This window comes from Syngnathus scovelli, chromosome 9 (assembly GCF_024217435.2).
Source record: "Syngnathus scovelli strain Florida chromosome 9, RoL_Ssco_1.2, whole genome shotgun sequence".
Taxonomy (NCBI): domain Eukaryota; kingdom Metazoa; phylum Chordata; class Actinopteri; order Syngnathiformes; family Syngnathidae; genus Syngnathus; species Syngnathus scovelli.
Genome location: NC_090855.1, coordinates 12813795 through 12882771, shown reverse-complemented (window position 1 = coordinate 12882771; position 68977 = coordinate 12813795). Strand labels below are relative to the sequence as shown.

Sequence of the window (68977 nt, the reverse complement as noted above, 5' to 3'; positions counted from 1 at the left end):
AAGCCTCCCTGGGTGCTGGCCTGAAGGACAAACCATGGGTCATGCTGGGCATCAGGACTGCACCAAAATAAGACCTCCAGGCCTCCTCCGTGGAGCTGGTCTATGGTCAGCCACTACGGGTGCTTGGGGAGTTCATCCCCAGCACCACGACCCCGTGGTCCGCCGCACTCCAAAGCTCCAGCATGTTGGACAATGCCAGGCTGTTTGCTCCGCTTCCTACCTCCTGCCATGGTTTGCCAAACTCTCACGTCCCCAGTAGCCTTCGGTCTGTTGGGTATGTCTTTATTCGAGTTGACGGCCACAGCGGACCTCTCCGTCCGCCTTAAGAAGGCCCTTTCCGTGTCGTGGAAACGGGGGACAAGCACTTTGTGGTAGACATTGGGGGAAAGCCGGAGTGTGTGTCTGTGGACCGCCTTAAACCAGCTCACCTAGATCTACCCAGGCCTGTTGAGTTGGTGCATCCCCTGAAACGGGGTTGGCCTCCGACTCGGCCCCCTCTTCCCGTTCCTCCTGCCCCTCGACCATGCCCCAGGGGAGCCCTACAGACAGGCACGGTGGGGGTGGGGGGCGGTTCCGCCTTCTCTCGTTCAGCGGAGCCACACTGGACATTTGATTCGCCCCCCACGCCGTTGATCATCGATTTTTTTCTTTTGTCAGGTTTTTCTTTTAAAGTGAATTCGGAGGGGGGGGGGGGTCATCTGTAGTACTTTCTCCAAGTACGACATAATTCACTTTATCATGTGTGTTCTGTTATATGTTATGACCTTCTGATTAAATTTTGAGTTGCGGTCCCATTAATAATTACAGTGACGTTTGTAAGGGAACGGACAGTACAGCCAAGTGCGTAGCGACGGGCTTTATTGGAGAAGGGGATGATGGGAACAGCTGGCGCTGGAGCGGCGATCGGGCTGGAGAGGACAAACGATTCTGCGGGGGTTCCAAATAGTCAAGCGAGTCCGTATCTTCAGGACTGATGAGCAAAGCAGCATCAAGGGACAGACTGACACTCAGGTCTGCGCTGGCGGCGCTGATATAGCGCTGTCCATGAGCCCGTGGCAGGTGACGGCGATTCCCTTGACAGGGGGGCGTGGTCCTGTCGCCGGTGGCACCAGCACGTGACAGAACCCCCCCCCACAAGGGACGGCTCCCGACGTCCCCAGGAACCAAAAACAAAAAAAAAAACAAAAAAAGAAAGGCAATTCCCCGGGCGACCAGGTGGGGGGGTCAGCACACCGCCGAAATGTCCGACACCTCGCCTGACGCAGGATCGACGGACGCGGGAGCAGAAGACCCCGGCACCGGCGGGCAAGACCTCCCCTCGTCCCTCCTCGGGCGCCCGCGCCGAGGACCCGGTTGGTCCGGATGGCAGCGATGGAACTCCGTGATGAGCGAACGGTCGAGTATCCAGCGGCTCGGAACCCAGGAGCGGTGCGCGTCGTCATAACCCTCCCAATCCACGAGGTATTGGAGGCCACGCCCGCGCCGCCGCGATCGGAGCAGGGAGCGGACAGCGTAAGCCGGGCCCCCATCAACGAGCTGGGGCGGCGGCGGCGGAACGGGCGCCGGCGCCAACGCGCTCTCATGGATGGGCCGCACACGGGACACGTGGAACGTGGGGTGAACCTTCATGGACTCTGGAAGGAGAAGACGGACTGCGGCCGGGCCAATCACCTTCTGAATAGGGAACGGTCCAACAAAGCGGGGCGCCAGTTTGCGGGATCCTGCTCGCAGCGGCAAATCCCGCGTCGAGAGCCACACACGCTGCCCCACTCTGTACTCCGGAGCCGGTGTCCGGTGCTTGTTCGCCTGGCGGGCGTAGCCTGAAACAGAGCAGAGAAGAGTGACCCGGCCCCTCGCCCAGGCGCGATGACAACGGCGGACACAAGCCTGGGCCGACGGGCACGCCGCACCACGCTCCTGGTGGGCGAACAAGGGTGGCCGGTACCCGAAGACGCAGTGGAAAGGCGAAAGTCCAGTAGCCGAGCTGGGGAGGGAATTGTGAGCGTACTCTACCCAGGGAAGCTGTTGGACCCACCCGCGCTGGTCCCCGGCGGCCATGCATCGGAGAGACCTGCCCAGTTCCTGGTTCAGGCGCTCCGCTTGACCGTTGGACTGAGGGTGAAACCCCGAGGAGAGGCTGGCCGTGGCGCCGAGGAGTCGGCAGAACTCCGTCCAGAAGGTGGAAGCGAATTGAGGTCCTCGGTCTGACACGATGTCTTGTGGGAGACCGTGGTGGCGAAACACCTCCCGCACCATGATGGACGCCGTCTGCTTCGCAGATGGGAGCTTAGGCAGAGGGATGAAATGCGTCATCTTGCTAAAACGGTCCACCACCGTGAGGACCACCGTGTTTCCCTCAGAGGGGGGGAGGCCCGTGACAAAGTCGATCGACAGGTGAGACCAGGGACGCTGGGGGACCGGCAAGGGTTGAAGCAGCCCGGCCGGAGGACGAGTAGACGTCTTGTAGCGGTTACAAATTGAGCAGGCTCTGACGTAATCGCTGGTGTCCACTTGCCAGGTGGGCCACCAGAAACGCTGTGCCACCACGTACCTCGTGCGTGCCGCGCCGGGATGACAGGCCAGGCGTGAGTCGTGCGCCCATTGCAGCACGGACGACCGCAGACCTTCAGGGACGAACAGGCGACCCTCCGGGCAGTTGCTGGGGCCGGGTTGATCGCGTGATGCGGCTTCCACTTGGCGTTCGATCACCCATGTAAGAGCCGCCACCCGAACTGAGCTCGGGAGGATAGTGGGAGGCGGACCCTGTCCCTCCTCCCCCCCAGGAAACAAACGCGACAGGGCGTCCGCCTTCGCGTTACGGGAACCCGGTCTATAGGAAAGAGAGAACTCAAACCGGTCAAAGAACAGAGCCCACCGTGCTTGTCTTGCGTTCAGCCTCTTGGCCGATCGTAGACACTCCAAGTTGCGGTGGTCGGTCCAGACGATGAACGGAGTGGTGGCGCCCTCCAGCCAATGCCGCCACTCCTCCAAGGCCAACTTGACGGCGAGGAGCTCCCGATTCCCGATGTCATAGTTTCGTTCCGAGGCCGACAGACGGCGAGAAAAGAAGGCGCACGGGTGGAGGCGATCGTCTTGGCGGCTACGTTGAGACAACACCGCCCCGACACCCACGTTCGAGGCGTCCACCTCGACCACGAACTGTCTGTCGGGATCGGGAACCCTGAGGATGGGAGCGGATGTGAACCTCCTCTTAAGCTCCTGAAATGCCCGTTCTGCCCGTTCCGTCCATTTGTACGGGGAGGCGGGGCTGGTAAGGGAGGTGAGGGGCGCGGCCACCGTGCTGTATCCACGGATAAAACGGCGATAAAAGTTCGCGAACCCTAAGAACTGTTGCAGTCGCTTGCGTGTTTCGGGAACAGGCCATGACGTGACCGCTTGCACCTTCCCAGGGTCCATCTCGATGGATCCCTCACGCACCACATAGCCGAGGAATTTGACAGAGGAGGCGTGGAACTCGCACTTCTCCGCGTTCACGTAGAGCGAATTCTCAAGGAGACGGCGCAGCACCGCCCGTACATGCTTGATGTGCTCAGGGAGCGAGCGGGAGAAAATGAGGATGTCGTCTAAATAAACGAACACGAATTTGTCCAGCATGTCTCGTAGCACGTCGTTAATCAGTGACTGGAAAACCGCTGGGGCGTTGGTGAGCCCAAACGGAACCACCAAGTACTCGTAGTGTCCGCTCGGGGTGTTGAAAGCCGTCTTCCACTCGTCTCCCTCCCGGATGCGGATCAGGTGGTAGGCGTTGCGAAGATCCAGCTTGGTGAAAATGGTGGCTCCCTGAAGGCTCTCGAAGGCGGAAGACAGAAGAGGCAGAGGGTATCGGTTCTTCACAGTGATCTCGTTTATTCCCCGGTAGTCGATACACGGGCGTAGCGTGCCCTCCCTCTTCTTCACGAAGAAAAACCCCGCTCCTGCAGGTGAAGAGGACGGTCGTATGATACCGGCTGCCAGGGACTCCCGGATGTATTCCTCCATAGCCCGGCGCTCAGGAGCGGACAGGGAGTAGACGCGTCCTTTGGGAGGGAAGGTGCCGGGTAACAGCTCGATAGCGCAGTCGTAGGACCGGTGTGGAGGAAGAGAAGTGGCCCTGGCTTTACTAAAAACCTCCTTGAGTTCGTGATAAAACGCTGGGACATTGGGGATGTCGGGACTGTACCTCGGCGGGGCTCTGCTGAGTGGGCTGGTGGCCGCCTTCAGGCACACCTGATGGCAGCGTTCGCTCCACTGCCGAACAACCCCCACCTCCCAGTCCAGCACCGGGTTGTGCTGCCGCAACCAAGGGTGCCCCAGTATGAGCTGCTGTCCTGGGAGGGAAAGAAGAAAAAACTGGATGGTCTCGTGGTGATTGCCCGAGAGCAGTAACTTAATTGGTTCCGTCACGAAAGCCACCTCGCCGATCAGACGGCCATCAATGGCACGTGCGGGAATAGACGGGCTCAGAGGGAGGAAGCCGACACCCCACTTGCGTGCCAGGCTAATGTCCATGATGTTCCCCTCCGCGCCGGAATCCACCAAGGCCGCCACGTTCTGGTCGCCCGCCGCGAGCTGGACGCGTGCCTGTAGCGTGAGCGTGCTGGGGCTGGGAGAGCCGGTGCTGGTCGAGCTCACGCGGCTCCCCCGACGCCGCGTGAGCTCCGGCCTCTTTAACGGGCACCCCGCTACCCGATGGCCCCCCTCCCCACAGTAAAAACACAAGCCCAGTGAGGGGCGTCGACGGTGCTCCTCCGAGGGAACCCGAGCCCCTCCCAGATCCATGGGCTCGGCGGGTGGTGTGGTTGGCGGGTCCCCAGCAGACGGAGGAATGTGACCACACGGGTTTTGCGGGGACCTCCTCTCCCGATCGCGCCGCCGCATCTGGATCCGCCGGTCTACTCGGGCCGCCAAGTCCATCGCGCCCTTCAGGGTTCGCGGGCGATCGTACGCAACCAGTCCCTCCTTCATGTACTCAGCGAGTCCGTTTAGGAAGGTGCTAACGAGCGCCGGCGTGTTCCATCCGCTGCTGCCGGCCAACGTCTGGAACTTAAGGGCGTACTCTGCGACCGATCGGCTACCTTGACGCAGCGTCACCAGTTCCTCGGCGGCGTCCTCGGCGGCGGATCCCAGGTCGAACAGGCGGAGCAATTCCTCCGCGAAGGCGTCGAAGGAATCGCAAGCCGGGGCCATCCTTTCATATTCGGCCAGGCCCCACAGCCGCGCCTCGCCCGTGAGGTGGGTTAGGACGAACCCGACCTTGGCTGATTCCGACGAAAACGTGATTGGCTGGAGGCTGAACATTATGCGGCAGTTCGTCACGAATGCCCTCACGTGCTTGGGATCGCCGTTAAACTTCTCGATGTTGCCAAGGCGGGGCTCCGGGACGTCCATGAGCGTCCTGGCCTCGGCAGACGAGCGGTGCGGGGGTACCGTGACAGCCGGGGACGCAGCCACCGACAGTCTCTGGAGGGCTTGGGCCATCTCCTGCTGCTGTAGCTGTTGCTGCTGACCAACCTTGATCAGGTGCCGGATGTCGGCAGACAGGCTGCTGACGGCGGTCTCGGCTCGCTCCAGTCGACTCAATGCCGTCTCGTCGTTCGCTGGCTGCATAGCATTGGTCAGTCTGTACTGTAAGGGAACGGACAGTACAGCCAAGTGCGTAGCGACGGGCTTTATTGGAGAAGGGGATGATGGGAACAGCTGGCGCTGGAGCGGCGATCGGGCTGGAGAGGACAAACGATTCTGCGGGGGTTCCAAATAGTCAAGCGAGTCCGTATCTTCGGGACTGATGAGCAAAGCAGCATCAAGGGACAGACTGACACTCAGGTCTGCGCTGGCGGCGCTGATATAGCGCTGTCCATGAGCCCGTGGCAGGTGACGGCGATTCCCTTGACAGGGGGGCGTGGTCCTGTCGCCGGTGGCACCAGCACGTGACACGTTTACCGTTGCCGGCTTTTTCTGTCATGCCCACGGGATGTAGTTTGGTCAGTTAATAATCACGGCTCACAGAGTCTGAATGTTCTAATTTTCAGCTTGTTTTCTACGCCTTTAAAGCAACTTCCACAATGTCTTTATTTTTATCCCCAAATTTTTCACAAGCTCAATAACATGGGAAAAAGCTGAAATAAAGGAACAAAACTGTCGTGAAATCTTGTCAGTAATAATAACTTGTGACATTCTAAAGGCATCAAAAACAGACAAAAAGGCTGAGAAATTTTCCATTGTTAGAATGGAATGGCCTGTGACTGAGTTGCTTATGTGAAGCCGTGTGCATCTGTTTACGGATGAGCACAAAGAGAAGCATTTTGATTCGAGATGAGCATAGGGAACGATTATCTGCCATAAAAGCAATCCCTCCAGTACGGCTGTTGACAGCCCATTCTCATTTTGGCTATCAAAGATTTTCAAACAATTTCTGGAAATTTGTATCCCTAACGAGCACACAGCGTCTCAAGAAAGGACTCACCACTTTTTGACAAATTTTTCTGAAATGTTTCATGTCTTAAGCTTCATTTTGCCATCATTAGGCTCAAATGCTTTATTGTGTTAAGAACGTTTTCTCACCATAACAAGGTGAATGTATACTGACAAAAAGTACTACCGTATTTGCCGGTGTATTGGTCGACCTTTTTCGATCCAAAATCGACCGAAAAAAATCCACCTCGACTTATACACCGAGTCATAAAATTTAACTTCGTATTCATCGCTTCAAATGTGATGGTAACCAAGGCCGTTTCTCATGCATCTCATTGTGCGTTGCACTTAGAAAATTTGAACCGGGCGGCGTGCGCGAGTGCGCGGCCCGCTGGAAGTCGAATGAGGCTCAGCGATCTCCTCCGCGGTGCTTATAAACAGCCGATCCGCTCGGCGGGGGCTATTTTCGGCCACTTGGCGCGTGCGCACGGCCTCCCGGATGTGCCGGGCGGGTGCGCGAGCTCGCCGGCCGCTGGAAGTCGAATGAGGCTCCGCGATCTCCTCCGCGGTGCTTATAAACAGCCGATCCGCTCGGCGGGAGCTATTTCCGGCCACTTGGCGCGTGCGCACGGCCTCCCGGATGTGCTGGGCGGGTGCGCGAGCTCGCCGGCCGCTGGAAGTCGAATGAGGCTCCGCGATCTCCTCCGCGGTGCTTATAAAGTGCCGATCCGCTCGGCTTGGAGCTATTTCCGGCCTCCCGTTGGTGCCGGGCGGCGTGCACGAGCTCGCCAGCCGCTGGAAGTCGAATGAGGCTCCGCGATCTCCTCCGCGGTGCTTATAAACATCCGCATGCGCACGGCCTCCCGGAATTTGAACACATTTCGTCAATAAATTTCGCATATTGAATTTTGAAGTTTAATATAATGCAACAATTGAGCTCGACTTATACAAAGGATATATCATAAAATCGTAAATTTCCGTCGAATTTTAGGGGGTCGACTTATACACCGAGTCGACCTGTACACCGGCAAATACGGTATATAGAAACAAACACACCTAAGCAATTATGGAGACAAATTGACTACCCACACAACTCACGCAACAAACAGCAAGCCTGAACGCACAGAGTCCTTTTTAAATAGCAGGTTCAATCAGTGCACCTGGCGGCACATATGAAACCAATCACTGACTCCGTCGAGTGCATCTCGGCTCGAGTCTGAGGTCACTTTGGCCAATTTGGAGCTCGGAAACGGCCTGGCCGAGCTAAAATGACTAACGTAGCGTGGTTATCAGACACTCTTTGGCATAACATGGAGTTAAAATGCTAACCTAACATAACTACACTATGATGTTTACCATGTCGCGCCAGGTGATGTAAATAAAATTAAGTCAAACGTAGTGAGGTAAAATGAAGCCAAGAATGCTGACGTGATAGCCGCACTACATTGTTTTTAGTAGGACTCAAGACGAGCATTTGTCGGGTGGTTGCGTGTTCCAGGATGTCACACGCAAACGTTACACACATAGAGGGGGAAACAACAACATGGTGGGCGACACTTACTGAGCGACAATGGCAGACAAAATGATAGTGGGCAACGCGATAATGGGTAACGCGGTGGAACAGAGAGTTGGCCACAGCAGATAAGACATGGGCAATAAAAACAAATCAGATGTTTATCATAAATGCAACAATAATTCTAGCAACATTCCATATCGACAAATACAAAGTTAGTACCTCAAAATTTCATAAGATTTATTTTATTATTTTTCAGCCCAAAACAAAACATTACAGAGTACGCCACGTATACATTTTAGATTCCAGAAAGATTAATTAAAAAATAAATGAGATAAATGGCTGACAGTTGATGACATAAGCCACTGTAATCATAGCCATATCAGGACATGAAAATATTTGATTAATCTACATAAAATATCATCATAAAATAAGAGCACAAAAAAATAATTACAAATGTGCACTTAAGTACCAGCAGCTTTAAAAAAAACTAAAATGTGTTTCCAACAAGCGATTGCAGAACAAACTTGAAATACGGGTTAGGGTTAAATGTGGTGAGCTAGTTTGTGGTGTGCAAATCCAACGAAACGTGATCAACAGGTAGATGCAATAGTGACTGATACTGCGCTTTTGAGTCTAGAGCCTTCTAAAATACTTTAGTGAACATATTTAAATCATCGAAATTTGGACATTTGTGTATTGATTCAAAGATGTTCTTCTGTATCGTGGAGCTAAAATGCTAACCTTCAAGTTTCTGTCTCTGACAGAGAAGCCAATGAGTCGGACGGAGACTTCAACCTCTCCAACGTTTGGGACACTTTGAGTTGAGTGCTCAAGTGGAAGTTGCATGCTCAACAATACCAGTTCAATGCCAATGAAACTCTCCTGCGCCAATGCAACTGCTAACCTCTGTGTTGCAGACCAGGCGGCAAAAGCGGTATCTCAGGAAGCCCCCAAACTCTGCCTGGCCTTCTCCAAGCCTCCCCTGCCGTCACAGCAAGTTAGTCAGTGAGACATTTTGCAAAGATGATTAACCCGCCAACATATACGTATATAAAATTATCTTGTGTTTCTGTGCCACAGGATGTAGGGCAGCTGGCCGACTCTGTCCTCAAGAGTGTCCTCAGCCTCTCCACTGTTTATTACTGGCTTCCCAATAGCAGAGGTAAGACGTGCTAACTGGCGCCATCTCCTGCTTTCAGGTGGCAGGGGTGGTCAGAGGAACAGGCCGGACTTGACCTCCAGCATTGTGTGTGTCGGCGATGCTCCTCCAGAAGAGTTGTAACGTGCCAGGAAATGTTGCGCTCTTTATTTCTTCACCTTGTTTGCTTGACTCACCGCCTCTGTGTCAGGCGTCACTCTACGACAGCAAGTCCGAGACGCCGTCGTGCAGGCCCTGGAGGGCCTGACGCAGCTTCTGGAGGTCATACTGACTTCACCGCTACAGAGGTACGCACATTGAACAACAAAGGAGGCAGGCTCCGGCTTGGGGAAGGTGAACAACTGACTTGTCTCCTTCTAGTCTGACTCAGGAGCAGTTGACGTCTACAGGGGTGTGTGGTCAGCATGTGACCGCTTCACCTGCATACCACATGGTGAGTTAGCGTGCAACTACCAGCTAACCTCTGTAACTTAGCTACCTGCCTCTCGATTGCCCTGCCAATATATACACAACGTAGTCTACCTCCCTTTCCACCCACCTCTCTACAAACAAACAAATACCAACCTTATTTCAAGCTATTGGGTCCTCATGAACTTTGCATATACAAAAAGAGTCAATCTGACCTCAGAGTCATCCTAGCCAGTGGTTGGCGCTACACTGCGTGAATTTCAGACATCAGCGAATAATCTGATGAATCATCACATGTATCGAAAGGTTTGTTGAGATAAGTAAAATGCCGAAAAGTACTGGTTGTATTGGTACTTGGTGCTACTCGCTGAGGACTCAAGAAGGACTACTTGGCCTGACGTCAGTCTGAGCAAAAAGCACCATTGCATGTGTCTACCCAACTTTTTACCGTTTGTCTGTTGCAATTTAGCTGCTGGCCCATCTCTTGTTCTACATTCCTTTCAAGCAAAGTAAGCACACCTTCCTACCCTGTGCCAAATTTGTACTGACTTTTCAGCCTTGTGACTTGGCTAGCCACCAAGGGACCGACCGACGCAGCGAGCTTGCTGCCATCTTCTTTTCTAGCGACCATGCTGAACAAGCTCCCTTCATATCGCTCTCTCAAATGCAGACAAAAAGGCTGCAGCGGTGCTGGTCCTAAGCGGTAAGAGCGGCATCGTCAAAGACGCCATCGAGGAGTTAGAGCAGGTGCGAGCCGCGAGGAAGCAAGGTGACCAGGCTGCGCGCGCTCCTCCATCTGAACGGGAAGGCGGGCGTTGATCTCGCAGGCGCTGTCGGAAGCCCGTGACCCGTCGGGCGATGCCCCTGATCAGCAGGAGGAAGGCGAGGAGCCGCACGCTAACCAGGACGCGTACTGGTCGGTGCGGGACCGCCGCGTGGTGGCCGCCTGCCAGGGGATGATGAAGGTCACTGCCGCCTGCCTGAGGAAAACCATTGCGGCCGTCAGGATCCGCGGGGACGCCGATGAGCCGCAGAGGGTGGGGCAGCTGGATCGCCTGCTTGACGGCATCAAGGAAATCAGCCCAGGGTTCGCGTGCAAACTGACCAACGCACAAACTGACCAACGCACAAACACCCACGCGCACACGCCACCTATTTATCTAGAAGAATATCTTCCTTCCCACGCACATATTTGGGAAGGTTATATTTACTATTGTTTGGAATGCAACAACACCCAAGCTTGGCAGCGGCACCCAAGTGAAGAAGAAAAATGCTTTTCGCAAGATAGGTTTCTCGTTTTCACACGACAAGTTGTAATTAAAGACTACAACACGCCCCCCCCCCCACACACACACACGCACACAAACATCCATCCATCTATTTTCTGAACCGCTTTTCCCCACGGGGGTTGTGGGCGTGCTGGACCCCAGTGCAATCGTCTTCTCTTGCTCACTCTGTTGAAACGGTAATTGGGAATGGCACTCCCAGCGCTTCACACTGCTTCCTCATTAACCTTCTGATGGAGCAGCGTCAGGAGTAATCGCCCTCAATGTTTGTTGTAGTTTGAAGGCCTTGGAAAAAACAAGTGCCATCAAAGCGTGCCTCGGGTTTTTCTATTTTGTGGATTTCAGTTGATTGCCAGGGGGGTCTGGAGCATAGAGGGCGGCTTACTCTCGCGACAGCTGGGGTAGGAAATTAGGTTCACTTGAGTTACCCAACTAGCAGAACCTGTTTGAGGTCTGCTTTGAGTTGACTGGCACTGATGCATGAATGCAGGCCCAGGCCTGGTAAGAAGTCAGCCAAGGGGACTGTGCACAGGTGTGAAGAAATAAGCAGATATTTGGGTGTGTTTGGGAACACTGCCAGATGCTTCTGGCTCCATCCATCTCACAAGTTTTGCCCGCAAACAGAATTCAGCTTTGTCGAGCTGTCGTCTTCCTGTCTGTCTCCCCCAAACCAGGTCCAGTCACATCTGTGGTGAAGCCGAGCTGACCTGGCTTCAGTTCTTGGACCAGGCTGTGGACCACAACCTGCAAAAAGCCAAAGATCTCCTTTGGCTGGACAGCTAGTGTGTGCATGTGTGTCTGTGCCTGGGAGTTATGCTTGTGTATTATTTTCGGGTTTGTGTGTGTGTTTTTGTGTGCTTGCGTTCGTCCCATTTCAACTCTGGATGGACAACAGAGTGGAAGAGATCAATCGTTATCAGCTGCTACACAGCTCTTGAGATTCTCAGGTCTCCTGAAATTTGCAGAGTCTCTTTGTCAGCTAAATAAATTGATGTTGGAAACTTCACAAAATATTGTGATCACTCCAGTGGACATTCTCATCTGGTGGGAGGGGCGGATGTGATGTGAGCAACTACATTTGCAAATTACCTCCCAAAGTGATATGAAGGCATGTGCAGAAGCAGAATGTGTTTTAAACCTGACTAACAGGCTCACGCTACTTGATAAAGCGCTGACAGACTTCGCAGATACTTCCTGAACTCAAAGTAGTCAGAAGCCAGCAGCGAGCGGCCGCCAAGACCACTGCAACGTGCAAAGATGAGCTTTGACAATTCAGGTGAGTCAAAATATCGTCCAACTAATTTTTGTTCCCCCAAATCATTGCAAGTCAAGATCGCCCGTAATCCACTTTTAGCACCTTGATGACCACTTGCTGTGAAGTCTGTTTAACTTTGCATTGTCTTAGGGTTCAATATAACTTGCATCTTTTTTCATGAGACTCTTATTTTAATGTGCAACTTTGATGGCATTGGTGGAATTATAACTCTGACTTTTTTTGGGACTTTATTAACCCAACTGTACAGTACTAATTTTGTGGGAAGTTATTGTGTTCTTCATTCAAAATGTTATCTTAATTTAACGTAAACATTCTTAAATGACAGACTAAAAAATAATAATGCCTCCTCGAATTCCTTGCTCAATGCTTTTTTTTGCCTTAGCTTTTTTTTATACCTATTATCTCAGTGAGGAGTTGACTCAAAGGCCAGGTCACTCGTTCGTTTGGGGGTCCAGATAACGCAAAAACGCAGCTACGCTATAGTGCAGGGAAAAGCGGGGGTCGCTTATGGTGTACCACTCGCCTGTCTTGTGTGGAGGCATCATGGGTTTGATTCCCACATATGAGTGTGTGCGTGTGTGTGTGAAGGGAAAAGCAGTGTTTTGGTAGCTATCTTCTGATATCTTGGGCTAAAGGAGTTGAAATGAGTTGAGAACGTCCTTTCCACAAAAGCATTCTTCTGTCACTATTTTCTGGCAGCTTGGTGCCAAGGAAGTTCACTTTATCAAAGTGAGTTGTGGACAAAATGAGTGCTTTGACACCATTTGATGACCTCTATTGTGTGGAAGAGCTTTCGAGAGGAAGATCAATGGCACTCCCGCCCGTTTCAGTGATGACTTGCGCGTTAGGATTACCAATGTGGTCACAGAACAATGTCAAGGCATCACTTCAATACACTAGATATTTTTGTTTTCTCCAGTACAGGCATATTGTCCCTGCTAATTAAAAGAAAAAAAACAAAATACCGAGTGGAATTAAAGATTTCCACTTGAGGTAACAGGAACTAACTTTTCTTTTTGTTGCTGTGGTGCGTGTCAGTTTTCAAGGGCGTGGACTTGCACGCCAAGCTCAACCACAGCGAGCACCACACCAATGAACTTCCCGAAGATCCGCTGACCGTCCGCAGGGGACAGGCCTTCAAGATCACCTTGACCTTGGCCAAGCCTTTCAAGCAGGGTCTCGATTCTCTCGTCCTCAATGCCTCCACTGGGGGTAAGTGCTTGCTCACTGGCTCCTCAGTTGGGGCTCCTCCCAAAGAAAAAAAATGCCAATACATTTATGTAGTTTCTTGTTTTCACATTTGTGGCATTTCCATATAATTGGATCAATTCTAGAAAATAATTTCCATATGTATTTAAATACAATTCTACAGAACCATGTATTTAAATACAATTCTACAGAAACTTTACTCGGGATACTCAGATTCCTGACTGGGGCTCCGCTCGCCCCAGTGTACCGCTATCCCTGACCTCACTGAAATTCAATCTGAAAATCTATCAATTTGACAGATTTGAATAAGTGTCTATTGTTTTGTTATTTGATTGCAAGCATTCATTTGAAATGTCAAATAATCAGCCGAGAGCAAATTAACCTACAAAAATGAAACAAATTCGGGGGCGTGCATTATTGTAACAATAGTTAAAAGCGCTTACAGCTTAGTTCAACAACAACAAAATTATGCACACCAAAATGTCAATCGATCCAACAGGAAGTCACGCTTCGGAAGAGAAGGGCACCTCGTGTCGCTTCGGCATACCGGACCCAATCGGTCGCCGGGATTTGGCCAAAGGCGCCTGGACGGCCAGGGCGGACGTGAGCCGCTCGACCGACAGCCTACCGGTGCTGATCACGGCCCCCGCCGATGCCCCTGTCGGCTGGTACACTTTGAAGGCCACCCTGTGGGGGGAGGACAAGACACTCGCCACGCTCGCACTGCTCTTCAATCCCTGGTTCTTAGGTACATTCCTCGACAGCCACTTCCTTCCCGTGTGTAGCGTACAGTGGTGCATATGGAATGTGGATCTTCAGTGCAGAAAAATGTAATCCACCACTTTCATGTGAGAAACGCTATAGAACTGCAGCAATTTCCTGACTATACAGCACGCTTGAATATAAGCTGTATGGCCACACAATTTTAAAAAGATGAAGTTGTCTCCGTCACGCTGGAGCTGTAATCCGACTGGACCCCAAAAAAATTTGATCGTATTTAGGCTAGCGGAAAAAGCTTTGCAGTGTACGCAGTAGTGTGTATATGTAGTGTTTCGTGTCTCATTTTTTGCTTTGTGTTTTGTCCATTTAGGAGACTCTGTGTTTTTGCCTGATGAGCAGGAGAGAAAAGAATATGTGTTGAATGAACATGGACTCATTTACAGAGGAAGTTCAGATTACATAACCGCTCTCAAATGGGACTTTGGACAGGTATGTCAAATGCACACGCGCATACTGATACAATTACTGTTGGGACACTATTAAATATAGGCAAGGTACGACTCATTGATTAGTCTTTGGTCAATCTAATGTATCCTATTTAGTACTTACACTTACTCCCAGTTTAGTTTTCCACCTACCTTCCCACAAAGGTATTTGGGGAATTTTAATCGTAATCATGATTTCATGTATGCAGTGTTTACATTTGAAATGCCCCTTTTCATTACCACTTATCTTCACAGGTGAACTGTTCCACATGCGTCCCCTTCCCTGGCATTTCCCCTTGTCACTCAGTTTCTGTGCACAAGTTTTAGCAAGCACCCGGTCTGCAGCTGAAGTGGGCATTAGATTGCCTGAAGGGGGCGCTAAATTGCGAATTCCCTACACAGTGATAAACAGTGTTAAAACCGCTTTGCGGTGCAATTTTTTGGGGGGTGACAAAAGAACTGACGACCTGGGCAGCCCGCCCAGTTTGCCCATGTTAAAAACCGCTATTGCCCCTGAGCAAGGCGCTGACCCATCAGTAGGCAAACGAGCAAGGCAGAGCGGAGCGCTCCTCGATTTTTTATTTTTTTTTCCTTCAATGTTTTACCAGGTAAGCCAATTGAGAACACTTTCTCATTTACAATGGCGACCTGGAGGCAAGGTGTGTGAAGTGTCTTGCCCAAGGACACAACGACATGTGACTGTGACAGAGCTAGAATCGAACCGCCAACCCTCCGGTTACTAAACGACCCACTCTACTGCCTGAGCCACAAGCCCCAGACAAATCCAAGAGCATTTCACCAAAAGTAATCAAAGTGAGAAGGATACGCTACGCTGACATTTCTTAGGAATAACTATCATATGAATGTTCTATGACTTTACCTATGAAAACCGCACCTTAGGTCCCATGCCGGGATATGACTTGCAGTTATTCCAACTTACTTGACCTTTGCAGTGACTGCAGAGAGTCTCATCGGGTCATGCACTTTTTCGCTTCCCTTGCAGTTTGAAGACGACATGGTGGATATTTGCCTCAGTGTCCTGGACAAAAACGTCAACTACAAAAATGACCCCGGCAGTGACCTGGCCTCCCGTGGCGACCCGAGCTACGTGGGCCGCGTGCTCAGCGCTGTGGTAGGTGTCAGACGGGTAGCGGAGAGAAGGAGCGCATGTGTTGAACCAGCGCGGCGCTCTCACACGGCTAGATCAACAGTCCGGACGAATACGGGGTCCTGATGGGCAACTGGTCAGATTCCTTTGAGGGCGGCTTTTCGCCCTCCCACTGGAGCGGTAGCCATGACATTCTTACTGCGTGGAAGAATAACAACTACCGGTCGGTCAAGTATGGCCAGTGCTGGGTCTTTGCCGGCGTCATTTGTTCAGGTAATGTCACCGCTTGCCGAAGACCCAGCTCTTTCGTGTGTCGCTGCCGTCGCTGGTAGCTAGCCCGGCGGCGTCCTCCGAAAGTTCTGTTTGTGTTTGCCTTCAGTCTTGCGTCTGCTGGGCATTCCCACGCGTGTGGTCTCCAACTTCATGTCGGCCCACGACACCGATGCCAGCCTTACCATCGACGTCTACCACGCCGACGAGGGGGCCCCGCACAAAGAGTCTAACGACAGTATCTGGTTAGTGTGGGCTTGTGTTGTGTGTGTGCGTGTGTGCACGTGTGTGTGCGGTTGAGCATTGATTGTGTGTGTGTGAGTGGTGTGCATGTTTGTTGTTTTTTCCGGTTTTTTTTTTTTTTGTGTGTGCGCACGTGTCCTAAAAGTATGTCGTTACGTCAGGAATTATCACGTCTGGGTTGAATCGTGGATGAAGCGCCCTGACCTGAAGGCCAATGGCAAATATGACGGCTGGCAGGTTCTGGATGCCACGCCGCAGGAGTCCAGTGATGGTCAGACCTCCACATTGTCCACCGTGCAGTCCTCAATGTTGTCCTGCATACCTTCCTCCGCATGATTCTCCCTTACGTTGTCCTCTGCGCAAATGATGAAGCACAAAGCATGAATCAGTCTGCTTTCTTGAAGGACTTGAGAAATCAAAGAATGATGACTTTTGAGAGCCTGAAATCAGAAGATTTGGACAACCTGTAGTGGAAAAAAAACAAATGCTCTCTGCTTTTCTTTGGCTCAGGCTTGTACCAGTGCGGCCCCTCCTCCTTGGAGGCCATCTTGAACGGCGAGATAGAGATCTCGTACGATGTGCCCTTTGTCTTTGCGGAGGTCAACGCAGACTGCGTCGACTGGCTGGTGAGGGCAAAACAGCAATTGAATTGAAATTTCAGTCGTGACCCACTCGCGTAATTGTGCGTCTTCAGACCAAGGCCGACGGCACCGATGTGAAGCTAACCTCGGACACCAAGCGAGTTGGTAAGAGTATCTCCACCAAGGCAGTGGGCTACGACAAGCGTCTGGACATCACCAGCTCCTACAAGCACAGGGAAGGTGAGTATCCTGCACGCACACAAACACACACACATTCACAAACATGCCGGCGTGTTTCAGGCTCAGAAGCGGAGCGTGCCGTGTTCCATTACGCCATCGGCGAGGAGGTGGGGCAGCCTGATGGGGGCCCCGCACCACAGCTCATCATACGCTTTGTTGAGGTTTGTCCTTATGCCGTTGCCTTTCAGGAGGCAAGTTAGGGCTTTAGTTATTTTTCTTTGTCAATGCAACTACTCCTACTCCACCCTACTAAGGAATTGTGGGCGCCTCGCTCAGTGTCTTAGCGTGGGAATTCCAGACCTGCTGGTACTTTGTCATCGTGGCCTCACAAACTCATACACCTTGGCCAAAATTTAGGATGCTCGACACCACTACTGATAGCACAATTGGCTCTTTAGGTACTCTGCCATACCGATACCTCATGTACCTTAAAGTAACACCACTATAGCAAAACACGGTTTTCCGTATTCGCCCATCCCTTGGCAATTTTTTTTCTTCCTCTTCTTTACTAATGAAATTGTACAAGTAGTGATTCACAAAACTTTTCTGAGCTGCTTCTCTTCACGAGGGTCGCGCGCATGCTGGAGCCTGTCCTTTATTCAAGAAACGATATTACAATACGATTCAGCTGTCACTTGATGTTCCGTTGTCGTCGCGGCGGTAGATGTCGGAACCGGAGTATGGCAAGGATGTGCGGCTGAAGCTGATGCTGAGCAGCAAGAGCAGAGTGGAACGGAAGCTCAACATCCGCATCAGCGTGGACGGGATGCACTACAACGGCACCTTTGTCGCCACCATCCAGTCTGAAGACAAGGAGGAGACGCTGCAACCGTTCCGAGGTCAAACTCTTCAAAGCGTCACCTTCTTGTTTTAGTTTCTGAGCGACCGCATCAAGTCCTATCTGCAAGAAAAGGTCTCAACGTGCGACCTCCGTGTCATTTGTAAATTTGGCCTAAGATTTTGAGACATGTTACAGTGGTAGGGGTTCAAAAGAAAGAATTTGCAACAAGTTGTGTCACAATGTGAAGCGTTGTCGTGTTTTTTGTCAACATGACCTAGAGATAATTGTTTTTTTTTGTCAAATGTCACAGAGCTGTCGGTGCCCATCGTGATCCCCGTGCGTTCGTACTACAAGCACATGTTGCGCGCCGATAGCTTGAAGGTGTCAGCCGTGGTGACGGACAAGCAGCATCCTGACAAAAAGTACCTGGCAGAAGATGATGTGATACTGCGTGACCCCCCCGTCCTGGTCTCTGTAAGTCCACCACAGCAAACTTGCCTTTTGGGCGCACTTTCAAAAAATGCCCCTGTGGAGAGGGGGGAAGGGCGCAGGTTTGTAAAGTTGGCTCAATTTTTGGTATCTGCTCTTGCATTTGTCTCAATGCTGCCCCTCTCTACCGTTGAACGCGCAGCGTTGTGTCGGGACGGATGACGTCATGTCATCGGCAGGGCCCCACACCTGCTATTGAGTGAAGCGCCAATTGGATGGATGCAAATCTTTTTATATACATATTTTTAATCAACTTATGACGTCAACCGTTCCAACGTGGGTTCAACGGTAGGGAGGGCCACCAACTACAAGAGCAGAAACAAAAATGGGAAGACCTGAGATTGACCCAACTTTACATGATGCCCCTCAAGACCTGGATGTGGGCTCTCCACAGGTCCGCTTTTAACACCCTATAAGAGACTTCGATCAAGCCAGCATGTATTGCTTCTTTCTCCGACTTTGGTTTCTGTTTTAAGTCCAGTAATTCTCATTGTGGATCACCCAAAAGCATAATGGTGAAAATATTGTATTTACCATGACGGTTTATTTTTTTTTTCCCCCTCAAGATCAACTCAACTTTACTGGCATAATATTTACAACTTTTATTTGGGAGCCGACTAATTGTAATATTGTGACTTAAAAAAAATAGAATGATGCGGCTTTGCTCTTGTAAAATTGGGCCTTGTTCTGGACTCAGTCAGCACGTATCACCCCCTCCCGTCTCTGGCTTTGGGTTCAGTTGCGAGTCCTGCCTTTGTGCACGTTCTGTCTCTTTTGTCACTGGACGACACGAATGTGGACCATGACATCGGCGCATGTCACTCGGTGGTGTGTCATCAGTGTTAACGTGTTGCGAATTTCTTCAATTGTCCTTCGGGGTCATAATATTTATCCAAGAACTTGATTTGCGTGTGTGGCAGGTGACTGGTTTTGTCCGGCAGCTCCAGTTGGCGAAGGGAGAGGTGATCTTCATGAACCCCCTGCCGGAGACCCTTACGGGCATGACCCTGACCCTGTCAGGAAGCGGACTCATGCGACAGGAGTTGAAATACAAGTAACGAATCTCATGAGAAAGAGCTCTGCTAGGGCCCTACGGTTTAACATTTGCAAGGACCCTTGCTTGAAACTGGAAACAAAAGTATAACAACTAAGTAACACTATCGTAACTGTGGAATTTTTCTTCTTGTTCTTTTGTCTCTTCAGCCTTCCCAACTTGGCTCCCAACCACCGCATCCGCGTCCTGTTTGAGTTTCTCCCGTACAGGAGCGGCGTGAAGATACTGGTGGCCGACATTGACGCGTCCATTTTTAAAGATTTTAAGGGCAGCTGTCCAGTCAATGTCAGACTGTGAATCATCCGCTTTGAAAAAATAAATAATGTCTGCTCAACGTTTTTTGGTGCTCAGTCTTTTGTAACAGTGGTGCTTTTATGTAGTTTGATCATTTCAAGTGCAAACTGGCTGAACATTTTCTGCTTTAGGTCCGATGCTGTTTTCGCCTTTCACGCACAACGTTCGGTGCTTTGCTTTTTCAATCGCTTACTTTTCGTCTTTTCATAATGTCACCACAAGAGGAAAGCAATATGGAACAGGAAACGGAATTTTCTGTGACATCATAGATGGGTGGATTGTTTGGCGCAGAACAAAAATGAGTCCAATTTGACCTCTGTGAATACACCCCACTTATTATTTTAAATTAGAAGGACCTCTTTGAGGTCGGAAGCTGCAGAAAGACACCTGCCCAACCCACATAATCAGTAAGACTTGTTAGGTTACGGATTCTAGTTATTGATCTGACTCCAAATTGCGATCAACACTCAATTTTGCGAGTTCGTTCTGTCAAAGAGAAGACCAGTAGATCAATTAGACCAAATTTACCAATTATTTATTCCTGACAAAGCGCACTAATACAGGCCTGGGTCCCGGGTCCCTCACACTAAAACTCATGCGTTTTTGTGACCACCAAAAGACGACACATTCTTCCGGGTTGCCCAGTTTTAAAGAAACACAATATGAATATTAAAGCATGCAAAATATTGTGAAATGATTGGTCGATGGCCATCTCCTCCCCGTCCAGGTGTCGCTGAGGTCAGGCGGTTGGGTTTTCCCCTCGAAGCCCGGTCTCATAGACGTGCTGTTGTTCTCGTTCCTCACCGACCTTGAGGTGGTCTCCTCCGGTACTCCCTATCCGGGCCTATTCCACAACACTTCGAAGAAAACAAGTTCATGCAGTTTGCCTGCACATTCTTCGGCCCCCACCAATCCACACGAGCACTCCAATACTAGATATTAATATGATTATAAGTTTAACACAACCTTAAAAAATATGTTTGCAAACTCCCGAAAGCACATTTCCCTTTAGACTTCAAGTACAACATGAGTAAGACCAAAGAGCTGTTAACACACCAGAGACAAGATTGTAAACCTGCACAAATCTTAAAGGGGCTACAGGCGAATTGCCAAGCAGCTTGGTGAAAAAAGATCAACTGTGGAAACAATTATTAGAAATTGGAAGAAGCTAAACATGTTCACCTTATAAAGGTGAGGAAGCAGCCCAGGACTACATGGGAGGGGCTGGGCAATCACATGAAGAGACTGGCAGCACTGTTTCCAAGGCTATTATAGGACCTATTTCGTACAATCATTTCACAATCACAAGGAGTCATTTAGATTCTAAATAAAGTAATAAAGATATCAATGGTATTGTTGGTCTCCCTTTTTTGCAAGTGCATTATGGTCTGGAGCAGGGGTCACAAACACGGTGCCCGCGGGCACCAGGTCGCCCGTGAGGACCGCATGAGTCGCCTGCAGTATCTGCATCTATTTATTTTACAGTCAGACCTCGGTTTTCGAACGTCCTGGTTCTCGAACAAATTGGAATTCGAGCAAAAAATTTGAGATTTTTTTTTGCTTCGGTTGTCGAACAAAATTCGGAGGTCGAACCTTGCGAGATGAGCCGAGAGGACCCGAGAACACCCGACCGCGTGGCCCGGATGCCGACCGACTCCGTTGTTATTGTATTTTTGTTACTTTGAGGATTATATTAACCCCTAATCATTCCTCCAAAGAAAGCAAGTGGGAGAAGTAAAGCCATCCCAAAACACAAAGACGCTCTTAAAGCAATGCGACAGTGAGCGTCCGGCGCCCTGTGGTTGCGCGATTGGACCAAATTAAGCTCCCTGCGCAGTGAGGTCCACTTAAATTTTGGAAAGTACATCAGGACTTTTCTAAATTTCAGCGACGGCTCTGTCACAATAATGCGACCAGCGCGGTGCAGTTGCGCGGTGGGCGACACGCTACGGTTGCGCGTTCGGCGGTGCGCTGCAGTTGCGCGATCGGACAAATATGCGCAAATGAAAAAATGCTTAAAAAAGGCGTGGTTTTTTTGTCTTGAAACGGATTTAAAAATTTTCCATTATTTGTAATGGGAAAAATAGATTCGGAATTTGACCGATTCGCTTCTCGAACCGCCTTCTGGAACGGATTATGGTCAAAAGCCAATGTTTGACTGTATTTTTGCTATTCTTGTTAAAATCACACTTACATGTGAACTGGAAATTACAATAATAACACATAGTGAAAGCCAAATTGAGCAAATTGACTATTTCAGAAGTCTGTGTCAAACTGGTAGCCCTTTGCCTTAATCAGTACCCAGGAAGCAGCTCTCGGTTTAAGAAAGGTTGGTGACCCCTGTGATAAAGGCTTGTCATGTACTATGAACTCAGAGGGAAATGGATTGGATGATTTCTTTTTATTCAGGATTTCCTTGATCGTAGACCACAAGGCTTTCATGTTCTTGCTGTTTTTGACCATTTCATTGGCATAATGATTCTTTTTTGCAGCTCTGATCACATGGTTAAGTTTGTTTCTATATTGTTTGTACTTATCATGATTCATAGATGAAGGATTAGTGATGAATTTTTTTGTATAGCTTATTTTTGTGCCTAAGAGATTTAGTAATTGCCTGAATAGCCCAAGACTTCGAACGAGATTCACATTTTCAGCTTGTTTTCTACGCCTTTAAAGCAACTTCCACAATGTCTTTATTTTTATCCCCAAATTTCTCACAAGCTCAATAACATGGGAAAAAGCTGAAATAAAGGAACAAAACTGTCATGAAATTTTGTCAGTAATAATAACTTGTGACATTCTAAAGGCATCAAAAACAGACAAAAAGGCTGAGAAATTTTCCATTGTTAGAATGGAATGGCCTGTGACTGAGTTGCTTATGTGAAGCCGTGTGCATCTGTTTACGGATGAGCACAAAGAGAAGCATTTTGATTCGAGATGAGCATAGGGAACGATTATCTGCCATAAAAGCAATCCCTCCAGTACGGCTGTTGACAGCCCATTCTCATTTTGGCTATCAAAGATTTTCAAACAATTTCTGGAAATTTGTATCCCTAACGAGCACATAGTGTCTCAAGAAAGGACTCACCACTTTTTGACAAATTTTTCTGAAATGTTTCATGTCTTAAGCTTCATTTTGCCATCATTAGGCTCAAATGCTTTATTGTGTTAAGAACGTTTTCTCACCATAACAAGGTGAATGTATACTGACAAAAAGTACTACCGTATTTGCCGGTGTATTGGTCGACCTTTTTGGATCCAAAATCGACCGAAAAAAATCCACCTCGACTTATACACCGAGTCATAAAATTTAACTTCGTATTCATCGCTTCAAATGTGATGGTAACCAAGGCCGTTTCTCATGCATCTCATTGTGCGTTGCACTTAGAAAATTTGAACCGGGCGGCGTGCGCGAGTGCGCGGCCCGCTGGAAGTCGAATAAGGCTCAGCGATCTCCTCCGCGGTGCTTATAAACAGCCGATCCGCTCAGCGGGGGCTATTTTCGGCCACTTGGCGCGTGCGCACGGCCTCCCGGATGTGCCGGGCGGGTGCGCGAGCTCGCCGGCCGCTGGAAGTCGAATGAGGCTCCGCGATCTCCTCCGCGGTGCTTATAAACAGCCGATCCGCTCGGCGGGAGCTATTTTTGGCCACTTGGCGCGTGCGCACGGCCTCCCGGATGTGCTGGGCGGGTGCGCGAGCTCGCCGGCCGCTGGAAGTCGAATGAGGCTCCGCGATCTCCTCCGCGGTGCTTATAAAGTGCCGATCCGCTCGGCTTGGAGCTATTTCCGGCCTCCCGTTGGTGCCGGGCGGCGTGCGCGAGCTCGCCGGCCGCTGGAAGTCGAATGAGGCTCCGCGATCTCCTCCGCGGTGCTTATAAACAGCCGCATGCGCACGGCCTCCCGGAATTTGAACACATTTCGTCAATAAATTTCGCATATTGAATTTTGAAGTTTAATATAATGCAACAATTGAGCTCGACTTATTCAAAGGATATATCATAAAATCGTAAATTTCCGTCGAATTTTAGGGGGTCGACTTATACACCGAGTCGACCTGTACACCGGCAAATACGGTATATAGAAACAAACACACCTAAGCAATTATGGAGACAAATTGATTACCCACACAACTCACGCAACAAACAGCAAGCCTGAACGCACAGAGTCCTTTTTAAATAGCAGGTTCAATCAGTGCACCTGGCGGCACATATGAAACCAATCACTGACTCCGTCGAGTGCATCTCGGCTCGAGTCTGAGGTCACTTTGGCCAATTTGGAGCTCGGAAACGGCCTGGCCGAGCTAAAATGACTAACGTAGCGTGGTTATCAGACACTCTTTGGCATAACATGGAGTTAAAATGCTAACCTAACATAACTACACTATGATGTTTACCATGTCGCGCCAGGTGATGTAAATAAAATTAAGTCAAACGTAGTGAGGTAAAATGAAGCCAAGAATGCTGACGTGATAGCCGCACTACATTGTTTTTAGTAGGACTCAAGACGAGCATTTGTCGGGTGGTTGCGTGTTCCAGGATGTCACACGCAAACGTTACACACATAGAGGGGGAAACAACAACATGGTGGGCGACACTTACTGAGCGACAATGGCAGACAAAATGATAGTGGGCAACGCGATAATGGGTAACGCGGTGGAACAGAGAGTTGGCCACAGCAGATAAGACATGGGCAATAAAAACAAATCAGATGTTTATCATAAATGCAACAATAATTCTAGCAACATTCCATATCGACAAATACAAAGTTAGTACCTCAAAATTTCATAAGATTTATTTTATTATTTTTCAGCCCAAAACAAAACATTACAGAGTACGCCACGTATACATTTTAGATTCCAGAAAGATTAATTAAAAAATAAATGAGATAAATGGCTGACAGTTGATGACATAAGCCACTGTAATCATAGCCATATCAGGACATGAAAATATTTGATTAATCTACATAAAATATCATCATAAAATAAGAGCACAAAAAAATAATTACAAATGTGCACTTAAGTACCAGCAGCTTTAAAAAAAACTAAAATGTGTTTCCAACAAGCGATTGCAGAACAAACTTGAAATACGGGTTAGGGTTAAATGTGGTGAGCTAGTTTGTGGTGTGCAAATCCAACGAAACGTGATCAACAGGTAGATGCAATAGTGACTGATACTGCGCTTTTGAGTCTAGAGCCTTCTAAAATACTTTAGTGAACATATTTAAATCATCGAAATTTGGACATTTGTGTATTGATTCAAAGATGTTCTTCTGTATCGTGGAGCTAAAATGCTAACCTTCAAGTTTCTGTCTCTGACAGAGAAGCCAATGAGTCGGACGGAGACTTCAACCTCTCCAACGTTTGGGACACTTTGAGTTGAGTGCTCAAGTGGAAGTTGCATGCTCAACAATACCAGTTCAATGCCAATGAAACTCTCCTGCGCCAATGCAACTGCTAACCTCTGTGTTGCAGACCAGGCGGCAAAAGCGGTATCTCAGGAAGCCCCCAAACTCTGCCTGGCCTTCTCCAAGCCTCCCCTGCCGTCACAGCAAGTTAGTCAGTGAGACATTTTGCAAAGATGATTAACCCGCCAACATATACGTATATAAAATTATCTTGTGTTTCTGTGCCACAGGATGTAGGGCAGCTGGCCGACTCTGTCCTCAAGAGTGTCCTCAGCCTCTCCACTGTTTATTACTGGCTTCCCAATAGCAGAGGTAAGACGTGCTAACTGGCGCCATCTCCTGCTTTCAGGTGGCAGGGGTGGTCAGAGGAACAGGCCGGACTTGACCTCCAGCATTGTGTGTGTCGGCGATGCTCCTCCAGAAGAGTTGTAACGTGCCAGGAAATGTTGCGCTCTTTATTTCTTCACCTTGTTTGCTTGACTCACCGCCTCTGTGTCAGGCGTCACTCTACGACAGCAAGTCCGAGACGCCGTCGTGCAGGCCCTGGAGGGCCTGACGCAGCTTCTGGAGGTCATACTGACTTCACCGCTACAGAGGTACGCACATTGAACAACAAAGGAGGCAGGCTCCGGCTTGGGGAAGGTGAACAACTGACTTGTCTCCTTCTAGTCTGACTCAGGAGCAGTTGACGTCTACAGGGGTGTGTGGTCAGCATGTGACCGCTTCACCTGCATACCACATGGTGAGTTAGCGTGCAACTACCAGCTAACCTCTGTAACTTAGCTACCTGCCTCTCGATTGCCCTGCCAATATATACACAACGTAGTCTACCTCCCTTTCCACCCACCTCTCTACAAACAAACAAATACCAACCTTATTTCAAGCTATTGGGTCCTCATGAACTTTGCATATACAAAAAGAGTCAATCTGACCTCAGAGTCATCCTAGCCAGTGGTTGGCGCTACACTGCGTGAATTTCAGACATCAGCGAATAATCTGATGAATCATCACATGTATCGAAAGGTTTGTTGAGATAAGTAAAATGCCGAAAAGTACTGGTTGTATTGGTACTTGGTGCTACTCGCTGAGGACTCAAGAAGGACTACTTGGCCTGACGTCAGTCTGAGCAAAAAGCACCATTGCATGTGTCTACCCAACTTTTTACCGTTTGTCTGTTGCAATTTAGCTGCTGGCCCATCTCTTGTTCTACATTCCTTTCAAGCAAAGTAAGCACACCTTCCTACCCTGTGCCAAATTTGTACTGACTTTTCAGCCTTGTGACTTGGCTAGCCACCAAGGGACCGACCGACGCAGCGAGCTTGCTGCCATCTTCTTTTCTAGCGACCATGCTGAACAAGCTCCCTTCATATCGCTCTCTCAAATGCAGACAAAAAGGCTGCAGCGGTGCTGGTCCTAAGCGGTAAGAGCGGCATCGTCAAAGACGCCATCGAGGAGTTAGAGCAGGTGCGAGCCGCGAGGAAGCAAGGTGACCAGGCTGCGCGCGCTCCTCCATCTGAACGGGAAGGCGGGCGTTGATCTCGCAGGCGCTGTCGGAAGCCCGTGACCCGTCGGGCGATGCCCCTGATCAGCAGGAGGATGGCGAGGAGCCGCACGCTAACCAGGACGCGTACTGGTCGGTGCGGGACCGCCGCGTGGTGGCCGCCTGCCAGGGGATGATGAAGGTCACTGCCGCCTGCCTGAGGAAAACCATTGCGGCCGTCAGGATCCGCGGGGACGCCGATGAGCCGCAGAGGGTGGGGCAGCTGGATCGCCTGCTTGACGGCATCAAGGAAATCAGCCCAGGGTTCGCGTGCAAACTGACCAACGCACAAACTGACCAACGCACAAACACCCACGCGCACACGCCACCTATTTATCTAGAAGAATATCTTCCTTCCCACGCACATATTTGGGAAGGTTATATTTACTATTGTTTGGAATGCAACAACACCCAAGCTTGGCAGCGGCACCCAAGTGAAGAAGAAAAATGCTTTTCGCAAGATAGGTTTCTCGTTTTCACACGACAAGTTGTAATTAAAGACTACAACACGCCCCCCCCCCACACACACACACGCACACAAACATCCATCCATCTATTTTCTGAACCGCTTTTCCCCACGGGGGTTGTGGGCGTGCTGGACCCCAGTGCAATCGTCATCTCTTGCTCACTCTGTTGAAACGGTAATTGGGAATGGCACTCCCAGCGCTTCACACTGCTTCCTCATTAACCTTCTGATGGAGCAGCGTCAGGAGTAATCGCCCTCAATGTTTGTTGTAGTTTGAAGGCCTTGGAAAAAACAAGTGCCATCAAAGCGTGCCTCGGGTTTTTCTATTTTGTGGATTTCAGTTGATTGCCAGGGGGGTCTGGAGCATAGAGGGCGGCTTACTCTCGCGACAGCTGGGGTAGGAAATTAGGTTCACTTGAGTTACCCAACTAGCAGAACCTGTTTGAGGTCTGCTTTGAGTTGACTGGCACTGATGCATGAATGCAGGCCCAGGCCTGGTAAGAAGTCAGCCAAGGGGACTGTGCACAGGTGTGAAGAAATAAGCAGATATTTGGGTGTGTTTGGGAACACTGCCAGATGCTTCTGGCTCCATCCATCTCACAAGTTTTGCCCGCAAACAGAATTCAGCTTTGTCGAGCTGTCGTCTTCCTGTCTGTCTCCCCCAAACCAGGTCCACCAGGTTATTGGCACCTGGGTGTCCCGTTTTGGCACTCCATCGGACATCTCCTCAGACCGTGGCGTTCAGTTCACATCTGAACTTTGGAACACTGTCGCAGGGAGCTTGGGTGTTAAACTCCACTGCAACACGGCCTACCACCCCCAGAGCAATAGCCTCTGTGAACATTTTCACAGGTCAATGAAAGCCTCCCTGGGTGCTGGCCTGAAGGACAAACCATGGGTCATGCTGGGCATCAGGACTGCACCAAAATTAGACCTCCAGGCCTCCTCCGTGGAGCTGGTCTATGGTCAGCCACTACGGGTGCTTGGGGAGTTCATCCCCAGCACCACAACCCCGTGGTCCGCCGCACTCCAAAGCTCCAGCATGTTGGACAATGCCAGGCTGTTTGCTCCGCTTCCTACCTCCTGCCATGGTTTGCCAAACTCTCACGTCCCCAGTAGCCTTCGGTCTGTTGGGTATGTCTTTATTCGAGTTGACGGCCACAGCGGACCTCTCCGTCCGCCTTAAGAAGGCCCTTTCCGTGTCGTGGAAACGGGGGACAAGCACTTTGTGGTAGACATTGGGGGAAAGCCGGAGTGTGTGTCTGTGGACCGCCTTAAACCAGCTCACCTAGATCTACCCAGGCCTGTTGAGTTGGTGCATCCCCTGAAACGGGGTTGGCCTCCGACTCGGCCCCCTCTTCCCGTTCCTCCTGCCCCTCGACCATGCCCCAGGGGAGCCCTACAGACAGGCACGGTGGGGGTGGGGGGCGGTTCCGCCTTCTCTCGTTCAGCGGAGCCACACTGGACATTTGATTCGCCCCCCACGCCGTTGATCATCGATTTTTTTCTTTTGTCAGGTTTTTCTTTTAAAGTGAATTCGGAGGGGGGGGGGGGGGGGGTCATCTGTAGTACTTTCTCCAAGTACGACATAATTCACTTTATCATGTGTGTTCTGTTATATGTTATGACCTTCTGATTAAATTTTGAGTTGCGGTCCCATTAATAATTACAGTGACGTTTGTAAGGGAACGGACAGTACAGCCAAGTGCGTAGCGACGGGCTTTATTGGAGAAGGGGATGATGGGAACAGCTGGCGCTGGAGCGGCGATCGGGCTGGAGAGGACAAACGATTCTGCGGGGGTTCCAAATAGTCAAGCGAGTCCGTATCTTCAGGACTGATGAGCAAAGCAGCATCAAGGGACAGACTGACACTCAGGTCTGCGCTGGCGGCGCTGATATAGCGCTGTCCATGAGCCCGTGGCAGGTGACGGCGATTCCCTTGACAGGGGGGCGTGGTCCTGTCGCCGGTGGCACCAGCACGTGACAGAACCCCCCCCACAAGGGACGGCTCCCGACGTCCCCAGGAACCAAAAACAAAAAAAAAAAAAAAAAAGGAAGGCAATCCCCCGGGCGACCAGGTGGGGGGGTCAGCACACCGCCGAAATGTCCGACACCTCGCCTGACGCAGGATCGACGGACGCGGGAGCAGAAGACCCCGGCACCGGCGGGCAAGACCTCCCCTCGTCCCTCCTCGGGCGCCCGCGCCGAGGACCCGGTTGGTCCGGATGGCAGCGATGGAACTCCGTGATGAGCGAACGGTCGAGTATCCAGCGGCTCGGAACCCAGGAGCGGTGCGCGTCGTCATAACCCTCCCAATCCACGAGGTATTGGAGGCCACGCCCGCGCCGCCGCGATCGGAGCAGGGAGCGGACAGCGTAAGCCGGGCCCCCATCAACGAGCTGGGGCGGCGGCGGCGGAACGGGCGCCGGCGCCAACGCGCTCTCATGGATGGGCCGCACATGGGACACGTGGAACGTGGGGTGAACCTTCATGGACTCTGGAAGGAGAAGACAGACTGCGGCCGGGCCAATCACCTTCTGAATAGGGAACGGTCCAACAAAGCGGGGCGCCAGTTTGCGGGATCCTGCTCGCAGCGGCAAATCCCGCGTCGAGAGCCACACACGCTGCCCCACTCTGTACTCCGGAGCCGGTGTCCGGTGCTTGTTCGCCTGGCGGGCGTAGCCTGAAACAGAGCAGAGAAGAGTGACCCGGCCCCTCGCCCAGGCGCGATGACAACGGCGGACACAAGCCTGGGCCGACGGGCACGCCGCACCACGCTCCTGGTGGGCGAACAAGGGTGGCTGGTACCCGAAGACGCAGTGGAAAGGCGAAAGTCCAGTAGCCGAGCTGGGGAGGGAATTGTGAGCGTACTCTACCCAGGGAAGCTGTTGGACCCACCCACGCTGGTCCCCGGCGGCCATGCATCGGAGAGACCTGCCCAGTTCCTGGTTCAGGCGCTCCGCTTGACCGTTGGACTGAGGGTGAAACCCCGAGGAGAGGCTGGCCGTGGCGCCGAGGAGTCGGCAGAACTCCGTCCAGAAGGTGGAAGCGAATTGAGGTCCTCGGTCTGACACGATGTCTTGTGGGAGACCGTGGTGGCGAAACACCTCCCGCACCATGATGGACGCCGTCTGCTTCGCAGATGGGAGCTTAGGCAGAGGGATGAAATGCGTCATCTTGCTAAAACGGTCCACCACCGTGAGGACCACCGTGTTTCCCTCAGAGGGGGGGAGGCCCGTGACAAAGTCGATCGACAGGTGAGACCAGGGACGCTGGGGGACCGGCAAGGGTTGAAGCAGCCCGGCCGGAGGACGAGTAGACGTCTTGTAGCGGTTACAAATTGAGCAGGCTCTGACGTAATCGCTGGTGTCCACTTGCCAGGTGGGCCACCAGAAACGCTGTGCCACCACGTACCTCGTGCGTGCCGCGCCGGGATGACAGGCCAGGCGTGAGTCGTGCGCCCATTGCAGCACGGACGACCGCAGACCTTCAGGGACGAACAGGCGACCCTCCGGGCAGTTGCTGGGGCCGGGTTGATCGCGTGATGCGGCTTCCACTTGGCGTTCGATCACCCATGTAAGAGCCGCCACCCGAACTGAGCTCGGGAGGATAGTGGGAGGCGGACCCTGTCCCTCCTCCCCCCCAGGAAACAAACGCGACAGGGCGTCCGCCTTCGCGTTACGGGAACCCGGTCTATAGGAAAGAGAGAACTCAAACCGGTCAAAGAACAGAGCCCACCGTGCTTGTCTTGCGTTCAGCCTCTTGGCCGATCGTAGACACTCCAAGTTGCGGTGGTCGGTCCAGACGATGAACGGAGTGGTGGCGCCCTCCAGCCAATGCCGCCACTCCTCCAAGGCCAACTTGACGGCGAGGAGCTCCCGATTCCCGATGTCATAGTTTCGTTCCGAGGCCGACAGACGGCGAGAAAAGAAGGCGCACGGGTGGAGGCGATCGTCTTGGCGGCTACGTTGAGACAACACCGCCCCGACACCCACGTTCGAGGCGTCCACCTCGACCACGAACTGTCTGTCGGGATCGGGAACCCTGAGGATGGGAGCGGATGTGAACCTCCTCTTAAGCTCCTGAAATGCCCGTTCTGCCCGTTCCGTCCATTTGTACGGGGAGGCGGGGCTGGTAAGGGAGGTGAGGGGCGCGGCCACCGTGCTGTATCCACGGATAAAACGGCGATAAAAGTTCGCGAACCCTAAGAACTGTTGCAGTCGCTTGCGTGTTTCGGGAACAGGCCATGACGTGACCGCTTGCACCTTCCCAGGGTCCATCTCGATGGATCCCTCACGCACCACATAGCCGAGGAATTTGACAGAGGAGGCGTGGAACTCGCACTTCTCCGCGTTCACGTAGAGCGAATTCTCAAGGAGACGGCGCAGCACCGCCCGTACATGCTTGATGTGCTCAGGGAGCGAGCGGGAGAAAATGAGGATGTCGTCTAAATAAACGAACACGAATTTGTCCAGCATGTCTCGTAGCACGTCGTTAATCAGTGACTGGAAAACCGCTGGGGCGTTGGTGAGCCCAAACGGAACCACCAAGTACTCGTAGTGTCCGCTCGGGGTGTTGAAAGCCGTCTTCCACTCGTCTCCCTCCCGGATGCGGATCAGGTGGTAGGCGTTGCGAAGATCCAGCTTGGTGAAAATGGTGGCTCCCTGAAGGCTCTCGAAGGCGGAAGACAGAAGAGGCAGAGGGTATCGGTTCTTCACAGTGATCTCGTTTATTCCCCGGTAGTCGATACACGGGCGTAGCGTGCCCTCCCTCTTCTTCACGAAGAAAAACCCCGCTCCTGCAGGTGAAGAGGATGGTCGTATGATACCGGCTGCCAGGGACTCCCGGATGTATTCCTCCATAGCCCGGCGCTCAGGAGCGGACAGGGAGTAGACGCGTCCTTTGGGAGGGAAGGTGCCGGGTAACAGCTCGATAGCGCAGTCGTAGGACCGGTGTGGAGGAAGAGAAGTGGCCCTGGCTTTACTAAAAACCTCCTTGAGTTCGTGATAAAACGCTGGGACATTGGGGATGTCGGGACTGTACCTCGGCGGGGCTCTGCTGAGTGGGCTGGTGGCCGCCTTCAGGCACACCTGATGGCAGCGTTCGCTCCACTGCCGAACAACCCCCACCTCCCAGTCCAGCACCGGGTTGTGCTGCCGCAACCAAGGGTGCCCCAGTATGAGCTGCTGTCCTGGGAGGGAAAGAAGAAAAAACTGGATGGTCTCGTGGTGATTGCCCGAGAGCAGTAACTTAATTGGTTCCGTCACGAAAGCCACCTCGCCGATCAGACGGCCATCAATGGCACGTGCGGGAATAGACGGGCTCAGAGGGAGGAAGCCGACACCCCACTTGCGTGCCAGGCTAATGTCCATGATGTTCCCCTCCGCGCCGGAATCCACCAAGGCCGCCACGTTCTGGTCGCCCGCCGCGAGCTGGACGCGTGCCTGTAGCGTGAGCGTGCTGGGGCTGGGAGAGCCGGTGCTGGTCGAGCTCACGCGGATCCCCCGACGCCGCGTGAGCTCCGGCCTCTTTAACGGGCACCCCGCTACCCGATGGCCCCCCTCCCCACAGTAAAAACACAAGCCCAGTGAGGGGCGTCGACGGTGCTCCTCCGAGGGAACCCGAGCCCCTCCCAGATCCATGGGCTCGGCGGGTGGTGTGGTTGGCGGGTCCCCAGCAGACGGAGGAATGTGACCACACGGGTTTTGCGGGGACCTCCTCTCCCGATCGCGCCGCCGCGTCTGGATCCGCCGGTCTACTCGGGCCGCCAAGTCCATCGCGCCCTTCAGGGTTCGCGGGCGATCGTACGCAACCAGTCCCTCCTTCATGTACTCAGCGAGTCCGTTTAGGAAGGTGCTAACGAGCGCCGGCGTGTTCCATCCGCTGCTGCCGGCCAACGTCTGGAACTTAAGGGCGTACTCTCCGACCGATCGGCTACCTTGACGCAGCGTCACCAGTTCCTCGGCGGCGTCCTCGGCGGCGGATCCCAGGTCGAACAGGCGGAGCAATTCCTCCGCGAAGGCGTCGATGGAATCGCAAGACGGGGCCATCCTTTCATATTCGGCCAGGCCCCACAGCCGCGCCTCGCCCGTGAGGTGGGTTAGGACGAACCCGACCTTGGCTGATTCCGACGAAAACGTGATTGGCTGGAGGCTGAACATTATGCGGCAGTTCGTCACGAATGCCCTCACGTGCTTGGGATCGCCGTTAAACTTCTCGATGTTGCCAAGGCGGGGCTCCGGGACGTCCATGAGCGTCCTGGCCTCGGCAGACGAGCGGTGCGGGGGTACCGTGACAGCCGGGGACGCAGCCACCGACAGTCTCTGGAGGGCTTGGGCCATCTCCTGCTGCTGTAGCTGTTGCTGCTGACCAACCTTGATCAGGTGCCGGATGTCGGCAGACAGGCTGCTGACGGCGGTCTCGGCTCGCTCCAGTCGACTCAATGCCGTCTCGTCGTTCGCTGGCTGCATAGCGTTGGTCAGTCTGTACTGTAAGGGAACGGACAGTACAGCCAAGTGCGTAGCGACGGGCTTTATTGGAGAAGGGGATGATGGGAACAGCTGGCGCTGGAGCGGCGATCGGGCTGGAGAGGACAAACGATTCTGCGGGGGTTCCAAATAGTCAAGCGAGTCCGTATCTTCGGGACTGATGAGCAAAGCAGGATCAAGGGACAGACTGACACTCAGGTCTGCGCTGGCGGCGCTGATATAGCGCTGTCCATGAGCCCGTGGCAGGTGACGGCGATTCCCTTGACAGGGGGGCGTGGTCCTGTCGCCGGTGGCACCAGCACGTGACACGTTTACCGTTGCCGGCTTTTTCTGTCATGCCCACGGGATGTAGTTTGGTCAGTTAATAATCACGGCTCACAGAGTCTGAATGTTCTAATTTTCAGCTTGTTTTCTACGCCTTTAAAGCAACTTCCACAATGTCTTTATTTTTATCCCCAAATTTTTCACAAGCTCAATAACATGGGAAAAAGCTGAAATAAAGGAACAAAACTGTCGTGAAATCTTGTCAGTAATAATAACTTGTGACATTCTAAAGGCATCAAAAACAGACAAAAAGGCTGAGAAATTTTCCATTGTTAGAATGGAATGGCCTGTGACTGAGTTGCTTATGTGAAGCCGTGTGCATCTGTTTACGGATGAGCACAAAGAGAAGCATTTTGATTCGAGATGAGCATAGGGAACGATTATCTGCCATAAAAGCAATCCCTCCAGTACGGCTGTTGACAGCCCATTCTCATTTTGGCTATCAAAGATTTTCAAACAATTTCTGGAAATTTGTATCCCTAACGAGCACACAGTGTCTCAAGAAAGGACTCACCACTTTTTGACAAATTTTTCTGAAATGTTTCATGTCTTAAGCTTCATTTTGCCATCATTAGGCTCAAATGCTTTATTGTGTTAAGAACGTTTTCTCACCATAACAAGGTGAATGTATACTGACAAAAAGTACTACCGTATTTGCCGGTGTATTGGTCGACCTTTTTCGATCCAAAATCGACCGAAAAAAATCCACCTCGACTTATACACCGAGTCATAAAATTTAACTTCGTATTCATCGCTTCAAATGTGATGGTAACCAAGGCCGTTTCTCATGCATCTCATTGTGCGTTGCACTTAGAAAATTTGAACCGGGCGGCGTGCGCGAGTGCGCGGCCCGCTGGAAGTCGAATGAGGCTCAGCGATCTCCTCCGCGGTGCTTATAAACAGCCGATCCGCTCGGCGGGGGCTATTTTCGGCCACTTGGCGCGTGCGCACGGCCTCCCGGATGTGCCGGGCGGGTGCGCGAGCTCGCCGGCCGCTGGAAGTCGAATGAGGCTCCGCGATCTCCTCCGCGGTGCTTATAAACAGCCGATCCGCTCGGCGGGAGCTATTTTCGGCCACTTGGCGCGTGCGCACGGCCTCCCGGATGTGCTGGGCGGGTGCGCGAGCTCGCCGGCCGCTGGAAGTCGAATGAGGCTCCGCGATCTCCTCCGCGGTGCTTATAAAGTGCCGATCCGCTCGGCTTGGAGCTATTTCCGGCCTCCCGTTGGTGCCGGGCGGCGTGCACGAGCTCGCCGGCCGCTGGAAGTCGAATGAGGCTCCGCGATCTCCTCCGCGGTGCTTATAAACAGCCGCATGCGCACGGCCTCCCGGAATTTGAACACATTTCGTCAATAAATTTCGCATATTGAATTTTGAAGTTTAATATAATGCAACAATTGAGCTCGACTTATACAAAGGATATATCATAAAATCGTAAATTTCCGTCGAATTTTAGGGGGTCGACTTATACACCGAGTCGACCTGTACACCGGCAAATACGGTATATAGAAACAAACACACCTAAGCAATTATGGAGACAAATTGACTACCCACACAACTCACGCAACAAACAGCAAGCCTGAACGCACAGAGTCCTTTTTAAATAGCAGGTTCAATCAGTGCACCTGGCGGCACATATGAAACCAATCACTGACTCCGTCGAGTGCATCTCGGCTCGAGTCTGAGGTCACTTTGGCCAATTTGGAGCTCGGAAACGGCCTGGCCGAGCTAAAATGACTAACGTAGCGTGGTTATCAGACACTCTTTGGCATAACATGGAGTTAAAATGCTAACCTAACATAACTACACTATGATGTTTACCATGTCGCGCCAGGTGATGTAAATAAAATTAAGTCAAACGTAGTGAGGTAAAATGAAGCCAAGAATGCTGACGTGATAGCCGCACTACATTGTTTTTAGTAGGACTCAAGACGAGCATTTGTCGGGTGGTTGCGTGTTCCAGGATGTCACACGCAAACGTTACACACATAGAGGGGGAAACAACAACATGGTGGGCGACACTTACTGAGCGACAATGGCAGACAAAATGATAGTGGGCAACGCGATAATGGGTAACGCGGTGGAACAGAGAGTTGGCCACAGCAGATAAGACATGGGCAATAAAAACAAATCAGATGTTTATCATAAATGCAACAATAATTCTAGCAACATTCCATATCGACAAATACAAAGTTAGTACCTCAAAATTTCATAAGATTTATTTTATTATTTTTCAGCCCAAAACAAAACATTACAGAGTACGCCACGTATACATTTTAGATTCCAGAAAGATTAATTAAAAAATAAATGAGATAAATGGCTGACAGTTGATGACATAAGCCACTGTAATCATAGCCATATCAGGACATGAAAATATTTGATTAATCTACATAAAATATCATCATAAAATAAGAGCACAAAAAAATAATTACAAATGTGCACTTAAGTACCAGCAGCTTTAAAAAAAACTAAAATGTGTTTCCAACAAGCGATTGCAGAACAAACTTGAAATACGGGTTAGGGTTAAATGTGGTGAGCTAGTTTGTGGTGTGCAAATCCAACGAAACGTGATCAACAGGTAGATGCAATAGTGACTGATACTGCGCTTTTGAGTCTAGAGCCTTCTAAAATACTTTAGTGAACATATTTAAATCATCGAAATTTGGACATTTGTGTATTGATTCAAAGATGTTCTTCTGTATCGTGGAGCTAAAATGCTAACCTTCAAGTTTCTGTCTCTGACAGAGAAGCCAATGAGTCGGACGGAGACTTCAACCTCTCCAACGTTTGGGACACTTTGAGTTGAGTGCTCAAGTGGAAGTTGCATGCTCAACAATACCAGTTCAATGCCAATGAAACTCTCCTGCGCCAATGCAACTGCTAACCTCTGTGTTGCAGACCAGGCGGCAAAAGCGGTATCTCAGGAAGCCCCCAAACTCTGCCTGGCCTTCTCCAAGCCTCCCCTGCCGTCACAGCAAGTTAGTCAGTGAGACATTTTGCAAAGATGATTAACCCGCCAACATATACGTATATAAAATTATCTTGTGTTTCTGTGCCACAGGATGTAGGGCAGCTGGCCGACTCTGTCCTCAAGAGTGTCCTCAGCCTCTCCACTGTTTATTACTGGCTTCCCAATAGCAGAGGTAAGACGTGCTAACTGGCGCCATCTCCTGCTTTCAGGTGGCAGGGGTGGTCAGAGGAACAGGCCGGACTTGACCTCCAGCATTGTGTGTGTCGGCGATGCTCCTCCAGAAGAGTTGTAACGTGCCAGGAAATGTTGCGCTCTTTATTTCTTCACCTTGTTTGCTTGACTCACCGCCTCTGTGTCAGGCGTCACTCTACGACAGCAAGTCCGAGACGCCGTCGTGCAGGCCCTGGAGGGCCTGACGCAGCTTCTGGAGGTCATACTGACTTCACCGCTACAGAGGTACGCACATTGAACAACAAAGGAGGCAGGCTCCGGCTTGGGGAAGGTGAACAACTGACTTGTCTCCTTCTAGTCTGACTCAGGAGCAGTTGACGTCTACAGGGGTGTGTGGTCAGCATGTGACCGCTTCACCTGCATACCACATGGTGAGTTAGCGTGCAACTACCAGCTAACCTCTGTAACTTAGCGACCTGCCTCTCGATTGCCCTGCCAATATATACACAACGTAGTCTACCTCCCTTTCCACCCACCTCTCTACAAACAAACAAATACCAACCTTATTTCAAGCTATTGGGTCCTCATGAACTTTGCATATACAAAAAGAGTCAATCTGACCTCAGAGTCATCCTAGCCAGTGGTTGGCGCTACACTGCGTGAATTTCAGACATCAGCGAATAATCTGATGAATCATCACATGTATCGAAAGGTTTGTTGAGATAAGTAAAATGCCGAAAAGTACTGGTTGTATTGGTACTTGGTGCTACTCGCTGAGGACTCAAGAAGGACTACTTGGCCTGACGTCAGTCTGAGCAAAAAGCACCATTGCATGTGTCTACCCAACTTTTTACCGTTTGTCTGTTGCAATTTAGCTGCTGGCCCATCTCTTGTTCTACATTCCTTTCAAGCAAAGTAAGCACACCTTCCTACCCTGTGCCAAATTTGTACTGACTTTTCAGCCTTGTGACTTGGCTAGCCACCAAGGGACCGACCGACGCAGCGAGCTTGCTGCCATCTTCTTTTCTAGCGACCATGCTGAACAAGCTCCCTTCATATCGCTCTCTCAAATGCAGACAAAAAGGCTGCAGCGGTGCTGGTCCTAAGCGGTAAGAGCGGCATCGTCAAAGACGCCATCGAGGAGTTAGAGCAGGTGCGAGCCGCGAGGAAGCAAGGTGACCAGGCTGCGCGCGCTCCTCCATCTGAACGGGAAGGCGGGCGTTGATCTCGCAGGCGCTGTCGGAAGCCCGTGACCCGTCGGGCGATGCCCCTGATCAGCAGGAGGAAGGCGAGGAGCCGCACGCTAACCAGGACGCGTACTGGTCGGTGCGGGACCGCCGCGTGGTGGCCGCCTGCCAGGGGATGATGAAGGTCACTGCCGCCTGCCTGAGGAAAACCATTGCGGCCGTCAGGATCCGCGGGGACGCCGATGAGCCGCAGAGGGTGGGGCAGCTGGATCGCCTGCTTGACGGCATCAAGGAAATCAGCCCAGGGTTCGCGTGCAAACTGACCAACGCACAAACTGACCAACGCACAAACACCCACGCGCACACGCCACCTATTTATCTAGAAGAATATCTTCCTTCCCACGCACATATTTGGGAAGGTTATATTTACTATTGTTTGGAATGCAACAACACCCAAGCTTGGCAGCGGCACCCAAGTGAAGAAGAAAAATGCTTTTCGCAAGATAGGTTTCTCGTTTTCACACGACAAGTTGTAATTAAAGACTACAACACGCCCCCCCCCCACACACACACACACGCACACAAACATCCATCCATCTATTTTCTGAACCGCTTTTCCCCACGGGGGTTGTGGGCGTGCTGGACCCCAGTGCAATCGTCTTCTCTTGCTCACTCTGTTGAAACGGTAATTGGGAATGGCACTCCCAGCGCTTCACACTGCTTCCTCATTAACCTTCTGATGGAGCAGCGTCAGGAGTAATCGCCCTCAATGTTTGTTGTAGTTTGAAGGCCTTGGAAAAAACAAGTGCCATCAAAGCGTGCCTCGGGTTTTTCTATTTTGTGGATTTCAGTTGATTGCCAGGGGGGTCTGGAGCATAGAGGGCGGCTTACTCTCGCGACAGCTGGGGTAGGAAATTAGGTTCACTTGAGTTACCCAACTAGCAGAACCTGTTTGAGGTCTGCTTTGAGTTGACTGGCACTGATGCATGAATGCAGGCCCAGGCCTGGTAAGAAGTCAGCCAAGGGGACTGTGCACAGGTGTGAAGAAATAAGCAGATATTTGGGTGTGTTTGGGAACACTGCCAGATGCTTCTGGCTCCATCCATCTCACAAGTTTTGCCCGCAAACAGAATTCAGCTTTGTCGAGCTGTCGTCTTCCTGTCTGTCTCCCCCAAACCAGGTCCACCAGGTTATTGGCACCTGGGTGTCCCGTTTTGGCACTCCATCGGACATCTCCTCAGACCGTGGCGTTCAGTTCACATCTGAACTTTGGAACACTGTCGCAGGGAGCTTGGGTGTTAAACTCCACTGCAACACGGTCTACCACCCCCAGAGCAATAGCCTCTGTGAACATTTTCACAGGTCAATGAAAGCCTCCCTGGGTGCTGGCCTGAAGGACAAACCATGGGTCATGCTGGGCATCAGGACTGCACCAAAATAAGACCTCCAGGCCTCCTCCGTGGAGCTGGTCTATGGTCAGCCACTACGGGTGCTTGGGGAGTTCATCCCCAGCACCACGACCCCGTGGTCCGCCGCACTCCAAAGCTCCAGCATGTTGGACAATGCCAGGCTGTTTGCTCCGCTTCCTACCTCCTGCCATGGTTTGCCAAACTCTCACGTCCCCAGTAGCCTTCGGTCTGTTGGGTATGTCTTTATTCGAGTTGACGGCCACAGCGGACCTCTCCGTCCGCCTTAAGAAGGCCCTTTCCGTGTCGTGGAAACGGGGGACAAGCACTTTGTGGTAGACATTGGGGGAAAGCCGGAGTGTGTGTCTGTGGACCGCCTTAAACCAGCTCACCTAGATCTACCCAGGCCTGTTGAGTTGGTGCATCCCCTGAAACGGGGTTGGCCTCCGACTCGGCCCCCTCTTCCCGTTCCTCCTGCCCCTCGACCATGCCCCAGGGGAACCCTACAGACAGGCACGGTGGGGGTGGGGGGCGGTTCCGCCTTCTCTCGTTCAGCGGAGCCACACTGGACATTTGATTCGCCCCCCACGCCGTTGATCATCGATTTTTTTCTTTTGTCAGGTTTTTCTTTTAAAGTGAATTCGGAGGGGGGGGGGGGGTCATCTGTAGTACTTTCTCCAAGTACGACATAATTCACTTTATCATGTGTGTTCTGTTATATGTTATGACCTTCTGATTAAATTTTGAGTTGCGGTCCCATTAATAATTACAGTGACGTTTGTAAGGGAACGGACAGTACAGCCAAGTGCGTAGCGACGGGCTTTATTGGAGAAGGGGATGATGGGAACAGCTGGCGCTGGAGCGGCGATCGGGCTGGAGAGGACAAACGATTCTGCGGGGGTTCCAAATAGTCAAGCGAGTCCGTATCTTCAGGACTGATGAGCAAAGCAGCATCAAGGGACAGACTGACACTCAGGTCTGCGCTGGCGGCGCTGATATAGCGCTGTCCATGAGCCCGTGGCAGGTGACGGCGATTCCCTTGACAGGGGGGCGTGGTCCTGTCGCCGGTGGCACCAGCACGTGACAGAACCCCCCCCACAAGGGACGGCTCCCGACGTCCCCAGGAACCAAAAACAAAACAAAAAACAAAAAAAGGAAGGCAATTCCCCGGGCGACCAGGTGGGGGGGTCAGCACACCGCCGAAATGTCCGACACCTCGCCTGACGCAGGATCGACGGACGCGGGAGCAGAAGACCCCGGCACCGGCGGGCAAGACCTCCCCTCGTCCCTCCTCGGGCGCCCGCGCCGAGGACCCGGTTGGTCCGGATGGCAGCGATGGAACTCCGTGATGAGCGAACGGTCGAGTATCCAGCGGCTCGGAACCCAGGAGCGGTGCGCGTCGTCATAACCCTCCCAATCCACGAGGTATTGGAGGCCACGCCCGCGCCGCCGCGATCGGAGCAGGGAGCGGACAGCGTAAGCCGGGCCCCCATCAACGAGCTGGGGCGGCGGCGGCGGAACGGGCGCCGGCGCCAACGCGCTCTCATGGATGGGCCGCACACGGGACACGTGGAACGTGGGGTGAACCTTCATGGACTCTGGAAGGAGAAGACGGACTGCGGCCGGGCCAATCACCTTCTGAATAGGGAACGGTCCAACAAAGCGGGGCGCCAGTTTGCGGGATCCTGCTCGCAGCGGCAAATCCCGCGTCGAGAGCCACACACGCTGCCCCACTCTGTACTCCGGAGCCGGTGTCCGGTGCTTGTTCGCCTGGCGGGCGTAGCCTGAAACAGAGCAGAGAAGAGTGACCCGGCCCCTCGCCCAGGCGCGATGACAACGGCGGACACAAGCCTGGGCCGACGGGCACGCCGCACCACGCTCCTGGTGGGCGAACAAGGGTGGCTGGTACCCGAAGACGCAGTGGAAAGGCGAAAGTCCAGTAGCCGAGCTGGGGAGGGAATTGTGAGCGTACTCTACCCAGGGAAGCTGTTGGACCCACCCGCGCTGGTCCCCGGCGGCCATGCATCGGAGAGACCTGCCCAGTTCCTGGTTCAGGCGCTCCGCTTGACCGTTGGACTGAGGGTGAAACCCCGAGGAGAGGCTGGCCGTGGCGCCGAGGAGTCGGCAGAACTCCGTCCAGAAGGTGGAAGCGAATTGAGGTCCTCGGTCTGACACGATGTCTTGTGGGAGACCGTGGTGGCGAAACACCTCCCGCACCATGATGGACGCCGTCTGCTTCGCAGATGGGAGCTTAGGCAGAGGGATGAAATGCGTCATCTTGCTAAAACGGTCCACCACCGTGAGGACCACCGTGTTTCCCTCAGAGGGGGGGAGGCCCGTGACAAAGTCGATCGACAGGTGAGACCAGGGACGCTGGGGGACCGGCAAGGGTTGAAGCAGCCCGGCCGGAGGACGAGTAGACGTCTTGTAGCGGTTACAAATTGAGCAGGCTCTGACGTAATCGCTGGTGTCCACTTGCCAGGTGGGCCACCAGAAACGCTGTGCCACCACGTACCTCGTGCGTGCCGCGCCGGGATGACAGGCCAGGCGTGAGTCGTGCGCCCATTGCAGCACGGACGACCGCAGACCTTCAGGGACGAACAGGCGACCCTCCGGGCAGTTGCTGGGGCCAGGTTGATCGCGTGATGCGGCTTCCACTTGGCGTTCGATCACCCATGTAAGAGCCGCCACCCGAACTGAGCTCGGGAGGATAGTGGGAGGCGGACCCTGTCCCTCCTCCCCCCCAGGAAACAAACGCGACAGGGCGTCCGCCTTCGCGTTACGGGAACCCGGTCTATAGGAAAGAGAGAACTCAAACCGGTCAAAGAACAGAGCCCACCGTGCTTGTCTTGCGTTCAGCCTCTTGGCCGATCGCAGATACTCCAAGTTGCGGTGGTCGGTCCAGACGATGAACGGAGTGGTGGCGCCCTCCAGCCAATGCCGCCACTCCTCCAAGGCCAACTTGACGGCGAGGAGCTCCCGATTCCCGATGTCATAGTTTTGTTCCGAGGCCGACAGACGGCGAGAAAAGAAGGCGCACGGGTGGAGGCGATCGTCTTGGCGGCTACGTTGAGACAACACCGCCCCGACACCCACGTTCGAGGCGTCCACCTCGACCACGAACTGTCTGTCGGGATCGGGAACCCTGAGGATGGGAGCGGATATGAACCTCCTCTTAAGCTCCTGAAATGCCCGTTCTGCCCGTTCCGTCCATTTGTACGGGGAGGCGGGGCTGGTAAGGGAGGTGAGGGGCGCGGCCACCGTGCTGTATCCACGGATAAAACGGCGATAAAAGTTCGCGAACCCTAAGAACTGTTGCAGTCGCTTGCGTGTTTCGGGAACAGGCCATGACGTGACCGCTTGCACCTTCCCAGGGTCCATCTCGATGGATCCCTCACGCACCACATAGCCGAGGAATTTGACAGAGGAGGCGTGGAACTCGCACTTCTCCGCGTTCACGTAGAGCGAATTCTCAAGGAGACGGCGCAGCACCGCCCGTACATGCTTGATGTGCTCAGGGAGCGAGCGGGAGAAAATGAGGATGTCGTCTAAATAAACGAACACGAATTTGTCCAGCATGTCTCGTAGCACGTCGTTAATCAGTGACTGGAAAACCGCTGGGGCGTTGGTGAGCCCAAACGGAACCACCAAGTACTCGTAGTGTCCGCTCGGGGTGTTGAAAGCCGTCTTCCACTCGTCTCCCTCCCGGATGCGGATCAGGTGGTAGGCGTTGCGAAGATCCAGCTTGGTGAAAATGGTGGCTCCCTGAAGGCTCTCGAAGGCGGAAGACAGAAGAGGCAGAGGGTATCGGTTCTTCACAGTGATCTCGTTTATTCCCCGGTAGTCGATACACGGGCGTAGCGTGCCCTCCCTCTTCTTCACGAAGAAAAACCCCGCTCCTGCAGGTGAAGAGGACGGTCGTATGATACCGGCTGCCAGGGACTCCCGGATGTATTCCTCCATAGCCCGGCGCTCAGGAGCGGACAGGGAGTAGACGCGTCCTTTGGGAGGGAAGGTGCCGCGTAACAGCTCGATAGCGCAGTCGTAGGACCGGTGTGGAGGAAGAGAAGTGGCCCTGGCTTTACTAAAAACCTCCTTGAGTTCGTGATAAAACGCTGGGACATTGGGGATGTCGGGACTGTACCTCGGCGGGGCTCTGCTGAGTGGGCTGGTGGCCGCCTTCAGGCACACCTGATGGCAGCGTTCGCTCCACTGCCGAACAACCCCCACCTCCCAGTCCAGCACCGGGTTGTGCTGCCGCAACCAAGGGTGCCCCAGTATGAGCTGCTGTCCTGGGAGGGAAAGAAGAAAAAACTGGATGGTCTCGTGGTGATTGCCCGAGAGCAGTAACTTAATTGGTTCCGTCACGAAAGCCACCTCGCCGATCAGACGGCCATCAATGGCACGTGCGGGAATAGACGGGCTCAGAGGGAGGAAGCCGACACCCCACTTGCGTGCCAGGCTAATGTCCATGATGTTCCCCTCCGCGCCGGAATCCACCAAGGCCGCCACGTTCTGGTCGCCCGCCGCGAGCTGGACGCGTGCCTGTAGCGTGAGCGTGCTGGGGCTGGGAGAGCCGGTGCTGGTCGAGCTCACGCGGATCCCCCGACGCCGCGTGAGCTCCGGCCTCTTTAACGGGCACCCCGCTACCCGATGGCCCCCCTCCCCACAGTAAAAACACAAGCCCAGTGAGGGGCGTCGACGGTGCTCCTCCGAGGGAACCCGAGCCCCTCCCAGATCCATGGGCTCGGCGGGTGGTGTGGTTGGCGGGTCCCCAGCAAACGGAGGAATGTGACCACACGGGTTTTGCGGGGACCTCCTCTCCCGATCGCGCCGCCGCGTCTGGATCCGCCGGTCTACTCGGGCCGCCAAGTCCATCGCGCCCTTCAGGGTTCGCGGGCGATCGTACGCAACCAGTCCCTCCTTCATGTACTCAGCGAGTCCGTTTAGGAAGGTGCTAACGAGCGCCGGCGTGTTCCATCCGCTGCTGCCGGCCAACGTCTGGAACTTAAGGGCGTACTCTGCGACCGATCGGCTACCTTGACGCAGCGTCACCAGTTCCTCGGCGGCGTCCTCGGCGGCGGATCCCAGGTCGAACAGGCGGAGCAATTCCTCCGCGAAGGCGTCGAAGGAATCGCAAGCCGGGGCCATCCTTTCATATTCGGCCAGGCCCCACAGCCGCGCCTCGCCCGTGAGGTGGGTTAGGACGAACCCGACCTTGGCTGATTCCGACGAAAACGTGATTGGCTGGAGGCTGAACATTATGCGGCAGTTCGTCACGAATGCCCTCACGTGCTTGGGATCGCCGTTAAACTTCTCGATGTTGCCAAGGCGGGGCTCCGGGACGTCCATGAGCGTCCTGGCCTCGGCAGACGAGCGGTGCGGGGGTACCGTGACAGCCGGGGACGCAGCCACCGACAGTCTCTGGAGGGCTTGGGCCATCTCCTGCTGCTGTAGCTGTTGCTGCTGACCAACCTTGATCAGGTGCCGGATGTCGGCAGACAGGCTGCTGACGGCGGTCTCGGCTCGCTCCAGTCGACTCAATGCCGTCTCGTCGTTCGCTGGCTGCATAGCGTTGGTCAGTCTGTACTGTAAGGGAACGGACAGTACAGCCAAGTGCGTAGCGACGGGCTTTATTGGAGAAGGGGATGATGGGAACAGCTGGCGCTGGAGCGGCGATCGGGCTGGAGAGGACAAACGATTCTGCGGGGGTTCCAAATAGTCAAGCGAGTCCGTATCTTCGGGACTGATGAGCAAAGCAGCATCAAGGGACAGACTGACACTCAGGTCTGCGCTGGCGGCGCTGATATAGCGCTGTCCATGAGCCCGTGGCAGGTGACGGCGATTCCCTTGACAGGGGGGCGTGGTCCTGTCGCCGGTGGCACCAGCACGTGACACGTTTACCGTTGCCGGCTTTTTCTGTCATGCCCACGGGATGTAGTTTGGTCAGTTAATAATCACGGCTCACAGAGTCTGAATGTTCTAATTTTCAGCTTGTTTTCTACGCCTTTAAAGCAACTTCCACAATGTCTTTATTTTTATCCCCAAATTTTTCACAAGCTCAATAACATGGGAAAAAGCTGAAATAAAGGAACAAAACTGTCGTGAAATCTTGTCAGTAATAATAACTTGTGACATTCTAAAGGCATCAAAAACAGACAAAAAGGCTGAGAAATTTTCCATTGTTAGAATGGAATGGCCTGTGACTGAGTTGCTTATGTGAAGCCGTGTGCATCTGTTTACGGATGAGCACAAAGAGAAGCATTTTGATTCGAGATGAGCATAGGGAACGATTATCTGCCATAAAAGCAATCCCTCCAGTACGGCTGTTGACAGCCCATTCTCATTTTGGCTATCAAAGATTTTCAAACAATTTCTGGAAATTTGTATCCCTAACGAGCACACAGTGTCTCAAGAAAGGACTCACCACTTTTTGACAAATTTTTCTGAAATGTTTCATGTCTTAAGCTTCATTTTGCCATCATTAGGCTCAAATGCTTTATTGTGTTAAGAATGTTTTCTCACCATAACAAGGTGAATGTATACTGACAAAAAGTACTACCGTATTTGCCGGTGTATTGGTCGACCTTTTTCGATCCAAAATCGACCGAAAAAAATCGACCTCGACTTATACACCGAGTCATAAAATTTAACTTCGTATTCATCGCTTCAAATGTGATGGTAACCAAGGCCGTTTCTCATGCATCTCATTGTGCGTTGCACTTAGAAAATTTTAACCGGGCGGCGTGCGCGAGTGCGCGGCCCGCTGGAAGTCGAATGAGGCTCAGCGATCTCCTCCGCGGTGCTTATAAACAGCCGATCCGCTCGGCGGGGGCTATTTTCGGCCACTTGGCGCGTGCGCACGGCCTCCCGGATGTGCCGGGCGGGTGGGCGAGCTCGCCGGCCGCTGGAAGTCGAATGAGGCTCCGCGATCTCCTCCGCGGTGCTTATAAACAGCCGATCCGCTCGGCGGGAGCTATTTCCGGCCACTTGGCGCGTGCGCACGGCCTCCCGGATGTGCTGGGCGGGTGCGCGAGCTCGCCGGCCGCTGGAAGTCGAATGAGGCTCCGCGATCTCCTCCGCGGTGCTTATAAAGTGCCGATCCGCTCGGCTTGGAGCTATTTCCGGCCTCCCGTTGGTGCCGGGCGGCGTGCACGAGCTCGCCGGCCGCTGGAAGTCGAATGAGGCTCCGCGATCTCCTCCGCGGTGCTTATAAACAGCCGCATGCGCACGGCCTCCCGGAATTTGAACACATTTCGTCAATAAATTTCGCATATTGAATTTTGAAGTTTAATATAATGCAACAATTGAGCTCGACTTATACAAAGGATATATCATAAAATCGTAAATTTCCGTCGAATTTTAGGGGGTCGACTTATACACCGAGTCGACCTGTACACCGGCAAATACGGTATATAGAAACAAACACACCTAAGCAATTATGGAGACAAATTGACTACCCACACAACTCACGCAACAAACAGCAAGCCTGAACGCACAGAGTCCTTTTTAAATAGCAGGTTCAATCAGTGCACCTGGCGGCACATACGAAACCAATCACTGACTCCGTCGAGTGCATCTCGGCTCGAGTCTGAGGTCACTTTGGCCAATTTGGAGCTCGGAAACGGCCTGGCCGAGCTAAAATGACTAACGTAGCGTGGTTATCAGACACTCTTTGGCATAACATGGAGTTAAAATGCTAACCTAACATAACTACACTATGATGTTTACCATGTCGCGCCAGGTGATGTAAATAAAATTAAGTCAAACGTAGTGAGGTAAAATGAAGCCAAGAATGCTGACGTGATAGCCGCACTACATTGTTTTTAGTAGGACTCAAGACGAGCATTTGTCGGGTGGTTGCGTGTTCCAGGATGTCACACGCAAACGTTACACACATAGAGGGGGAAACAACAACATGGTGGGCGACACTTACTGAGCGACAATGGCAGACAAAATGATAGTGGGCAACGCGATAATGGGTAACGCGGTGGAACAGAGAGTTGGCCACAGCAGATAAGACATGGGCAATAAAAACAAATCAGATGTTTATCATAAATGCAACAATAATTCTAGCAACATTCCATATCGACAAATACAAAGTTAGTACCTCAAAATTTCATAAGATTTATTTTATTATTTTTCAGCCCAAAACAAAACATTACAGAGTACGCCACGTATACATTTTAGATTCCAGAAAGATTAATTAAAAAATAAATGAGATAAATGGCTGACAGTTGATGACATAAGCCACTGTAATCATAGCCATATCAGGACATGAAAATATTTGATTAATCTACATAAAATATCATCATAAAATAAGAGCACAAAAAAATAATTACAAATGTGCACTTAAGTACCAGCAGCTTTAAAAAAAACTAAAATGTGTTTCCAACAAGCGATTGCAGAATAAACTTGAAATACGGGTTAGGGTTAAATGTGGTGAGCTAGTTTGTGTTGTGCAAATCCAACGAAACGTGATCAATAGGTAGATGCAATAGTGACTGATACTGCGCTTTTGAGTCTAGAGCCTTCTAAAATACTTTAGTGAACATATTTAAATCATTGAAATTTGGACATTTGTGTATTGATTCAAAGATGTTCTTCTGTATCGTGGAGCTAAAATGCTAACCTTCAAGTTTCTGTCTCTGACAGAGAAGCCAATGAGTCGGACGGAGACTTCAACCTCTCCAACGTTTGGGACACTTTGAGTTGAGTGCTCAAGTGGAAGTTGCATGCTCAACAATACCAGTTCAATGCCAATGAAACTCTCCTGCGCCAATGCAACTGCTAACCTCTGTGTTGCAGACCAGGCGGCAAAAGCGGTATCTCAGGAAGCCCCCAAACTCTGCCTGGCCTTCTCCAAGCCTCCCCTGCCGTCACAGCAAGTTAGTCAGTGAGACATTTTGCAAAGATGATTAACCCGCCAACATATACGTATATAAAATTATCTTGTGTTTCTGTGCCACAGGATGTAGGGCAGCTGGCCGACTCTGTCCTCAAGAGTGTCCTCAGCCTCTCCACTGTTTATTACTGGCTTCCCAATAGCAGAGGTAAGACGTGCTAACTGGCGCCATCTCCTGCTTTCAGGTGGCAGGGGTGGTCAGAGGAACAGGCCGGACTTGACCTCCAGCATTGTGTGTGTCGGCGATGCTCCTCCAGAAGAGTTGTAACGTGCCAGGAAATGTTGCGCTCTTTATTTCTTCACCTTGTTTGCTTGACTCACCGCCTCTGTGTCAGGCGTCACTCTACGCCAGCAAGTCCGAGACGCCGTCGTGCAGGCCCTGGAGGGCCTGACGCAGCTTCTGGAGGTCATACTGACTTCACCGCTACAGAGGTACGCACATTGAACAACAAAGGAGGCAGGCTCCGGCTTGGGGAAGGTGAACAACTGACTTGTCTCCTTCTAGTCTGACTCAGGAGCAGTTGACGTCTACAGGGGGGTGTGGTCAGCATGTGACCGCTTCACCTGCATACCACATGGTGAGTTAGCGTGCAACTACCAGCTAACCTCCGTAACTTAGCTACCTGCCACTCGATTGCCCTGCCAATATATACACAACGTAGTCTACCTCCCTTTCCACCCACCTCTCTACAAACAAACAAATACCAACCTTATTTCAAGCTATTGGGTCCTCATGAACTTTGCATATACAAAAAGAGTCAATCTGACCTCAGAGTCATCCTAGCCAGTGGTTGGCGCTACACTGCGTGAATTTCAGACATCAGCGAATAATCTGATGAATCATCACATGTATCGAAAGGTTTGTTGAGATAAGTAAAATGCCGAAAAGTACTGGTTGTATTGGTACTTGGTGCTACTCGCTGAGGACTCAAGAAGGACTACTTGGCCTGACGTCAGTCTGAGCAAAAAGCACCATTGCAAGTGTCTACCCAACTTTTTACCGTTTGTCTGTTGCAATTTAGCTGCTGGCCCATCTCTTGTTCTACATTCCTTTTAAGCAAAGTAAGCACACCTTCCTACCCTGTGCCAAATTTGTACTGACTTTTCAGCCTTGTGACTTGGCTAGCCACCAAGGGACCGACCGACGCAGCGAGCTTGCTGCCATCTTCTTTTCTAGCGACCATGCTGAACAAGCTCCCTTCATATCGCTCTCTCAAATGCAGACAAAAAGGCTGCAGCGGTGCTGGTCCTAAGCGGTAAGAGCGGCATCGTCAAAGACGCCATCGAGGAGTTAGAGCAGGTGCGAGCCGCGAGGAAGCAAGGTGACCAGGCTGCGCGCGCTCCTCCATCTGAACGGGAAGGCGGGCGTTGATCTCGCAGGCGCTGTCGGAAGCCCGTGACCCGTCGGGCGATGCCCCTGATCAGCAGGAGGATGGCGAGGAGCCGCACGCTAACCAGGACGCGTACTGGTCGGTGCGGGACCGCCGCGTGGTGGCCGCCTGCCAGGGGATGATGAAGGTCACTGCCGCCTGCCTGAGGAAAACCATTGCGGCCGTCAGGATCCGCGGGGACGCCGATGAGCCGCAGAGGGTGGGGCAGCTGGATCGCCTGCTTGACGGCATCAAGGAAATCAGCCCAGGGTTCGCGTGCAAACTGACCAACGCACAAACTGACCAACGCACAAACACCCACGCGCACACGCCACCTATTTATCTAGAAGAATATCTTCCTTCCCACGCACATATTTGGGAAGGTTATATTTACTATTGTTTGGAATGCAACAACACCCAAGCTTGGCAGCGGCACCCAAGTGAAGAAGAAAAATGCTTTTCGCAAGATAGGTTTCTAGTTTTCACACGACAAGTTGTAATTAAAGACTACAACATGAATGCAGGCCGAGGCCTGTTAAGAAGTCAGCCAAGGGGACTGTGCACAGGTGTGAAGAAATAAGCAGATATTTGGGTGTGTTTGGGAACACTGCCAGATGCTTCCGGCTCCATCCATCTCACAAGTTTTGCCCGCAAACAGAATTCAGCTTTGTCGAGCTGTCGTCTTCCTGTCTGTCTCCCCCAAACCAGGTCCAGTCACATCTGTGGTGAAGCCGAGCTGACCTGGCTTCAGTTCTTGGACCAGGCTGTGGACCACAACCTGCAAAAAGCCAAAGATCTCCTTTGGCTGGACAGCTAGTGTGTGCATGTGTGTCTGTGCCTGGGAGTTATGCTTGTGTATTATTTTCGGGTTTGTGTGTGTGTTTTTGTGTGCTTGCGTTCGTCCCATTTCAACTCTGGATGGACAACAGAGTGGAAGAGATCAATCGTTATCAGCTGCTACACAGCTCTTGAGATTCTCAGGTCTCCTGAAATTTGCAGAGTCTCTTTGTCAGCTAAATAAATTGATGTTGGAAACTTCACAAAATATTGTGATCACTCCAGTGGACATTCTCATCTGGTGGGAGGGGCGGATGTGATGTGAGCAACTACATTTGCAAATTACCTCCCAAAGTGATATGAAGGCATGTGCAGAAGCAGAATGTGTTTTAAACCTGACTAACAGGCTCACGCTACTTGATAAAGCGCTGACAGACTTCGCAGATACTTCCTGAACTCAAAGTAGTCAGAAGCCAGCAGCGAGCGGCCGCCAAGACCACTGCAACGTGCAAAGATGAGCTTTGACAATTCAGGTGAGTCAAAATATCGTCCAACTAATTTTTGTTCCCCCAAATCATTGCAAGTCAAGATCGCCCGTAATCCACTTTTAGCACCTTGATGACCACTTGCTGTGAAGTCTGTTTAACTTTGCATTGTCTTAGGGTTCAATATAACTTGCATCTTTTTTCATGAGACTCTTATTTTAATGTGCAACTTTGATGGCATTGGTGGAATTATAACTCTGACTTTTTTTGGGACTTTATTAACCCAACTGTACAGTACTAATTTTGTGGGAAGTTATTGTGTTCTTCATTCAAAATGTTATCTTAATTTAACGTAAACATTCTTAAATGACAGACTAAAAAATAATAATGCCTCCTCGAATTCCTTGCTCAATGCTTTTTTTTGCCTTAGCTTTTTTTTATACCTATTATCTCAGTGAGGAGTTGACTCAAAGGCCAGGTCACTCGTTCGTTTGGGGGTCCAGATAACGCAAAAACGCAGCTACGCTATAGTGCAGGGAAAAGCGGGGGTCGCTTATGGTGTACCACTCGCCTGTCTTGTGTGGAGGCATCATGGGTTTGATTCCCACATATGAGTGTGTGCGTGTGTGTGTGAAGGGAAAAGCAGTGTTTTGGTAGCTATCTTCTGATATCTTGGGCTAAAGGAGTTGAAATGAGTTGAGAACGTCCTTTCCACAAAAGCATTCTTCTGTCACTATTTTCTGGCAGCTTGGTGCCAAGGAAGTTCACTTTATCAAAGTGAGTTGTGGACAAAATGAGTGCTTTGACACCATTTGATGACCTCTATTGTGTGGAAGAGCTTTCGAGAGGAAGATCAATGGCACTCCCGCCCGTTTCAGTGATGACTTGCGCGTTAGGATTACCAATGTGGTCACAGAACAATGTCAAGGCATCACTTCAATACACTAGATATTTTTGTTTTCTCCAGTACAGGCATATTGTCCCTGCTAATTAAAAGAAAAAAAACAAAATACCGAGTGGAATTAAAGATTTCCACTTGAGGTAACAGGAACTAACTTTTCTTTTTGTTGCTGTGGTGCGTGTCAGTTTTCAAGGGCGTGGACTTGCACGCCAAGCTCAACCACAGCGAGCACCACACCAATGAACTTCCCGAAGATCCGCTGACCGTCCGCAGGGGACAGGCCTTCAAGATCACCTTGACCTTGGCCAAGCCTTTCAAGCAGGGTCTCGATTCTCTCGTCCTCAATGCCTCCACTGGGGGGTAAGTGCTTGCTCACTGGCTCCTCAGTTGGGGCTCCTCCCAAAGAAAAAAAATGCCAATACATTTATGTAGTTTCTTGTTTTCACATTTGTGGCATTTCCATATAATTGGATCAATTCTAGAAAATAATTTCCATATGTATTTAAATACAATTCTACAGAACCATGTATTTAAATACAATTCTACAGAACCTTTACTCGGGATACTCAGATTCCTGACTGGGGCTCCGCTCGCCCCAGTGTACCGCTATCCCTGACCTCACTGAAATTCAATCTGAAAATCTATCAATTTGACAGATTTGAATAAGTGTCTATTGTTTTGTTATTTGATTGCAAGCATTCATTTGAAATGTCAAATAATCAGCCGAGAGCAAATTAACCTACAAAAATGAAACAAATTCGGGGGCGTGCATTATTGTAACAATAGTTAAAAGCGCTTACAGCTTAGTTCAACAACAACAAAATTATGCACACCAAAATGTCAATCGATCCAACAGGAAGTCACGCTTCGGAAGAGAAGGGCACCTCGTGTCGCTTCGGCATACCGGACCCAATCGGTCGCCGGGATTTGGCCAAAGGCGCCTGGACGGCCAGGGCGGACGTGAGCCGCTCGACCGACAGCCTACCGGTGCTGATCACGGCCCCCGCCGATGCCCCTGTCGGCTGGTACACTTTGAAGGCCACCCTGTGGGGGGAGGACAAGACACTCGCCACGCTCGCACTGCTCTTCAATCCCTGGTTCTTAGGTACATTCCTCGACAGCCACTTCCTTCCCGTGTGTAGCGTACAGTGGTGCATATGGAATGTGGATCTTCAGTGCAGAAAAATGTAATCCACCACTTTCATGTGAGAAACGCTATAGAACTGCAGCAATTTCCTGACTATACAGCACGCTTGAATATAAGCTGTATGGCCACACAATTTTAAAAAGATGAAGTTGTCTCCGTCACGCTGGAGCTGTAATCCGACTGGACCCCAAAAAAATTTGATCGTATTTAGGCTAGCGGAAAAAGCTTTGCAGTGTACGCAGTAGTGTGTATATGTAGTGTTTCGTGTCTCATTTTTTGCTTTGTGTTTTGTCCATTTAGGAGACTCTGTGTTTTTGCCTGATGAGCAGGAGAGAAAAGAATATGTGTTGAATGAACATGGACTCATTTACAGAGGAAGTTCAGATTACATAACCGCTCTCAAATGGGACTTTGGACAGGTATGTCAAATGCACACGCGCATACTGATACAATTACTGTTGGGACACTATTAAATATAGGCAAGGTACGACTCATTGATTAGTCTTTGGTCAATCTAATGTATCCTATTTAGTACTTACACTTACTCCCAGTTTAGTTTTCCACCTACCTTCCCACAAAGGTATTTGGGGAATTTTAATCGTAATCATGATTTCATGTATGCAGTGTTTACATTTGAAATGCCCCTTTTCATTACCACTTATCTTCACAGGTGAACTGTTCCACATGCGTCCCCTTCCCTGGCATTTCCCCTTGTCACTCAGTTTCTGTGCACAAGTTTTAGCAAGCACCCGGTCTGCAGCTGAAGTGGGCATTAGATTGCCTGAAGGGGGCGCTAAATTGCGAATTCCCTACACAGTGATAAACAGTGTTAAAACCGCTTTGCGGTGCAATTTTTTGGGGGGTGACAAAAGAACTGACGACCTGGGCAGCCCGCCCAGTTTGCCCATGTTAAAAACCGCTATTGCCCCTGAGCAAGGCGCTGACCCATCAGTAGGCAAACGAGCAAGGCAGAGCGGAGCGCTCCTCGATTTTTTATTTTTTTTTCCTTCAATGTTTTACCAGGTAAGCCAATTGAGAACACTTTCTCATTTACAATGGCGACCTGGAGGCAAGGTGTGTGAAGTGTCTTGCCCAAGGACACAACGACATGTGACTGTGACAGAGCTAGAATCGAACCGCCAACCCTCCGGTTACTAAACGACCCACTCTACTGCCTGAGCCACAAGCCCCAGACAAATCCAAGAGCATTTCACCAAAAGTAATCAAAGTGAGAAGGATACGCTACGCTGACATTTCTTAGGAATAACTATCATATGAATGTTCTATGACTTTACCTATGAAAACCGCACCTTAGGTCCCATGCCGGGATATGACTTGCAGTTATTCCAACTTACTTGACCTTTGCAGTGACTGCAGAGAGTCTCATCGGGTCATGCACTTTTTCGCTTCCCTTGCAGTTTGAAGACGACATGGTGGATATTTGCCTCAGTGTCCTGGACAAAAACGTCAACTACAAAAATGACCCCGGCAGTGACCTGGCCTCCCGTGGCGACCCGAGCTACGTGGGCCGCGTGCTCAGCGCTGTGGTAGGTGTCAGACGGGTAGCGGAGAGAAGGAGCGCATGTGTTGAACCAGCGCGGCGCTCTCACACGGCTAGATCAACAGTCCGGACGAATACGGGGTCCTGATGGGCAACTGGTCAGATTCCTTTGAGGGCGGCTTTTCGCCCTCCCACTGGAGCGGTAGCCATGACATTCTTACTGCGTGGAAGAATAACAACTACCGGTCGGTCAAGTATGGCCAGTGCTGGGTCTTTGCCGGCGTCATTTGTTCAGGTAATGTCACCGCTTGCCGAAGACCCAGCTCTTTCGTGTGTCGCTGCCGTCGCTGGTAGCTAGCCCGGCGGCGTCCTCCGAAAGTTCTGTTTGTGTTTGCCTTCAGTCTTGCGTCTGCTGGGCATTCCCACGCGTGTGGTCTCCAACTTCATGTCGGCCCACGACACCGATGCCAGCCTTACCATCGACGTCTACCACGCCGACGAGGGGGCCCCGCACAAAGAGTCTAACGACAGTATCTGGTTAGTGTGGGCTTGTGTTGTGTGTGTGCGTGTGTGCACGTGTGTGTGCGGTTGAGCATTGATTGTGTGTGTGTGAGTGGTGTGCATGTTTGTTGTTTTTTCCGTTTTTTTTTTTTTTGTGTGTGCGCACGTGTCCTAAAAGTATGTCGTTACGTCAGGAATTATCACGTCTGGGTTGAATCGTGGATGAAGCGCCCTGACCTGAAGGCCAATGGCAAATATGACGGCTGGCAGGTTCTGGATGCCACGCCGCAGGAGTCCAGTGATGGTCAGACCTCCACATTGTCCACCGTGCAGTCCTCAATGTTGTCCTGCATACCTTCCTCCGCATGATTCTCCCTTACGTTGTCCTCTGCGCAAATGATGAAGCACAAAGCATGAATCAGTCTGCTTTCTTGAAGGACTTGAGAAATCAAAGAATGATGACTTTTGAGAGCCTGAAATCAGAAGATTTGGACAACCTGTAGTGGAAAAAAAAACAAATGCTCTCTGCTTTTCTTTGGCTCAGGCTTGTACCAGTGCGGCCCCTCCTCCTTGGAGGCCATCTTGAACGGCGAGATAGAGATCTCGTACGATGTGCCCTTTGTCTTTGCGGAGGTCAACGCAGACTGCGTCGACTGGCTGGTGAGGGCAAAACAGCAATTGAATTGAAATTTCAGTCGTGACCCACTCGCGTAATTGTGCGTCTTCAGACCAAGGCCGACGGCACCGATGTGAAGCTAACCTCGGACACCAAGCGAGTTGGTAAGAGTATCTCCACCAAGGCAGTGGGCTACGACAAGCGTCTGGACATCACCAGCTCCTACAAGCACAGGGAAGGTGAGTATCCTGCACGCACACAAACACACACACATTCACAAACATGCCGGCGTGTTTCAGGCTCAGAAGCGGAGCGTGCCGTGTTCCATTACGCCATCGGCGAGGAGGTGGGGCAGCCTGATGGGGGCCCCGCACCACAGCTCATCATACGCTTTGTTGAGGTTTGTCCTTATGCCGTTGCCTTTCAGGAGGCAAGTTAGGGCTTTAGTTATTTTTCTTTGTCAATGCAACTACTCCTACTCCACCCTACTAAGGAATTGTGGGCGCCTCGCTCAGTGTCTTAGCGTGGGAATTCCAGACCTGCTGGTACTTTGTCATCGTGGCCTCACAAACTCATACACCTTGGCCAAAATTTAGGATGCTCGACACCACTACTGATAGCACAATTGGCTCTTTAGGTACTCTGCCATACCGATACCTCATGTACCTTAAAGTAACACCACTATAGCAAAACACGGTTTTCCGTATTCGCCCATCCCTTGGCAATTTTTTTTCTTCCTCTTCTTTACTAATGAAATTGTACAAGTAGTGATTCACAAAACTTTTCTGAGCTGCTTCTCTTCACGAGGGTCGCGCGCATGCTGGAGCCTGTCCTTTATTCAAGAAACGATATTACAATACGATTCAGCTGTCACTTGATGTTCCGTTGTCGTCGCGGCGGTAGATGTCGGAACCGGAGTATGGCAAGGATGTGCGGCTGAAGCTGATGCTGAGCAGCAAGAGCAGAGTGGAACGGAAGCTCAACATCCGCATCAGCGTGGACGGGATGCACTACAACGGCACCTTTGTCGCCACCATCCAGTCTGAAGACAAGGAGGAGACGCTGCAACCGTTCCGAGGTCAAACTCTTCAAAGCGTCACCTTCTTGTTTTAGTTTCTGAGCGACCGCATCAAGTCCTATCTGCAAGAAAAGGTCTCAACGTGCGACCTCCGTGTCATTTGTAAATTTGGCCTAAGATTTTGAGACATGTTACAGTGGTAGGGGTTCAAAAGAAAGAATTTGCAACAAGTTGTGTCACAATGTGAAGCGTTGTCGTGTTTTTTGTCAACATGACCTAGAGATAATTGTTTTTTTTTGTCAAATGTCACAGAGCTGTCGGTGCCCATCGTGATCCCCGTGCGTTCGTACTACAAGCACATGTTGCGCGCCGATAGCTTGAAGGTGTCAGCCGTGGTGACGGACAAGCAGCATCCTGACAAAAAGTACCTGGCAGAAGATGATGTGATACTGCGTGACCCCCCCGTCCTGGTCTCTGTAAGTCCACCACAGCAAACTTGCCTTTTGGGCGCACTTTCAAAAAATGCCCCTGTGGAGAGGGGGGAAGGGCGCAGGTTTGTAAAGTTGGCTCAATTTTTGGTATCTGCTCTTGCATTTGTCTCAATGCTGCCCCTCTCTACCGTTGAACGCGCAGCGTTGTGTCGGGACGGATGACGTCATGTCATCGGCAGGGCCCCACACCTGCTATTGAGTGAAGCGCCAATTGGATGGATGCAAATCTTTTTATATACATATTTTTAATCAACTTATGACGTCAACCGTTCCAACGTGGGTTCAACGGTAGGGAGGGCCACCAACTACAAGAGCAGAAACAAAAATGGGAAGACCTGAGATTGACCCAACTTTACATGATGCCCCTCAAGACCTGGATGTGGGCTCTCCACAGGTCCGCTTTTAACACCCTATAAGAGACTTCGATCAAGCCAGCATGTATTGCTTCTTTCTCCGACTTTGGTTTCTGTTTTAAGTCCAGTAATTCTCATTGTGGATCACCCAAAAGCATAATGGTGAAAATATTGTATTTACCATGACGGTTTATTTTTTTTTCCCCCTCAAGATCAACTCAACTTTACTGGCATAATATTTACAACTTTTATTTGGGAGCCGACTAATTGTAATATTGTGACTTAAAAAAAATAGAATGATGCGGCTTTGCTCTTGTAAAATTGGGCCTTGTTCTGGACTCAGTCAGCACGTATCACCCCCTCCCGTCTCTGGCTTTGGGTTCAGTTGCGAGTCCTGCCTTTGTGCACGTTCTGTCTCTTTTGTCACTGGACGACACGAATGTGGACCATGACATCGGCGCATGTCACTCGGTGGTGTGTCATCAGTGTTAACGTGTTGCGAATTTCTTCAATTGTCCTTCGGGGTCATAATATTTATCCAAGAACTTGATTTGCGTGTGTGGCAGGTGACTGGTTTTGTCCGGCAGCTCCAGTTGGCGAAGGGAGAGGTGATCTTCATGAACCCCCTGCCGGAGACCCTTACGGGCATGACCCTGACCCTGTCAGGAAGCGGACTCATGCGACAGGAGTTGAAATACAAGTAACGAATCTCATGAGAAAGAGCTCTGCTAGGGCCCTACGGTTTAACATTTGCAAGGACCCTTGCTTGAAACTGGAAACAAAAGTATAACAACTAAGTAACACTATCGTAACTGTGGAATTTTTCTTCTTGTTCTTTTGTCTCTTCAGCCTTCCCAACTTGGCTCCCAACCACCGCATCCGCGTCCTGTTTGAGTTTCTCCCGTACAGGAGCGGCGTGAAGATACTGGTGGCCGACATTGACGCGTCCATTTTTAAATATTTTAAGGGCAGCTGTCCAGTCAATGTCAGACTGTGAATCATCCGCTTTGAAAAAATAAATAATGTCTGCTCAACGTTTTTTGGTGCTCAGTCTTTTGTAACAGTGGTGCTTTTATGTAGTTTGATCATTTCAAGTGCAAACTGGCTGAACATTTTCTGCTTTAGGTCCGATGCTGTTTTCGCCTTTCACGCACAACGTTCGGTGCTTTGCTTTTTCAATCGCTTACTTTTCGTCTTTTCATAATGTCACCACAAGAGGAAAGCAATATGGAACAGGAAACGGAATTTTCTGTGACATCATAGATGGGTGGATTGTTTGGCGCAGAACAAAAATGAGTCCAATTTGACCTCTGTGAATACACCCCACTTATTATTTTAAATTAGAAGGACCTCTTTGAGGTCGGAAGCTGCAGAAAGACACCTGCCCAACCCACATAATCAGTAAGACTTGTTAGGTTACGGATTCTAGTTATTGATCTGACTCCAAATTGCGATCAACACTCAATTTTGCGAGTTCGTTCTGTCAAAGAGAAGACCAGTAGATCAATTAGACCAAATTTACCAATTATTTATTCCTGACAAAGCGCACTAATACAGGCCTGGGTCCCGGGTCCCTCACACTAAAACTCGTGCGTTTTTGTGACCACCAAAAGACGACACATTCTTCCGGGTTGCCCAGTTTTAAAGAAACACAATATGAATATTAAAGCATGCAAAATATTGTGAAATGATTGGTCGATGGCCATCTCCTCCCCGTCCAGGTGTCGCTGAGGTCAGGCGGTTGGGTTTTCCCCTCGAAGCCCGGTCTCATAGACGTGCTGTTGTTCTCGTTCCTCACCGACCTTGAGGTGGTCTCCTCCGGTACTCCCTATCCGGGCCTATTCCACAACACTTCGAAGAAAACAAGTTCATGCAGTTTGCCTGCACATTCTTCGGCCCCCACCAATCCACACGAGCACTCCAATACTAGATATTAATATGATTATAAGTTCAACACAACCTTAAAAAATATGTTTGCAAACTCCCGAAAGCACATTTCCCTTTAGACTTCAAGTACAACATGAGTAAGACCAAAGAGCTGTTAACACACCAGAGACAAGATTGTAAACCTGCACAAATCTTGAAGGGGCTACAGGCGAATTGCCAAGCAGCTTGGTGAAAAAAGATCAACTGTGGAAACAATTATTAGAAATTGGAAGAAGCTAAACATGTTCACCTTATAAAGGTGAGGAAGCAGCCCAGGACTACATGGGAGGGGCTGGGCAATCACATGAAGAGACTGGCAGCACTGTTTCCAAGGCTACTGTAGGACCTATTTCGTACAATCATTTCACAATCACAAGGAGTCATTTAGATTCTAAATAAAGTAATAAAGAAATCAATGGTATTGTTGGTCTCCCTTTTTTGCAAGTGCATTATGGTCTGGAGCAGGGGTCACAAACACGGTGCCCGCGGGCACCAGGTCGCCTGTGAGGACCGCATGAGTCGCCTGCAGTATCTGCATCTATTTATTTTACAGTCAGACCTCGGTTTTCGAACGTCCTGGTTCTCGAACAAATTGGAATTCGAGCAAAAAATTTGAGATTTTTTTTTGCTTCGGTTGTCGAACAAAATTCGGAGGTCGAACCTTGCGAGATGAGCCGGGAGGACCCGAGAACACCCGACCGCGTGGCCCGGATGCCGACCGACTCCGTTGTTATTGTATTTTTGTTACTTTGAGGATTATATTAACCCCTAATCATTCCTCCAAAGAAAGCAAGTGGGAGAAGTAAAGCCATCCCAAAACACAAAGACGCTCTTAAAGCAATGCGACAGTGAGCGTCCGGCGCCCTGTGGTTGCGTGATTGGACCAAATTAAGCTCCCTGCGCAGTGAGGTCCACTTAAATTTTGGAAAGTACATCAGGACTTTTCTAAATTTCAGCGACGGCTCTGTCACAATAATGCGACCAGCGCGGTGCAGTTGCGCGGTGGGCGACACGCTACGGTTGCGCGTTCGGCGGTGCGCTGCAGTTGCGCGATCGGACAAATATGCGCAAATGAAAAAATGCTTAAAAAAGGCGTGGTTTTTTTGTCTTGAAACGGATTTAAAAATTTTCCATTATTTGTAATGGGAAAAATAGATTCGGAATTTGACCGATTCGCTTCTCGAACCGCCTTCTGGAACGGATTATGGTCAAAAGCCAATGTTTGACTGTATTTTTGCTATTCTTGTTAAAATCACACTTACATGTGAACTGGAAATTACAATAATAACACATAGTGAAACCCAAATTGAGCAAATTGGCTATTTCAGAAGTCTGTGTCAAACTGGTAGCCCTTTGCCTTAATCAGTACCCAGGAAGCAGCTCTCGGTTTAAGAAAGGTTGGTGACCCCTGTGATAAAGGCTTGTCATGTACTATGAACTCAGAGGGAAATGGATTGGATGATTTCTTTTTATTCAGGATTTCCTTGATCGTAGACCACAAGGCTTTCATGTTCTTGCTGTTTTTGACCATTTCATTGGCATAATGATTCTTTTTTGCAGCTCTGATCACATGGTTAAGTTTGTTTCTATATTGTTTGTACTTATCATGATTCATAGATGAAGGATTAGTGATGAATTTTTTTGTATAGCTTATTTTTGTGCCTAAGAGATTTAGTAATTGCCTGAATAGCCCAAGACTTCGAACGAGATTCACATTTGAGGCTTCTGTTCTTTATGGGAAAATAATAATTATAGTGCTTGGTCAGTTCCTCCAAGAATATGGTATATGCCTGCTGGGGATCAGGGTTCCTTAATACAGCATCCCAACTACGGTTTTGAACTTGCATTTTAAACTTGGAGATTGTTTGTTGATTATTAAGTTGATTAATAAGTGTACATTGGCTTCCCAGTTGGAAGAAGAGCGTTTGGTTGTGAGGAGGTAATAGAGAATATGGGAAAGTAATCAGAGATGTCTGACCCAGGGCTGTGGACTCGGTCGGATTTTTGCACCGAGTCCGAGTCCGAGTCCGGCCTCTTGACCACCGAGTCCGAGTCCGGCTGTACATTTTTTTCTGTTAATTCATGTGACTGCTTAGTCTTTATTCAAGGCTAATTTAGATCAAAATCAAAATAATGATATAAGCTGGGTGACATAATCATCCTTGACATTGGTACATGATGTAAACATTAGCCTAAGTGCAACTCAACGTGGCCGCATTGATCGTAAGCAGGGCTGTGGACAGTATTCCTACGCGCATTCTCAGCAGCATGATGAAAATAAAATTGAACGTATTTTTTTTTTTATTGTCGGACTCGGTGGACTCGGTCAAAATCAGCACCGAGTTCGAGTCCGGCAAAAATGACCGAGTCTGACCGAGTCCGAGTCCCCGAGTCCGAGTCCGAGTCCACAGCCCTGGTCTGACCATAGAATTCCAGACAAGTGATCTCTGTCAAGTATGTTGGTAAATATGTTGTCTATTAAGGTTGCTGAATTTTCAGTTATTCTTGTAGGTTTAGAAATCATAGGCTTAAAACAGAAAGAAGACAGACTATCCAGGAAAGACTGAGTTTGTGCCTCAGAGTCCATAATGTTGATGTTGAAATCCCACATGAGGAAACATTTCTTATTTTCATGAGATACTATAGACAGCGAATGCGCATTGGTGAGATGGTTAACAAAATCAGGTATCTTGGATTTTGGAGGTTTATAAATGCACCCTATAACTGTACAATTAGACTCAATAAATACTGCTTCTCCACTCTGCTCAAGATGTTGTTCAATATCAGATCTTTCTTCATATTCCAACTTACTACTCACATACAATGAAACACCTCCTCCAATCTTGTCTTCTCTGCATCTGTGGACATTACTGTAATTGTCCAAGGCATAGTAATCAGAATTGTCTTTGTGTAGCCATGTTTCAGAGATGCCAATAACAGAAAAGGGAAAGTTGAAGTTGGACATAGTTAGAACAAGATGGTTAAAGTTTTTAGGGAGACTACGGGCATTTACATGCAGAAGAGATACACTGGGATCATGAAATTGATCACTGGCTGTTCTAAATTCATCATCCAGTAAATATTTGCAGCTGTCGGTTACACTTTGATTCATGAAATTAAAGCAATCAACGTCAGAATGGTCAATTGATAATGTATTCCATGGAGAGTCATTAGTACTGTTGATGTCAAGTTCATTTTCCACGCTTCTATAAGAGGAAATGTTGTAAGATGTCGGCATCATTAAAGAAGTAACGTCAGAAAACAGTCATGCATCACAGAGGAAGTAGGCCTACCTATGCAAATTTGTCCAACTTCTCCAATCTCCTAACCATTACCACTCTAGCCTGCTCAGCTGCATCATTCAGTTTTATGTATATTTTGCAGTTGGGGGACCATGTTGCTTGTATTTTTTGCTCTTTACTTGGCTATAGTGGTAAATCCTCCCGTATTTTGAACAAACCAAAAGGCCTGGCCGATACTCCGTCCCAAAACAAGTTATCCAAGATGTCGCATCAACTTCACAGTCCAAGTCAACCTGCTGTTCTTTTAGCAATTATTTCACCAGTTGCCAATGTATTAAGCTGAACAGTTTTTACTGGACCACAGTTAATAGTTTTAAATGGCATTGATTCCCAGTGGTATGCCATAGCCATCTGATATGTTCTAGCTAGTGACTTTATGTTTTTGAATTTTTTTATTGTCCATCCATCCATCCATCCATCCATCCATCCATCCATCCATCCATCCATCCATCCATCCATCCATCCATCCATCTTCATCCGCTTATCCGGGGTTGGGTCGCGGGGGCAGCAGCTTCAAGAGGGACTCCCAGACTTCCCTCTCCCCAGCCACTTCATCCAGCTCATCCCGGGGGATCCCAAGGTGTTCCCAGGCCAGCTGAGAGACATAGTCTCTCCAGCGCATCCTGGGTCGTCCCCGGGGTCTCCTACCGGTGGGACATGCCCGGAACACCTCCCCGGGGAGGCGTCCAGGAGGCATCCTGATGAGATGCCCGAGCCACCTCATCTGGCTCCTCTCAACGTGGAGGAGTAGCGACGCTTGTTAGAAAAATTGTATATATATGTTATCATGCGTTCTCTAATGAGTACTTATTCACAATATTACTGTTCAGTATGCTTGCTGCTTTGCCTTGCTTATTCTTATCTTGTACAACAGAACAGAAGGATTACGGCTGGGTCAGGGGCGAGATGACGGTTGTGTCAAACAAGATGCTGCTGACAGCTCAGCGTCCACCAGAACAGATCGTGAAAACAACACGTCAAACAATGCGTCACGAACCTTCTGATCTTCCTTAAAGAACGTCACTTTCTCTTTTTATCTCTCAGAATATCGCTTAAACTGTTTTGCTGATATAGCCATATCTGCACGCAACACTTTGTGCGTTACTTTTTGTTTCTTACGAGACGAAGCCACAATCTCTTTCCCCCCCCCTTAAGGGCTAATCGTCTCACACTGTGGGTAGGGCATTCCAAATAAAAAGAGCGAGGAGTGTAAAACAGATTTTTAGTGTAGTCGGATTGCTGTAAGTCTGAATGCACTCCTCGCGAGAAAAGACTCAATATTCTGCCTCACTTGTTTTTTGTCTGCTGATCCTTTTCTCTTATTCAGATATTCAGTTAGCACTTTGAACCTAACAGATTTTTGGGGGCTCGTTCCGGGGTCTCAATAGACCTATTTCGGGATTCCAGCTGACTTTTCGACCCAGGACAAGTCCTTGGCCAAGGCATATAGAGGAAACCCTTTTCACAGGGCTGACTCGATCAGTCAGCTGGACGCCGGAGTGGTTGACGAGATCATCCGAGGAGAAGGCCCAGCAGACTGTGAGTACGGATCTTGATTCTGTTAAAAGTAATGAAAGTGCAGTGACAAGAGGTCACTTAAAACCTTGACAATTCTAGACCCTATCAAGTGCAATTAGAAACAGTTAAATTCTGCAGGGGATGGTGGAGTCCCCTGACGTAAAAGTCAGTTAAATTCCACGGGAGGGCGGACTCCTCTGTTTTCTAAAAAGTACAGGTAATTTGGAGCAGTTAAATTCCACTGAGGTGTCGTGGGGCCTCCTAACTTAACCTTCCTAATGTGTTAGCTTTCTGCTGCCATCTGTGGTGTTTTTCTTAACTCTTGTTTAGCTGGTTTGGCTCCCTTATCCATGAAAAGATAGGTTTTATATCTACTTCAAGAAAAAGGCAAAATAAGTTTTCTTACACAATAGGAAGGTTAAAGAGTTTGTTAAAATCCACGGGAGGGTGGACTCCCCTGCTTGCCTGTGAGACGATAAAAGTGCGCATTGTGTGTGTGTGTATGGTTTGACTGAGAGTGACCTCATTTGAGCTCTCCTCTATGTAAACAACACAGGGTTGCAAACAGTGGCTTTGTGTGGATGAAAGCAAGGACTCTCTGCTTCCTCCGGGAAGGTGAAAAGAGACTCGCCACACATCGAACATTTAACCACTGTCCTGTGAATAAAGTTGGCTTTAGGACACTGTAGGTGCCATTCGAATTGCCAACTCCGAAATTTAGAAAATAAACCATGGGAAAATCAAATAGCAAACAAAAGCTGCTACCCCGACATGAATTAAAATGCAAAGATTGGAAATTGATGGAAGAGGTCGACACCGAAAATATAAAATATCTTGACAAATGCATATTTTGGACAGAGGTGGGTTGCATTATGCGACGTGGCGGTGGCGAGGCTCTCCGCACTTCAGTTGCTCCCCCCACCCTTGTTATCAGCTGGGAAGATTGTCATGTCTATGTTGTGGGCCCGTGTGTTTGTTTCTGTGTATGTTTGTCTTTGTGTATCAGTTCGTTATAAAGGTTGGAATTGCGCTAAATTGGTGCACGAAAACGGTGTGCTAGACAATGGTTTATCAGATTTGCATTGTTAAATGTAAAAATTAGAAATTATAGAATAATATGACGGTTGTGGGCAGAAACTCATCCGACGAGGAGAGTGCCCAACCCTCATAAAAATGTGAGAGTAAGAGAAAACATACATTGTAGAACTGGATAAAATTAGGTTAATGATTAGAAATCACTGGTGTTATTATTATTCTCTAATCCCCTGCATTGCAAATGTCTTCTTGATGCAGATAGGTTAACAGGCTAGGACTTTAGTGAGGAGATAATTTATCAATTGATGGGGGTTAGTAATTGTCCAAATTCTAGTCACATGTTTTGAGGGACCACAGCAACAACATTATATTTAATTTGCAGGCCATTATTTAGTACGATATGACAGTGTCTAGCTAAGTAGACTGTTCTATCAAAAAATGTGAGAGTGAAGGAGGAGGTTTGATTTGTAATCTGACATTTGGGTCCCATTTTGAAGAGTCTCTGCAGGAGCATAGATTGTTTTTGTTTAAAGATATGTTTAACAGTTTATCTCGGTGCAGTAAGGATATAGCAATTTTGCAAGACTTAAAATTAAAAATTAAAAAGCAAAATTACATTCTCATTTTCCCAGATGAGAGGAAAATTGAAAGATAAGGAAGACGAAGAAAAGATAAAAAAGAACTTGCTGTTGCACAGACAGGAAGATGATGACACAGTGTCAGCGCGAGCTCGCTTAAGAATCGCAGCTAAGAATGTGATGAATGAAGATGAGAAAAATGATCAAATTACAAAGACAGATGTTGTGGCACGGCAAAGGGAACCATCCTTTCCGTCTTTGTACCCCAAATTAAACAACTCATTGCTTCCTATAATTTGAGAGGTGATGAAGTACAACAGGTTTTCATGGCATCCTTAACCAAACATCGGGCAAGCGTTAAAGGCACCTGGAGTCCTTTTGATCTCCAGGGCCGTCCATTGGAATATAACGGGGTGCCATTACAAATACAAATTGACCAACTATTGGGCAGGATAAAAATAAAATTCCAACGTAGAGCAAATTACACAGACATTGGCCGAACTAAACAAAAACAAGATAAGTTGGTTGAAGACTTTAGACACAGACCAGAAAGAGTGTTCAACTGATGTCTATGATCAACAAATCAAAAATGCTCTACATGCAAATTTGCGACCAGTATTATGTCGACAACGAATAAATTCGACAAATTTTTCCCTATAAAATGGTGCCGTTTGGGTTTGAAGTACATAGTCGCTTCAAAGGAGGAAAAGCATGATTTAAGATACGCGATTGATCAATGAGAAGGCTATCCCTTGTGCCAGGGGTGTCAAACTCATTTGTTCAAGGGCCGCGGTGTAGTCATGGCTTCTTTTGGAGGGCCGGTATGACTGTCATACCCGAGTAGATGTGTGAGCGCCTCATATTGTGGGAGTTGCAAAACAAGCTGACGAGTAACTCGCTTTCAAATCAGACAAATACAAACTGGTCTAATATTTAAACTTACAACATTATTAAGAGGGAAGATAATTTGCAATTCGAGTAATGACATGAATATGAAGCACAATTTGACACCTGTGCCTTATACAAAGGTAAAGTAGGATTAGGAATTGCTTGCAATATAATTACAAATTAGTTAACACCTGTGTGATTGATTGATTGATTGATTGATTGATTGATTGATTGATTGATTGATTGATTGATTGATTGATTGATTGATTGATTGATTGTCAGATTGTCAGATTGATTGAGTGAGTGAGTGAGTGAGTGAGTGAGTGAGTGAGTGAGTGAGTGAGTGAGTGAGTGAGTGAGTGAGTGAGTGAGTGAGTGAGTGAGTGAGTGAGTGAGTGAGTGAGTGAGTGAGTGAGTGAGTGAGTGACTTTTCTGTCGCCTGCACGTCATCTTTCTTGCATGGCTACGTTGCTGTCTCAGCTGTTCTCAATCCTGCCACTCTCATTCCCCTTCCTGACGACGGCGGATTCCATGATTGTGTCGATGCTGCCCAACAGATTGCAAAGGCTCGGCCTGATTTGGAAGATACGCCTCTGCCAGATGGTCATGTGGGTTTTGTTGATGGGTCTTCTAAGAAAATGAATCTGGTGTGACCCTTACTGGGTATGCCGCCGACGAAGTCTTGGAGGCTGCTAAACTGCCATCCTATATGTCAGCACAGGCCGCTGAGCTCATTGCTTTGACTGGGGCCTGCAAATTGTTTGCAAACAAGTCCGTCACTATCTGGACTGATAGTCAGTATGCTTTTGCTACAGTGCACGTTTTTGCTCAGCAGTGGAGCAACCGTGTCATGATAACTTCTACAGGGAAGCCCGTCACCCATTCCACATTACTAACTCAACTTTTGGACGCTGTCCAGCTACCTTTAAAGGTGGCGGTTTGCAAATGTGCTGCTCACACTGCAAGATCTGATCCTGTTTCTCTTGGTAATGCTTTTGCTGACAAATCCGCTAAGGCCGCTGCAGAAGGCCTGCTCCATGTCCTCTCGTCTCTCACTGATCATGATTCGATGGAAAAAACGGGGTGCAACTAAAAACACTGATGGTCTTTTTGTGTGACCTTTGGGCAAACCTATCTTGCCTCGTAACTTGTTCAAATGGGCTGCTATTTCGAGTCATGGGGTCACCCATGTCTCGACGGGGGGTATGGTGAAACAAGTTGAAGCTATTTATACAACATACGGCTTTGCAGCTTTCTCACAACAATTTTGCAGAGCCTGTCTGATCTGTGCTAAACACAACCCACAAGGCAATTTAAGACCTCAGAGAGGGAAATACCCGACTCCATTGTATCCGTTTCAGACAATACATATGGATTATATTCAATTACATAAATGTGAAGGGAAAGAATATTGTTTGGTCATAATAGACGCATTTTCTAAATGGGTAGAAACATTTCCTACCAAACATGCTGATGCACTCACAGTGGCAAAAGCCTTATGCAAAGACATCATTCCAAGGTACGGTATTCCAGAAAATATTTACAGCGACAATGGTCCACACTTTGTAAATCAAGTAGTGCATAACATTGGGAGAATGTTCCACATAAATTTAAAGAACCATTGTTCTTATCATCCACAATCAGCTGGCCTTGTTGAGAGATCTAACGCGACTATAAAAAACAGATTAAAGAAATGTATGGAGGAAACCAAACGACCATGGACTCAGTGCTTAGACCTGGTCAAAATGTACATAAATATTACAAGTACAACAGGGCTAACTCCCTATGAAACTATGTTTGGAAGACCTTACAGGCTTCCTCAGTTCAAGAACACATGGGAGATCCCCGAGGAAGCCACATTAGCTGATTACATGAGAAAAATGTTGGAACGTCAAAAGAATCCAACCAATAACACTGATGATGAACCCATTTCTCCGCAGGAAGACCCCAAAGTGGTACCGGGAGACTGGGTTTTGATCAAGAGTATCAAGAGGAAGAATTGGCATTCACCCAAGTGGGAAGGTCCCTTTTTGGTACTACTCACGACACCTAATGCTTTGAAAATAGCCGAACGCAACACATGGATTCATTTATCTCATTGTAAAAAGGTGATCTCCGCAGACCCAACCTAAGTACGGAAGGTGAGCAAAGTCTGGTAATAGTGCCTGATCCTGGTGCCAAGA

General features: G+C 50.1%; 5 protein-coding genes and 1 pseudogene across 10 annotated transcripts; all 6 read left to right on the top strand.

Moving 5' to 3' along the window:
• Window positions 1-2033: 2033 nt before the first annotated feature.
• Window positions 2034-10465, top strand: LOC137840580 (cyclin-D1-binding protein 1 homolog). 5 transcript variants are annotated; one of them, XM_068651763.1, is made up of 8 exons: window positions 2034-2713; window positions 8692-8747; window positions 8845-8924; window positions 9008-9089; window positions 9277-9373; window positions 9447-9519; window positions 9964-10003; window positions 10165-10453. In XM_068651763.1, exons 1-8 carry the CDS (start codon window positions 2682-2684, stop codon window positions 10311-10313), a joined length of 609 nt encoding a protein of 202 aa, XP_068507864.1. In that variant the 5' UTR covers window positions 2034-2681; the 3' UTR covers window positions 10314-10453. The 5 variants fall into 5 exon arrangements, with proteins under 5 accessions (XP_068507864.1, XP_068507863.1, XP_068507866.1 ...); XM_068651762.1 differs by having other exon boundaries at window positions 2047-2713; window positions 9964-10241; window positions 10322-10465; XM_068651765.1 differs by lacking the exon at window positions 9964-10003 and having other exon boundaries at window positions 2055-2713; window positions 10165-10241; window positions 10322-10465.
• A 904-nt stretch (window positions 10466-11369) lies between these two features.
• On the top strand, window positions 11370-19570 carry LOC125975679 (protein-glutamine gamma-glutamyltransferase E). The gene is made up of 15 exons (XM_049731549.1): window positions 11370-12056; window positions 13095-13268; window positions 13765-14013; window positions 14356-14474; window positions 15474-15602; window positions 15674-15851; window positions 15958-16093; window positions 16253-16362; window positions 16602-16717; window positions 16786-16912; window positions 16973-17073; window positions 17577-17751; window positions 18004-18167; window positions 19103-19236; window positions 19386-19570. The coding sequence occupies exons 1-15, from the start codon at window positions 12038-12040 to the stop codon at window positions 19531-19533; spliced, it is 2079 nt and encodes a 692-aa protein (XP_049587506.1). The 5' UTR covers window positions 11370-12037; the 3' UTR covers window positions 19534-19570.
• Window positions 19571-24169: 4599 nt separating this feature from the next.
• LOC125975740 (cyclin-D1-binding protein 1 homolog) lies at window positions 24170-27873 on the top strand. Its single transcript, XM_068651841.1, has 8 exons — window positions 24170-24193; window positions 25000-25083; window positions 25163-25244; window positions 25432-25528; window positions 25602-25674; window positions 26119-26158; window positions 26320-26396; window positions 26477-27873. The coding sequence occupies exons 1-8, from the start codon at window positions 24170-24172 to the stop codon at window positions 27107-27109; spliced, it is 1110 nt and encodes a 369-aa protein (XP_068507942.1). The 3' UTR covers window positions 27110-27873.
• A 7942-nt stretch (window positions 27874-35815) lies between these two features.
• Window positions 35816-40076, top strand: LOC137840612 (cyclin-D1-binding protein 1 homolog). Its single transcript, XM_068651840.1, has 9 exons — window positions 35816-35819; window positions 36477-36548; window positions 36646-36725; window positions 36809-36890; window positions 37078-37174; window positions 37248-37320; window positions 37765-37804; window positions 37966-38042; window positions 38123-40076. The coding sequence occupies exons 1-9, from the start codon at window positions 35816-35818 to the stop codon at window positions 38834-38836; spliced, it is 1239 nt and encodes a 412-aa protein (XP_068507941.1). The 3' UTR covers window positions 38837-40076.
• A 2036-nt stretch (window positions 40077-42112) lies between these two features.
• Window positions 42113-50802, top strand: LOC125975836 (cyclin-D1-binding protein 1 homolog; annotated as a pseudogene).
• Window positions 50803-50900: 98 nt separating this feature from the next.
• On the top strand, window positions 50901-58581 carry LOC125975684 (protein-glutamine gamma-glutamyltransferase E-like). Of its 2 annotated transcripts, XM_068651760.1 has the most exons (15): window positions 50901-51067; window positions 52106-52280; window positions 52778-53025; window positions 53368-53486; window positions 54486-54614; window positions 54686-54863; window positions 54970-55105; window positions 55264-55373; window positions 55614-55729; window positions 55798-55924; window positions 55985-56085; window positions 56589-56763; window positions 57016-57179; window positions 58114-58247; window positions 58397-58581. In XM_068651760.1, the coding sequence occupies exons 1-15, from the start codon at window positions 51049-51051 to the stop codon at window positions 58542-58544; spliced, it is 2079 nt and encodes a 692-aa protein (XP_068507861.1). In that variant the 5' UTR covers window positions 50901-51048; the 3' UTR covers window positions 58545-58581. The 2 variants fall into 2 exon arrangements, with proteins under 2 accessions (XP_068507861.1, XP_049587516.1); XM_049731559.2 differs by lacking the exon at window positions 50901-51067 and having other exon boundaries at window positions 52112-52280; window positions 52777-53025.
• The last annotated feature ends 10396 nt before the right edge of the window (window positions 58582-68977 follow it).

What these genes read in the sequence shown, in the direction of transcription:
- LOC125975740 (XM_068651841.1), top strand. Translation starts at nt 24,170, where the DNA reads ATGGGTAACGCGGTGGAACAGAGA. An exon ending in CTTCACCTGCATACCACATG is followed by an intron (nt 25,675 to 26,118) that starts GTGAGTTAGCGT and finishes GTTGCAATTTAG; the next exon opens with CTGCTGGCCCATCTCTTGTT. An exon ending in CTACATTCCTTTCAAGCAAA is followed by an intron (nt 26,159 to 26,319) that starts GTAAGCACACCT and finishes TCTCAAATGCAG; the next exon opens with ACAAAAAGGCTGCAGCGGTG.
- LOC125975679 (XM_049731549.1), top strand. An exon ending in GCCGCGTGCTCAGCGCTGTG is followed by an intron (nt 15,603 to 15,673) that starts GTAGGTGTCAGA and finishes TCACACGGCTAG; the next exon opens with ATCAACAGTCCGGACGAATA. An exon ending in TGCCGGCGTCATTTGTTCAG is followed by an intron (nt 15,852 to 15,957) that starts GTAATGTCACCG and finishes GTTTGCCTTCAG; the next exon opens with TCTTGCGTCTGCTGGGCATT.
- LOC137840580 (XM_068651762.1), top strand. Translation starts at nt 2,682, where the DNA reads ATGCGGCTTCCACTTGGCGTTCGATCACCCAT. An exon ending in CAACGTTTGGGACACTTTGA is followed by an intron (nt 8,748 to 8,844) that starts GTTGAGTGCTCA and finishes TCTGTGTTGCAG; the next exon opens with ACCAGGCGGCAAAAGCGGTA. An exon ending in CTTCACCTGCATACCACATG is followed by an intron (nt 9,520 to 9,963) that starts GTGAGTTAGCGT and finishes GTTGCAATTTAG; the next exon opens with CTGCTGGCCCATCTCTTGTT.
- LOC137840612 (XM_068651840.1), top strand. An exon ending in CTGGCTTCCCAATAGCAGAG is followed by an intron (nt 36,891 to 37,077) that starts GTAAGACGTGCT and finishes CCTCTGTGTCAG; the next exon opens with GCGTCACTCTACGACAGCAA. An exon ending in CTGACTTCACCGCTACAGAG is followed by an intron (nt 37,175 to 37,247) that starts GTACGCACATTG and finishes GTCTCCTTCTAG; the next exon opens with TCTGACTCAGGAGCAGTTGA.
- LOC125975684 (XM_068651760.1), top strand. An exon ending in CTTCAATCCCTGGTTCTTAG is followed by an intron (nt 53,026 to 53,367) that starts GTACATTCCTCG and finishes TTGTCCATTTAG; the next exon opens with GAGACTCTGTGTTTTTGCCT. An exon ending in ACCCCCCCGTCCTGGTCTCT is followed by an intron (nt 57,180 to 58,113) that starts GTAAGTCCACCA and finishes CGTGTGTGGCAG; the next exon opens with GTGACTGGTTTTGTCCGGCA.